Genomic DNA, 72,089 nt, shown 5'->3' with positions numbered 1-72,089 from the left:
CACAAATATAAATTAAAAATGAAAAAAAGAATTCTTTTACACAAACGTAAATATACTGATAAATTATGGTATATTTGAAACAATTTATCAATTAAAAAAAAGGAGCACATTTTTTATTAAGAATTTTGAAATATATTTATTCTTGTATTCTTGCTATACGCCAATTTCTTCGTAATCTTTCCTAGCCTACCCATGCATCCGTGGTCCTATGGCTTAACAGAACTAGAACTATCAAAGCGATTAAAATAACCGGTTTATTTTTTTAGAACAATTACTTAAATTTATAATGCTGTATTTCCTGAGATTTTTTCTGTGACTTGTTGCATTGTGTTAAATGATCAAATTGATTAATTTACTTTTTCTCTTTATCACTTTTTATTAAAAAAAGAAAAAAGAAATAGAAATTGGTATATGTTAATCGTCGGTAGTTCTAGTGTTGTTGATCCCATAGTTGAGCATGGACTTTCGAAATTCGTGGTCCCATCGATGATGGTCGAGCACTGATCTCGAAACAACGTTGAAACGATCGATCATTGAACAATGGTCGACTATCAACATAAATTTCGAACGCAACTAGCGGAAACTGAGCTGAGCTCTGCGCTAGCGTCCTGCGAAAAACTCCCTCTCGAATTTTAGATGCAAATAGCGGTAACTGAGCTGAGCTCTGCGCTAAGCATCTTGCGAAAAATTCCTAAATGATTCTGCAATAAACTCCCAAACGATTCCGCGAAGAATTCAATCTTATTAAACTTTGTCGGTTTATAGTTTCTCTTACGAACTCCTAGGTATAGAATTTTTTTATAGATAAGTTTTTGTGTTAGGTAGAATTTCTATTAGGTAGGATTTTCCATTAGAATTTTCAGATAGTTTGAATTTAAAAAATTTTTATCACTTCTTTTTTTTAATTCTTTGCTGTCGATAAAGTTTGGAACTTCTGCTTTGGCAGTTAGTTTGCAGTTTATTGATAACAAAGATAATGACATAACTTTGGGTGGGCAAACAGCAAGATTTTTTCCGCGAGAGCGGATGTTCCTTGCATATAAGAATTTAAAAACTTTTTATTATTTCTATATTTTTTTTTTATTTTTTGCTGTCGATAAACTTTGGAACTTCTGCTTTGGCAGTTAGATTGCAGTTTATTGACAAAGATAATGACTGTGGGTAGGTAAAGATTCTCAGCAAGATTCTCTTTTGTGAGAGTGGAAGAAGTTTCTTGCATATAAGAAACATCATCTTAAAAGATTTTTTTCAAATTTTATTTGTTAAATTGTTGTTAAAAGAAAATGTAATAAGATAAATGTCTCAATGGCTAGACATATTTCAATCTCCAACTATAAAAAAAACAATTTTTTAAATAGTTATAAATATAATGGCCAGAACTGGTACATATAAATATCTTATATTTCTTTGCTAATATTTAATTTTAATAATTGTCGTTCATTAATTACAATTTTAGTTTTATTTGTTAGATAAACTTCAATCTTTATTAACAATTTGCCATCTGTTTTTATATAAATTTGCATAACAAAGAAAGGATTGAGGAACATTAAACTGGAAAATCTAAAACACGTTGGTAAAACTTTTTCAAAATTTTTTTACTAAAGAAACATATTTTAGTAACGAACACACACAGACAAATCAGTGGTCGAACTAAACCATACAAGGTTAAAAAATTTTTCTATTTCTTCTTTGCCTCTAGAAGGTTACAATGCTTTGGTTTTGAATATATTATAGGATATTTATGTGAAGATATAATTAGTGTTTCTTTTTTCCGGCTTGTTAAGCACTGAATTATTTTATGTCAAGCGGCTCGAAGTTTTCGTTGTTTGCTTATGGTTATTGTCGGCCGCACAATCGCGCAATCAATCGAAAGCGTGCGCCTGTTTGCATTTCATTTTTAATTGTTATATAATAATTCGCTATTAGTGTCCAATCCATCTGCCAGGATGCGTCTCGATTGCGATTGCGCGATTCTCGAACGGCCTATATTTGTTGCTTCGTCGCAGACGGTAACATATGTATTGCTATGCTTATGCGCGTTTCCATATTCCACACGTTCTCCATTTTTATAAATATATATTAAAGAATTTTTATTAACCAGTAAATTTTTAAATTAGCCCCATTTGTTTTTTAAGGGCTTTATTGCGTTATTACGCAAAGTTATTACTTTCGCTGTTCTTTTAAAATATATACAGGGTGTCTGGCAATAATCGCCCCACCGGTCATATACAGGTAGAGGAGGTCAAATCGAGTAGAAAAGTCCTTTATCCATTTTTTGATTTTTGTAATAAGTACTAAGTAATTAACGAAAAAAGATTGGTGAATCCGTGCAAGTAAAGCGCGCGCAGCGAGAAGGACATCCCACTGCTATGCGATCACTAGGCGCGCGATGAAGCGTTGGGAGGAGCGCTCTACAAATGACAATGGCAACATACGAGCGGCGCGTAACGCTAGATCCTTGTGTCCTAGTGATCGCGTAGCAGTGGGACGTCCTTCTCACCGCGCGCGCTTTACTCGCGCGGATTCGCCGATCTTTTTTCGTTAATTACTCAGTACTTATTATGAAAATTAAAAAATGGTAAAGGACTTTTCTACTCGATTTGACCTCCTCTACCTGTATATGACCGGTGGGGCGATTATTGCCAGACACCCTGTATATGTATATACAACAATAAAATTTAATTTAATTTTTAAAATTATTTGTAACGGTAAATAGAGTATAATTTTATTATTTTATTATTTATTATTTTTTTAGTAATATTTCCAAAGCTCAAATATAAAGTTATAAAAATTAATAAAATATGGATTAGGTCGAATAAACACTGAGTTAAAGCCTATCCAGATAAACTTGCATAAACGCATAAGCATATATAGTATATAAGGTATTTAATTGGTCCATTTTTTTATGCATTTTTTTATGGACCAATCCATTTCTTTATGCATATAAAGAAACAGTTTCTTGCCATTACCTGCCACAAATGAAACTTATACTAAATGAAAACTCGCGACAAACTGAAAGATATTATGCAATACCCAAACTTGTCAGCAAAAACCTATCTTGTAAATCCTAAAAATTTATGGAATTCCTAAAAATCGGTTCCAAAGCTGGTTTCCAATAGATTTAATGACAAATTTTCATACTTATATTTTTTAACATTTTATTAAATTTCTACATGTATTTTTATTAAATTATTTTATTTTATATACAATAATAATTTGATATATTGTGCTGTAAAATAAAGTTTATAAATAATATCGAACATATCATATAATAATATATACATATATACATATTAGTGCATTCATATTATTTATTTATTTATCATTAACTTTTTGAACATTATAATTACTTATTTTATATTGTCTTTGTAATTATATAATGAGATTTGCTAGATATCTATACTTATATTTCTGAAATTTAAATCACAACTAAACATAACTAAATTCTATTTGTAAATCAAATATTCTCTATACAGAATCCGTTTATAAAATTTAAAAAACTTGTACTTGTAATGGTTAATTTAAGCAAATATAAAACACTGGCTTGATTTTAATTTATATTCTCTGAGAAAAGAAATAAAATAATATATCCAATAAAATAATATATCCAAAAAATTCACGTTGCAACAAACATGAAAAAATGGAAAAATGAAAAAAAAATAATAAAAAAGCGGGTAAATAAGAGAATATGAAAATCTCGTAAAATAAAGAAATCTAAAAAAAGCGAGAAAGCGTGAAATAAAAAAAGTAATAAAATAAAAATATGTGAAAAAATAAGAAAAAAAAATGAGAGAATTGCAGATAATTACTTTGTACTTTTAAAAAAAAATATATGTTAAGGCTTGTGCATGAGTGGAAAAGATTTTTTTAAGTAGAAAGTAAACACAGCTCTGAATAAATATTAATAATATTTATAGGCGTATGGCCTAATGGATTGTGTTCGACTGGTGAGAAGTGAGAGAGAGTCAATGGTGTAGAAATGTGTTTATTTCTTTGTCAGAGAGAAGTATGTATGTACAGGTGTGTGTGTAACGTGAGTGCGCCAGCGGCGCATTCGCGGCGAAGTGTAAGGCCGCGAGTTTTGAATGAAAGGTGACGGGCGCGGTAATATATTACTGGCCGCGTCTGCGTGGTTGGAATCGGGTCCTTAACAGGACGATTCATGCTAGGGTGCATGTTGCATCTGGGCGGCGAGGTTTGCGTTGCGGTGGAGTATGTCTCCGTTGTGCCATGCGCTGCGACCGTCCGGCTCTCGAAGGCGCAAGTGAGTCTGCGAGCCGAGGCGGGAGAGGCCTTCGCATTCGGATGTCCCCTGGAACGTGAGTGTCACGTGGGGGCCGAGTCAACCGGGCACAGAACTCTAAGGGAATTATTTTCCGCTGTAGAGTCTGTGGTGGCGACGGCGATGCTGGTGCGTCAGCTGACCGTAGCTGTACATCCTACGTGAGGTGTGCGGCCAAAGCTGAGGCTGAGTCTCTCGCTTCCGTGCCTTCCCAGGCACTGTGAAAAGTCGAGAAGACTTGCTGGTTGCGCTCTTCGAAGCAGAGCTGTGACTCCGTTCAAGGGCCCTTAGTGAGAGCTCGCCTTGAAGCGAGTGAGTCAGGAAAGATCTGCGGAGCAGCTCTTTTATATCTCGTCGATCGAAGCTTGATCGCGAGAAAGCTCTTCACCGCCTGCGCAGCCTGGCGGTGGGTCCGCAAGCTTGTAACTGGTAGAAGGCCTGCGGCGCGTAGCGGCGCCGCGGCGTATTATGCCGCTTCAGTACAGCTGTGTGGCGGTGAGCCGCCACAATATTCATAAAAGGGCCCGAAGGTAACTATAGAGCGGTGACATTATCAACTGATCCAACTGTACTGGAAGTACACAAGTATTGTAATTTATCACTGTACTGTTTTATAATAGCTTCGTCGGTGATAGTCATCGGATCGAAAAGAGGTTATTTGATCTGAAAATCCAAATGTCTGCATGTGATAACAATGTGCAAGTTTGTTAAAAAGAAGACTGATTTCACGCTATATCCGATATTCTGAATTAACACGAATGTATTTAATAACATCGTGAAGTGCATAATTTAATTCTGATACAACGTGACTTATATATTGTACAGTGCATACGTAGTCACTTTTAACGGAAAAGAAGTTCAATGAATTAACAATAATTCTTGGTGTTAATTGTTGAATTATATGAACTTCAAATAAAAAATTTATTCCCAAATATGTGGGCAGACACCATCCTTATTGTATTTATCAGTATATGTACAGCGTTATTGGATAAAGGTAAAAAACATAAAAAGCAATATTTTCATAAATGTATTTATAAGTTAAAAAAAAAACAAAATAATTTATTTAATTTATTTATTTGTTCTAATATATTTATTTTATATATATTGTTTAAGTTTGACATGGTAAATGGTGTATAGAACTGAAAAATATCAAAAATTAAAGGCTGAAGTTGAAAAGCAGAGTAAAAAATGTAAGTCTACAAAATATCTATGAGGTATTCAAGATATTTATGAGGTATTATATGAGGAATTGTATAAACAAAAAAATATCTGCATAAAGTGATTTCGTTTGCCAGTAGAAATAAAAAACTTACAAAAAATTAATATAATAAAATAAAAAATCAAGAACTAGAAAAAAATAAAGACAAGAAAAAATGAAATAATTATTACATTATAAAACAATATAACAATGGAGAAAAAAAAATGCTTTTAAAAGTGTAAAATAATATTTTTTAAAGTCTTAAAAAATAATTCTTATTAATAAAAAAAACCTACAAAAAATTAATATAATAAAACAAAAAAAATCAAGAACAAGAAAAAAATAAAGACAAGAAAAAATGAATTAATTACATTATTATAAAACAATATAACAATAGAGAAAAAAATGCTTTTAAAAGTGTAAAATAATATTTTTTAAAGTCTTAAAAAGTTATTCTTATTAATAATAAAAAGTTTGAAATAATACAATTAACTATATAAATTGTTAAAGAATTGGATTAGATTATATATAAATATATATATATATATATATATGTACAAAGAATTTATCGAAGACATTTTTTCGAGCGTGCGTATACTTTGAAGACATTTTGATACTTTGGGGACTGGTCTCAAAAAATTAATTGGACCATCGCATACTTTGGGGACATTTTTATACATTTGTGCAACATATATTTTGAGGACTCTAATTTATATGATTTTCACTGGATAGTGGCGCCACCCAGTGTTATCTTTTAGCACATTTGTCCTCAAACTATACATTGACTATCATACAATCATTTAACGAATATATTAAATGATTTCTGCTCAACATGAGAATGCAAAATATGAATATTTTGAAATACATCCATAAAATAACTGTCCTCAATAAAAAAATGTATTAATAATAAACAAATATCTTAATTTATATATCTATACTTTAAATGCATTATAACGTCAGTTAATTAAATTTATTTTATTTTTTAATATAAATTACGTGTGATTAAAATGTAGGATTAATGGTAAAATAAAATTGTGCAATGAAAATTATATAAATTTGAGATTTCAAAATATGCGTAAAAGAATAAAAATATCCTCATTGTATCGAAATGTCCTCAAAGTATACAGTGCCTCGAAAAATGTCCCCAATAAATGCTTTAAGTATATTATAAATATTTATATAATAAGAAATATATATGTATTGTATGTAATTTGATATAAATTAATATAATAGTAGTATAATATTTAAATTAGAAAAATATCAATTAAGAAATTTGTTTTAGGGAGGGCCCCAACTGCCTACAATTCGATAGCCTACAGTGTCGATAGCCAATGTACGTTTATCCACAATTTTTTCATACACAAGAATTTTTGCCTACAGTTCGATAGCCTACAAGCTCTATTGCGCACGAATATTAAATTGAGAAACGAATGTACGTTAGCACACATGACATTATTGCGCACAAGTCACATAGCACACAAAAATTTTTGCCTGCAGTTCGATAGCCTACAAGCTCTATTGCGCACGAATATTAAATTGGGAAACGAATGTACGTTAGCACACATGATATTATTACGCACAAGTCACATATGTGACTTGTGCTGTTGCTAATAATAATGACTTGGGACTGTTGCTAATCCCAAAGCTTTCCACCGTCTTAATGCGGCCTACACAAAAAATAATATTGAATATAATCTAGTAAGCGAGTTGGAAAAAGCCTCCAAGATTACTAAATACTTCGTTTTCGCTATTATAAAAATTCTATATGCACCTGATTGAAATGAAACCAGCAGCCAGTTAGTCGCGATTCCGGGAAAATCTGTCTTGCAATTGTGATCGCCGCGCGTTTATAGTCACCCATTACTAACTGCTCTTGTTGCAACGCATTAGATCGCAGCTCTTTTATTTTTCGATAAAATTGCGCTATACATCCCCGTTGTGCGTTTCTCGCACAACACAAAGAGAACAGCTATACCCTGAAATAAATCGATGTCATTTTATTGATAAGTAAGGAAATTGACAGCTATTAAGTTAGATTTCCACGATGGAATATTTTCATAAAAATTTTATTTTATAAGAGCCGGTTATTCCAACTTCTTGATGGGTTAACCCGTCAGTTATTTATTAATAAATATCAGTAATTCTTACTTAATGGTTGGCGTATCGAGTAAAATTACCGCTATTATTATTATCAAGAGGTAATTTTATTTCGGTATTCATATCACCGAGTAAGGATTACTGATATTTATTAAAATGTAACTGACTGATAACCTACCAAGAAATTGGAAAAATCAGCTCTAACTCAGAAATAAGAAATATCAGAAACAGTAACTCTTAATCTTAATTTACATCTAGTACTTTAATTGCGTTATAAAGATATCTTAAAATATGCATAAAGGAATAAAAATATTCTCAATGTATCGAAATGTTCTCAAAATATACAGCCTCGAAGAATGTCTCCAATAAGTGCTTTAAGTATTTTATAAATATGTATATTATAAAAAATATATATGTATTATATATAATTTGAAATAAATTTAACTAACTTGCATATAATATATTTAAATTAATAGATATAAATTAAGATAAGTTTTATTATCAATAAATATTTTTATTGAAGATAGTAATTTTAAAGACATATTTCAAATAGTTTAAATATGTCAAAAATCTTAAAGTATAAATAAAATTTTATATTGTACTATAAGGTGATATAGTCTCTATAAAATCAATAAAAAAAGGCACAAAACATGCGTTGTACATATAGTATATGTATATATAAATATACAAAGTACTATTTGGAGACATTTCTTCGAGCATGCGTATACTTTGAGGATATTTTGATACTATTGCCCAACATATGTGTACTTTAAGGACTGCAATTTATGATACTGACTGGACATAGACGCCAACCAGTATTATTATATAGCATTTGTCTTCAAACTATACATTGACTATCATTCAATTATTTAATGAATTCATTAAATAATTTCTGTTTAACATAAGAATAAAAAAAATTATATGTTTAATAATAAATAATTTTAATATTATTACATATTTAGTAATTGGTATAAAAAGAAAACTGTGGATATATTTGTCTTTAAAATCCATTAATTAAATAATTTAAGAAATGTCTTATATTAAGTTAGAGAGAGGTAAATTTTAAAATATTCTAATTTGGTGAAAAAATGTGTTTTTTATATTATTCAATTAAAAATCGTATTTATGCCCAACTTCAATAATGCATTTTAAGATGTTCTTAAATAATAAATTTTAGCTTTTGAAAACATTTTATGTTCACACTCATACATTTGATACATAAATATTTATATTTAAAAAAATTTTTTATTATTTCATATTTTTTATTATTTATTCACTGAATAAAGGTTTAGCTACAACAATAAACAAAATCATTTTTTCTGTGATTAAATTTAAATTATATATGAAAATAATAAAAATATTAAGGTTCCTGAGTAGTCGCTGCGGCCATACTAGATTTGTGACGTCATAAGCATTCTTGCTTATGACGTCACAATTATTTCTATGATACGTAAAGGTTCTTGCATGCTATTTGTAAATAAAGACAATTTGGATAAGACAAAATAATAAGAACTATTCTTCCTGTCGCTTATCATCAGTAAATATAAATAGTCGTGAAAAAGTGAAGCCTAGGAGGAAAGGATAGTTTTGGCCCATTTTTATAAGTATTTTAAAGTAATCACATTATTTTGTTTTATTCAAATTGTCTTTATTTACAAATGTCATTTCTTGCTTCTGACGTCACGATTTCAACATGGTTGCGGCGAGTACTAAAGAGCCTTAAAGTCAGTAATATGAATTTGGAATATATCCATAAAATCACTATCCTCAATAAAAATATTCATTGATAATAAATAAATATCTTAATTTATCTCTACTAATTTAAATGTTATATATATACAGGGTGTTTCATAATGTCCGTGCCAACGCTCGTGTGCGAATAGAGTGCGGTAAACTGAATAGAAAAGTCCTTTACCGTTTTGCAATTTTCGCAATAGTAATTGGGATATTAATTAAAAGGGATTGACGAATAATCGCGCGTTGATCGCGGCTAGATCGTAGGCTGTACGCTCTAGGCGTGACAGCAATGAGAATCGCATGGCAACGAAAAATAACAACGCATATGACTCCTGCTCTCGCTACGTGTTATTTTTCGTTGCCATGCGATCCTTGTTGTTGTCACGTTTAGAGTGTATAGCCCACGATCTAGCTACGCGCAACGCGCGATTATTCGTCAATCCCTTTTAATTAATATCTTAATTACTATTGCGAAAATTGCAAAACGGTAAAGGACTTTTCTATTCAGTTTACCGCACTCTATTCGCACACGAGCGTTGGCACGAACATTATGAAACACCCTATATATATATTCATTATACAGGGTGTCCAACAATTGCTGAATCACCTCTCGGGTGTAGGTAGAGCGGGTTAAACCGAGTAGAAAAGTCCTCTACCGTTTTGCGATTTTGGCAATAATTAATGTGAAATTAATTAAAGAAGATCGGCCAATTTCCGCGAGTCTAAGCGCGCAGCGAGAAGAGACAGCCCACTGTTACGTGATCGCTAGAACGCAAGGATCTAGCGTTTAGCACCGCTCGTATGTTGCCGTTGTCAATTGTAGAGCGCTCCTCCCAACGCTTCATCGTGTGCCTAGTAACCAAATAACAGTGGACTGTACCGCCACGGGTCTCTTCTCGCTGCGCACTTAAACTCGCGCGAATTGGCCGATATTTTTTAACTAATTCCTCATTAATTATTGCAAAAATTGCAAAATGGTAGAGGACTTTTCTACTCAATTTAACCTGCTCTACCTACACTCGAGAGGTGATTCAGCAATTGTCGGACACCCTGTATATAAGTTAATTAAATTTATATGAAATTATACATATAATACATATATGTTTCTTATAACAATACATTCATAATATATTTAAAGCACTTATTGTAAACATTTTTCGAGGCTATGTATACTTTGAGAACATTTTAATACAATGGGAACATTTTAATTTTTTTATACATATTTTGGGATTTCAAATTTATATAGTTTTTATTGCACATTATTTTACAGTTAATCCTATATTTCAATTACACGTAATTTATATAAAAAATGAAATAAGTTTAACGAACTTATATTATGACGCATTTAAATTGGTAAATAAAAATTAAGATATTTGTTTGTTATCAATGAATTTTTTTATTGGGGATAATGATGGACGTATTCCAAAAGATCCATATTTTTGACTTTAACATTCTTGTTATTTACATATACAATTAGAACTTGATTGCAGTAAAAATTATTTTATTTATTGATGTAGCTAAATTTGCATTTAGTGAATAAATAATAAAAAAATTAAATAATAAAAAAAACTTAAAAATTATTAATATTTATGTATAAAGTATATTAAATATTATACATATTTTAAATAAAACTTAAATAAAACTTAAAGACAAATATATAAAAAGCTTTCTGTTTATACTGATTACTAATTTTGTAATAATATTAAAATTATTTATTATATTATTAATCACATAATGAGTTTTTATTCCCATGTTAAGCAGAAATTATTTAATGAATTCATTAAATAATTGAATAACAGTCAATGTATAGTTTGAGGAAAATGCTATAAAATAATACTAATTGGCCCCTACATCCAGTCAATATCATAATTTGCAGTCCTCAAAGTATATGTTAGACAAAAGTATCAAAATGTCCTCAAAGTATACGCACGCTCGAAAAAATGTCTCCAATAAATACTCTATGTATATACACTCACCCGAAAAAAAAGCGGTACACTGAAAATGTGGGAAAAATTCATCAAATTTCAACTGACGATAACTTCGTAAATAATAAAGATAGAAAGTTCTATAAAATATGGAAATGAAGCTAAAAATCTCTACTTTAAGAATCAATTTATTTCAATGTTGCAAAATAAATTTATTGAAAATGGCGGATGACAAAGCGCGAGCATGCAAAATTGAAAAATAATGGTTCGAGTTTGCGACGGTGCACGGTATAAACAAAAAATTGTAGCTTATTGGGATCAAAAGCGTACGAAAGTACAGAGTCTCCTCTTTAAAATGCTTTTTTATGCATCTTGATACGATGATTTTTCGCCGAGAGATTCGCATTTGAAGTAAGAATCTGCCTTTTTCTTCAAATGCGAATCTCTCGGCGAAAAATCATCGTATCAAGATGCATAAAAAAGCATTTTAAAGAGGAGACTCTGTACTTTCGTACGCTTTTGATCCCAATAAGCTACAATTTTTTGTTTATACCGTGCACCGTCGCAAACTCGAACCATTATTTTTCAATTTTGCATGCTCGCGCTTTGTCATCCGCCATTTTCAATAAATTTATTTTGCAACATTGAAATAAATTGATTCTTAAAGTAGAGATTTTTAGCTTCATTTCCATATTTTATAGAACTTTCTATCTTTATTATTTACGAAGTTATCGTCAGTTGAAATTTGATGAATTTTTCCCACATTTTCAGTGTACCGCTTTTTTTTCGGGTGAGTGTATATATATATATACAATATACAAATATATATGTACAACGCATATTTTGGGATATTTGCGTTTTATTGGTGTTATGGGGACTATATCACCTTATAATGCAATATAAAATTTTATTTATACTTTAAGATTTTTTGAACAAAGGCATTGATTGGGACTATCCGCACAATATACGATCGACATACCTCAAATTATGTACGATCGACTGTTCTCAAATTATATGATCGGCATACGACGGAAATGTCCTTAAATTAAACGTTTTATCTCAACTTTTAGAGTATATTTTGTTGTCAAAATAAGTGTCTTATTTCAAAGTTTTTCAAGCATATTTTATGCAATTAAAGTACGAATTTCTTTTGTTAAATATATTTTTTGTATCCGTATTTCTTTAAAAAAAAATGAGTGAATATAAGAAGGTAATAGAAAATGAGCAAAATTAATAATCATATAACAAAATTAAATTTTTGATTACGTCATGCCATCGCTCTGCCATTTGCTAAAATATTTTCATTAAATGGGTTATAATTTTGATTAATTAAATTTATTTTGTTCATTATGTAAATTACGTGTAATTGAAATGCAAAATTAATGGCAAAATAACGTGCAATGAAAATCATATAAAGAAATCTCAAAATATCCATAAAAGAATAAAAATGTCCCCAAGGTATCGAAAAATCCTCAAAGTATACGCACACTTTTAAAAATGTCTCCAATAAATACTCTATGTATATATACAATATACATATATATATGTGTACACCCCATATTTTGGGATATTTCCGTTTTATTGGTTTTATGGGGACTACATCACCTTAAAGTGCAATATAAAATTTTATTTATACTTTAAGATTTCTTGAACAAAGGCATTGATCGGAGACTATCCTCACATTACGATCGACATACTCAAATTGTGTACGATCGACTGTCCTCAAATTATATGATCGGCATACGACGGAATATATATGAAAGAAAATTAATTAATAGTATATATATTATTTATATACAGGGTGTTTCATAATGTCCGTGCCAACGCTCGTGTGCGAATAGAGTGCGATAAACTGAATAAAAAAGTCCTTTACCGTTTTGCAATTTTCGCAATAGTAATTGAGATATTAATTAAAAGGGATTGACGAATAATCGTGCGTTGCGCGTAGCTAGATTGTGGACTGTACACTCTAAACGTGACAACAACGAGGATCGCATGGCAACGAAAAATAACACGTAGCGAGAGCAGGAGTGATATGCGTTGTTATTTTCGTTGCCATGCAATTCTCATTGCTGTCACGCCTAGAGCGTACAGCCTACGATCTAGCCGCGATCAACGCGCGATTATTCGTCAATCCCTTTTAATTAATATCTCAATTACTATTGCAAAAATTGCAAAACGGTAAAGGACTTTTCTATTCAGTTTACCGCACTCTATCCGTACACGAGCGTTGGCACGGACATTATAAAACACCCTGTATATGTATATGTATATATGTATAAAAGAAAATTATTTAATAATATATACATATACAAAATAATCATTTTGATATTTAAAAATGCGTAAACATACGCATAATACGGGAGCGCGCTCGGGGCACGCGCCTCAGTCACGCGATTCAACCGCCCGGCTGTCCAGCCGACCGTATTGCTCTCTCACTCACTCTATCCTACTCGAGTGTCGAGTGAGTGAGACAGCTATTGGACGGCATTAACGCATAGCACGTCGCATATCGCTTTCTCTCTCCATCGTCCGTCTTGCGTGAGGGATGCAAGATAGAAGCGCGCCCCACTACTATTCCCCCACTACCCTACTACTGTCCTCCTGCCCCACTACTCGGCCCCTCGTGTCTCGCGTGATCGCGTCAAGCGTTGGTCCGTCCTAGGTAGTCCTAGGGATCCCCCGAAATTTAATTACGGACGGCATTAACGCGATATTGGCGGTATTAACCGATTCGTGTACACAATTGCAATAGTGTGCCGCGACCCCAAAGAAACGATTCTAAAAAGTGAATCAGTTTAATTGTTAAACTTTTTTTCAGAAAGTGTGTGCACAAGATAACCACAATCTTAATCAAAGAAAGTCGATAATATATACTTGCCAAACATTTCTTGCAGTCATGTATTCATTAATAAAATTTGATAACCAAGAATGCCTTGTAACTCTTTCAAAAAAAGTAAAAATTATTGAAGGAAAAGATTGTCTTGTTAAATTAAAGGGATCGTCATATGAATGCTGTTTATTAAACACTGATGGTACGTTAATTCTAATAATCTATAAATATAACCTATTAGATAAGTTTTATAGTAAGTATAGTTTATATAGGGACGGATGACTGTTTATTTTGTATTTTGATTATATTTATTATTATTATTACTATTAGCAAATATTTTACATACATTTTGATATCAAATTTTAATTATTAATTTTTAGATTCATATACAGTTTTACAAAGAAAGCTAGACGATATTAACAACGGTATGAGTAATAGAAAAGATGAATCGAGATCACTGCTATCACCTAATCAAACACGATATTCTAACTTTATAAAAGACACTAATTGTTCGACACCTATTAAAATACTACCAACGACAGAGAATCAATTTGATATGCATTTATCTGCAATTCATCAAAATTCAACCGACATATTTATTGAAAGTAGTTCGCCTAGCGGTGTGTCAGAAATTATGAAAATTGTCGGAGATGATTGGCTAAAAAATTTGAGTATGGAATCAAATGTCACGGAAAAAAATATTTCCTCCATTACTGAAGAACAAGTTATCGAAAATTCTGATAATATAATCAAAAACGGGGAAAAATCTTGCGATCACATTGTGAATTTTTCATATCAAAATAACATGGAATCTAACATTATTGGAAAGTCTAATTCAAAAGAAGACAATGATACAACGGCAGATAACAAATGTGAAGATAGTTCGAATTATGTACCAAGCAGTAGTATCACTACAATAAATGAAACAAATTCTAACGTAAATGATAAATTAAATTTTTCCATTAATAATAATGCACCTTCAGTTGATATTCGTGACATTTATGTACCTGTTTCTCAAAGCAAAGATCATTTACTTAAACAATATTTTTGCCCTTATTGCAAAAAGCTCCAAACAAAATTTGCTCGGCATTTGGAATTAAAACACAAAAAAGAACTAGATGTTAAAAAATTTATGCATTTTCCAAAAGGCAATCCAGAACGACGCAAAATTATTGAAAAAATTCGGAAATATGGAAATTATCTTCATAACACCGATGCCAATTTAAATACAGGAGTTCTCATAACTTGTCGACGTACTCAAACAAAATTTAAAAATACGGTTGAAAGCTACGTATGTTGCAGTCATTGCAAAGGATTTTTTTTTAAGAAAACTTTAAGAATACATTTCAAGAAATGTAACCCAGCTTATGAGAAAGGTCAAAAAAATCAACTTGTGAAAGGGAAACAGTTAATGGGATATATACATTGTGATGCTAACGATGTAATGCGTCGAAAAATTTTTCCATCATTTCAAGATGATGATGTTTCAAAATCGATTAAATACGATAAGCTTCTGATTTTGTTCGGAAATAAATTATGCAATACATACACACTTTCTCATCAGTACGATATGATCAGAAATTATCTACGTCTTCTTGGTCGTTTTAAATTGGCAATCAAAAGAATTAACAAGGAAATAACTGATTTTGCATCCATTTTTCATCCTCGATACTATGATGACGTTATAAAGGCGGTTAAAGTATGTGCAAATTATGATTCAGAATTACAGATTTTTCAAACACCTTATAATGCCACTACTCTGGGAACAATGTTAAAAAAATGTGCTCGCATACAAGCTGCTGAATATATTAAACAAGAAGATTTTGATGGAAAAAAAGCTGTTGATCATTTCATGGTATTGTTTGATGATGATTATTCAGTAACAATTAATAAAAAAGTTATAGAGGATCGGACAAATAAACGTCGAGAAAAACAAATTGTCCTTCCATCAAAATCAGATATTCAAAAATTGTATAATTATACGAAAAATATGTGTGAGGAGGCTATGAAAATTCTTGAAAAAGAGTTTGATCTTAGTGCATGGAAAATGTTAACAGAAGGCAGTCTTATTCTCGTCCAAATGTTTAATCGACGAAGAGCCGGTGAAATTGAAAGACTCCATTGAAAGCTATGAAAATCAAGAGACGATTGACAAAATTTTCAATCTTGACGTATTTGACAACATATCAGAAGAGTCTCAAAGACAAGCCAAACAATTTGTTCGATTAATAACTATACGAGGCAAGTTAGGAAGAACTGTTCCCGTATTATTGCATACATTTTTAATTTCGTACATCGATGTTTTACTCAAATATCGTTTCAAAGCTGGAGTAAATTCAAAAAATAAATACGTCTTTGCTGTACCTCGAGCAGATTCTCCAAAAAAAGGTTATGTCAGAGCTTGTGCTGTAATGCGAAAGTTTGCTGATGATTGTGGTGCATCAATACCTACCAGTTTGCGAGGAACTATGCTTCGAAAGCATATTGCTACTTACACTGCTATGTTGCGAGTAGAGGAAAATCAAGTTTCCGATTTAGCAAATTTTATGGGACATGACAAACAAATCCACAAGAATGTGTATCGTATCCCTAATGGACTGATTGATATGACTGAAATATCTCGCTTACTGCAAGCTGCAATAGGTGATAATGATGAAAAAGAAGATAGCAATGAAGAAAATGATGAAACTGATTCCAAAGACGATAATGTACAAATAGAAGGTTCGTTGATTATCGATGATCTTTGTAGGAATAATAATGTTAGTATTAATAAAATACAATCAGGATCTTCAAGAAAATGTATTTGCACACGTCAATTAAATTATGATGACGACAGTGACGATGAAATCTTAAATTCCAGTACTCATCTCTCAAGCTGTAAGTTTGTAAAAAAATTTTTTAATATTATTGATTTATTACTTTTTAAATTTATACCTTTACTTTTTATCTAATATAATATTAATTTTTAAAAATTAATAATTTATAATAAAAATTTATAATTTATAATTTAAAATCTTTTATTAATATATAATAAATTATATTTTAATTACAGCTTTACAGCAAAGATCAGTAACACGTATTAGATGGACGGAAAAAGAAAAAGAAGTAATTAAAAAAAAATTTGGTGATATTCATAAGCTGCTTAAATTACCATCATTAAAGGAATGTAGAGCTTTAATTTATCAAAATAATTGCTTGAAAAAGAGGACTCCTGAACAATTAAAATCCTGGATTGACAATCAGCGCAAAGAAAAAGCTAGAAAAAAGAAATACTTAAATAAGAAAAACGCTGAATTTACTACAAAAATATAAAATATTATAAGTTTATTATCATTTCAAGAAGTTTTCTCAATGTTTTCAATTTCATTTTTGTGTCTACAATTAAAATTTTATTTTCTTATTCTTAATAAGTTTAACTATTTAAGAAAAAATAAAACTATCGTTCAAAATTTGTAGGTTATAGTGTTTAAATTATAATATTAGATCTGTGTGTGTTTAAATTATAATATTAGATTAGATCTGGATTTGGTTACAATGTTTTTGTTTAATTTTTGCTTAACTACAATGTTTTTGTTTAATTAGATATTGATGGTGTTGAGATCTAAAGCATTTAATCACATGTTTCAGATTTTTAAAAAGTTTATATTTAAGTTTAAAAGTTTACATATATATATTATGTAATACATAATAAAAAATAAGAAAAAACACATTTAAAACCCTTGCAACTAATTTTTTTCTTCTTATTATTTAGTCACCACATGCTACTAAAACAATCTTTCTCATTTCAATTCCTTGCTGCTTCATCAGCTATTATACTCGTTAATGTTCCTTTCATTAGATTTACTTTGTCCGCTCGAACATGGGCCTACTAATCTTTTTAATACTATACGGGATGGAACCTTACACAGAATTTTATCGCGGAAAAAGTAATTTGGTTTATTATTGCAGCTAAACTTACATTCAGTAAATAAACAATAAAAAATTTGTTTAAATATATATTATATATTATAGTAATATTTATATATTAAATGTATTAAATTATATACATATTTCAAATTGTTTAAGTATGTCGAAAGTCTTAAAGTAAAAATAAAATTTCACATTGCACCATAAGGTGATATAATCTCTACAAAATCAATAAAAAAGGAACAAAACATGCGTTGTGACACAAAATACTTATACTGAAACATTTTTTCGAGCGTGCGTATACTTTGGAACATTTTAATATTTTTGTTTAACATATACTTTGAGGACTGCAATTTATGATATTGACTAAATGTAGGCGCCAATTAGTATTATTTTATAGCATTTGTACTTAAACTATACACTGACTATCATACAATTATTTAATGAATTTATTAAGTGATTTCTGCTTAACATGAAAGTTAAAAATCATTAGGTCATTATAGTTTTAATGTTATTATAAATTCAGTAATCCGTATAAACGAAAATTTCTTGATAATATAAACAAATATCTTAATTTCTAGTACTTTAAATGGATAATAATATAAATTAATTAAATTTATTTTGTTTTTTATATAAATTACGTGTAATTGAAAAGCAGAGTTAATGGTAAAATAACGTGCAATGAAAATCATATAAAGAGATCTCAAAATATGCATAAAAAAATAAAAATGTCTCCAAGGTATCGAAAAGTCCTCAAAGTATACGCACGCTCGAAAAAATGTCTCCAATAAATACTCTATGTATTGTATATATATATATATACAATATACAAATATATATGTACAACGCATATTTTGGGATATTTCCGTGGGATATTTATTGGTTTTATGAGGACTACATCACCTTATAATGCAATATAAAATTTTATTTATACTTTAAGATTTTTTGAACGAAGGTTTTGATTGGATACTATCCTCACTTTATGCGATCAACGTACCTCAAATTATGTACGATCGACTGTCCTCAAATTATATGATCGGCGTATGACGGAAATTATATGATCGGCATATGACGGAAATGTCCTTAAATTAAACGTTCTATCTCAACATATTTTATACAATTAAAGTACGAATTTCTTTTGTTGAATATTTTTTTTGTGTCTGTATTTCTTAAAAAAAAAAATGTGTGAATATAAGAGGGTAATAGAAAATGAGCAAAATCAATAAATATGTGACAAAATTAAATTTTTGAATACATCACGCTGTCGCTCTGACATTTGCTAAATTATTTTCATTAATTTCTATTCTTTTATATTAATAATTTTGTGAAAATTTTAAATTTAAAAAATTTGAACACATATATGTGCCTATTAGTGTCTCTTATTTATAATAATAAAAAAAATTTTATATTTTTTTCGGTCTCACCCTTTAAAAAGTTTGCAATTGGTTTGCAATCTAGAATCTAGAGAGTTGAAATTTTATGTAATACCAATTGCAAACTTTTTAAAGGGTGAGACCGAAAAAAATATAAAATTTTTTTTATTATTATAAATAAGGGACACTAATAGGCACATATATGTGTTCAAATTTTTTAAATTTAAAATTTTCACACAAAATTATTAATTAATAAAAGAATAGAAATTAATAAAAATAATTTAGCAAATGTCAGAGCAACAGCGTGATGTATTCAAAAATTTAATTTTGTCACATATTTATTGATTTTGCTCATTTTCTATTACCCTCTTATATTCACACATTTTTTTTTTTAAGAAATGCAGACACAAAAAAAATATTCAACAAAAGAAATTCGTACTTTAATTGTATAAAATATGCTTGAAACACATTGGAATAAAACATTTATTTTAACAATAAAATATACTCTAAAAGTTGAGATAGAACGTTTAATTTAAGGACATTTCCGTCATATGCCGATCATATAATTTGAGGACAGTCGATCGTACATAATTTGAGGTACGTTGATCGCATAATGTGAGGATAGTATCCAATCAAAGCCTTTGTTCAAAAAATCTTAAAGTATAAATAAAATTTTATATTGCATTATCAAGTGATGTAGTCTTCATAAAACCAATAAAACGGAAATATCCCAAATTATGCGTTGTACATATAGATATGTATATTGTATATATAGGTATATAGAGTATTTATTGGAGACATTTTTCGAGCGTGCGTATACTTTGAGGACATTTTGATACTTTTGTCCAACATGTACTTCAAAGACTGCAATTTTCACGGACTTGAAATTCTTGTGATTATTTCTTTTTTTATTATTATTTGTCACTGGTACTAAAGCATATAAAGCAGTCTTTCACAACTTATTTCTCGCCAGATTTGTCTATCTCGTTTCTCAATGCTCTTTTCGCTAGATTCGCTTTATTTGCTGGAATATGGATCTACCAATGTTTTAAGTACTATAGGTACATATAGATATTTGGTGAAAATTATAAGCATAGACTATATGGGCACATATATATCCAACAATCTTTTTTAATTTATATTTTTACACAAATTATCAGTATCAAAAAATAAAAGTTAAAAAAATTAAAATTAATAAAAATTATTCCTAGCAATAATCAGAACATCAGATTGCATGTTGTATTCAAAGGATTATTTTTATTATATATTTATTAATTCAGCCCCATTCCTTTTACTTTCTTATTCTTTTAAGAAACATAGACTAAAAAACAGATTTAAAAAATACGTTCAACAAAAGAAATTAGTACTTAATATATTATATTTATAAAATATGCTTAAAAAACAATGCTTGGAAAACAATTATTTTGAGGAAAAAATATAATATTCTAAAAAGCAAAACGGTTGAGGCAAAACGTTTAATTTGAGGACATTTCCGTCAGGTATGTCGACCGTATAATTTGAGGACAGTCTCCAAATAATACCTTTGTTCAAAAAATCTCAAAGTATACGATGATTATAAAATTGCCAATATTTTTTTTGTTATTGCTCTATAAACAAAATTTCAAATTGCCTGTTGTTTGTAAAGTGATGTAGTCCCCATAAAACTAATAAAAAGAAGATGTCCCAAAACATGCGTTGTACATATATATATATACACTCACCCGAAAAAAAAGCGGTACACTGAAAATGTGGGAAAAATTCATCAAATTTCAACTGACGATAACTTCGTAAATAATAAAGATAGAAAGTTCTATAAAATATGGAAATGAAGCTAAAAATCTCTACTTTAAGAATCAATTTATTTCAATGTTGCAAAATAAATTTATTGAAAATGGCGGATGACAAAGCGCGAGCATGCAAAATTGAAAAATAATGGTTCGAGTTTGCGACGGTGCACGGTATAAACAAAAAATTGTAGCTTATTGGGATCAAAAGCGTACGAAAGTACAGAGTCTCCTCTTTAAAATGCTTTTTTATGCATCTTGATACGATGATTTTTCGCTGAGAGATTCGCATTTGAAGAAAAAGGCAGATTCTTACTTCAAATGCGAATCTCTCAGCGAAAAATCATCGTATCGAGATGCATAAAAAAGCATTTTAAAGAGGAGACTCTGTACTTTCGTACGCCTTTGATCCCAATAAGCTACAATTTTTTGTTTATACCGTGCACCGTCGCAAACTCGAACCATTATTTTTCAATCAATTGTTTTGCATCCGAAGGAGATGTCTGCAGATCTTTTGTGATTTCTCCGCCCTGACTTTTTGTTTATGCTCGACCGCACATTGCGAGAAGAGTGCTTGATTTCTCTTGATCTTTTTCTTTCGAGACGCGTTACTTATTCGTACGACTTCGTCAAAGTAAACAATAATTAATCTTTTCGCATTGAAATTATTGGTCAATTATGGCGACGATAAGTCCTGAAAAAGCTGCTCAAGTTGTAGCGTTAATTGAAGATGGGAGAAGTCGAAGGTACGTTGCTGAGGCACTTGATTTATCAGTGTCAACCGTGCAACGTGCTTATGCTAGGTACTTGGAGACTAATTCTGTCCAAAGAAGACCTGGTTCGGGACGTCCTCGTTGTACGAATGAAAACGATGACCGATTTATTGTTTTAAATTCATTAAGAGACTGACATCGAACGGCTGTTCAAATTCGAAACAATTTAAGAGATGTCCGCGAATGTAATGTATCCGTTGACACTATTCGAAACAGATTAGCGGAACACGGTCTTTTTCCGCGCAGGCCAGCAAATGTACCTTCGCTTATGCGTCGCCATCGCGTAACTCGACTCAATTTTGCTGTCGAGCATGCAGGCTGGACATATGCAGAATGGAGTACCGTTCTTTTTAGCGACGAATCTCGTTTTTGTCTGTATTCTTCAGACGGACGAGAACGAGTATACCGTCGCGTTGGAGAACGATTTGCAGACTGTACTGTAAGTGAGAGGTCTAGCTATAATGGTGGCTCTGTAATGGTTTGGGCAGGAATTTCTGCAAATGCTCACACAGATCTCCACTTTTTTGACGCAAACATGAACGCAGATGTATACGTGGAAGACGTACTCATACCGTACGTTGTTCCGTATGCGCACTTCATCGGAGAGGACTTTTTGTTTATGCAAGACAATGCTCGACCGCACGTTGCGAGAAAAGTGCTTGATTTCTGCGATGAAGTTGGCATAAATCGACTCGAATGGCCAGCAATGAGTCCAGATTTAAATCCCATTGAACACCTATGGGACAATATTAACAGAAAAGTACGAAATCATATACCTGCTCCTCAGTCATTGCCAGAACTTCGAAGAGTTCTTGAAATAGAGTGGAATGACATTACGCAGACTGAAATTAGAACACTAATAAGAAGTATGCCTCGTCGCATGAATGAGGTAATACGCGCACGAGGAGGTCATACCCATTATTAATTTACGCGCGCGCACACACAATTGTACACGCACCACAGGGAGGGTTTGGAGTCGTAAAATATCGTGGATCTAACGAGCCATGAGGTCCTTATCCCAGTGGTGCACGCGCACACACACGCATGCACGCGCACGCAGGCACGCACGCACGCGCACGCACACACACATACACACACACGGACGCACGGACACACGCACGCACACACACACACACACACACATACACACGTGCCAACATGTGCACACGGGATCAGATTTCTGTCACGTCCACGCCGTTGATCCTGGGTAACGCCAAGAGCAGAATTGACACTTATAACCGTAAGGAGAGTTTGGAATTTTAAAATACCGCGGAGCTGATAACCACAGAATTCTTATTCTTGCAATTCGGTCTGGTTCAAAATTGAATATCTCGGCACGTAATACAGCTAGCAGGATTTTTTAAAAACCATTTTAAAAGTTTGGATGTCTAGTGTTCGAAAATTCATAACGCAATAATGTGTGATAACTTTCTCCAAAATGGCGGATGACAAAGCAAAAGCATGCGAAATTGAAAAATAATGGTTCGAGTTTGCGACGGTGCACGGTATAAACAAAAAATTGTAGCTTATTGGGATCAAAAGCGTACGAAAGTACAGAGTCTCCTCTTTAAAATGCTTTTTTATGCATCTTGATACGATGATTTTTCGCCGAGAGATTCGCATTTGAAGTAAGAATCTGCCTTTTTCTTCAAATGCGAATCTCTCGGCGAAAAATCATCGTATCAAGATGCATAAAAAAGCATTTTAAAGAGGAGACTCTGTACTTTCGTACGCTTTTGATCCCAATAAGCTACAATTTTTTGTTTATACCGTGCACCGTCGCAAACTCGAACCATTATTTTTCAATTTTGCATGCTCGCGCTTTGTCATCCGCCATTTTCAATAAATTTATTTTGCAACATTGAAATAAATTGATTCTTAAAGTAGAGATTTTTAGCTTCATTTCCATATTTTATAGAACTTTCTATCTTTATTATTTACGAAGTTATCGTCAGTTGAAATTTGATGAATTTTTCCCACATTTTCAGTGTACCGCTTTTTTTTCGGGTGAGTGTATATATATATATATATATATATATATATATGTCAATCGGCTATTTTGACGACAATTTTTGGTACGCATTGGCTACTTTGACGACTTTTGGCTATTTTGACGACTGTCGTCAAAATTTTAGCGGTCTATCGTATAATTCAGCAACGTAGTCGAACTAATCCTAAACGAAGAATTGGCTATTTTCACGACACTGAAACTTTGACGACATTAAAACTATCTAGTGGCGATTTTCGCGACAATCTGTAAAACTTATTTAAAAAAAGACGGAAATATTTATGTAATAAAAAAGCAGTTTTTTTTAAATAAAAACAATATTGAATTATTAGTTTATATTTTATTTACTTATAAATATACAATACAATAGTTTATATATTATCTTATAAGAAATGTATATAATTTATATTTTAAATATCAAATTTTATTTATATATTTTTGTATATATTTCTGCATATTTTTTGGAGTTTTGCAGTATTTTTGTGTATAGTCTTTGTAATTATTACGTTTACAATTAATATTTGTCATACGTTTACAATTAATGTTTGTACAGATTTTTTGTTATAGTTTTTTTGAGTGAGATGTAGTACGAAAAAATACAATTACGAGAAAGTGCATAGAATAATATTATCTTATATAAAAAAAAAATATACATAAAATGACATATATTTTATATTAGATAGCAATATAGATAGAAGATTTTAAATATAAGACGTTGTTAAAATATAAAAAATATACTTTTTTACAAATGATTTATTTTTTCTAATTATTTTTTTTAAACCAATCGGGGAGAAGCAAAAAAATATTGCTTCTTCCTGATTGGTTAAATTTTCAATCTTCAATCTTTAATGCATAGTCTGATACGGGCTTTAGCATATTGACTGTGTTTACATTGATCGTTTGTGTGCAACTAAAGTGAAAGTGTACTCTACATTTTCAAGATTGATGAAAGTGAAGCATATCGCACCTGTCAACAAGGATAGAATAAAGTATGTTGGAGGAAGCTGCAATATTGAAAGGCAAAAATAATATCTTCTCGATATAAGTTTTTCCTTCGATGACAGTATTATTATCTAAATTTATTGATAGATATCAACAGTAAGTGTTGCATTAGTATTTTGCAATTTGTAAACTTTAATATACAGTATCACATTTTTAAAGATAAAATGATAATGATTTTTTTAACGATTATTATGTCGTTTTCAGTATGTAGTTATAGTTATTTTGTTGGCTGTTTAGTAAGAATATTTTACTTTTTAGCTAGAAATCAATTGTTGAACAAAATGACTGATCAAGCCTGTTGGTCTCAAATAGCATAAAGAACAAGAGTATCAAGATTTCTGCTAACAGGTCGGAAACATATTGTACAAAGTAATCAAGTTGCACAATCCAAAGACGAGTCTGCTTTTTTAGGTTTGGAAATTATAATCCAGGATCTACTACACCTCTCTTATTCGAATTGATGGACAAACATCTTAAAAAATGTAAACATATGTTTCCTCATTTTTGCCTTATGAAAAAATTTCCGTACAATAAGAAAAATACATGCAGTTTTTGCTTCCTACTTGTCTTATTCAAATTAGTGGTGGACGAAAATGACCCATGAGTCCGTTAATAAAACTTAAATTTAGAAAATCAAGCTTTTGCTTTTAATTAGATTTTGAAAGAATGGCTACGTCTACGAGTCAAGAAGTGCAACAAAAGTCGCTTTTTCTTCATCAACATATAATTGAGGATGAATCTTCTGACAAAGAAAATAATTATTTGGGAGAAAGCAGTAACACTGAGGCACAATACAAAGATTTTGATGTTTAAGGAGTCTAACGAGGAAAAGATGGAATCAGAGGAAAAAGACCAGCCGTAATTTTTTTTATCTATTGATTTTTTTTATTAAATTTTTTATGAAATAAAAATAATACATGTGCTTTAAAATCTGACTATATAAATTTTTATGTATTTACTATAAGACGCAAGATAAAAAGAATTTTTTTGACAGTAATATGAATAATAGTTTCGCCATGGTCTAAGTAAATTATATTTTGTCTATATAAAACATACAAAAAATGTTATATATTTTTCTTAATTCAAATAATATTCTGAAATAACTTTGATAACAGATACATACTATTTCTAATTATAAGGTCAAAAGAATATCAAAAAATACACATACACATATCATAAAACAACTATCTGTAAAATATAAAATATAGTTTTAAATTTATTTTAAACTTTTTTTATGTATTTTCATAAAATAAAAATTTCTTAGAAACAATATGTGCAAATATTGTTACAAATATTCATATAAATAAATCTTACGTAAAAGTGAAAGAAATGTAAGATTATATCAAGACAGAAGATATTAAGTCTAAAAAAAATCTTTAAATCTTTACTATGCGTTAAATATACACTAACTTCTAAGCACTTCAATGGATTCTTGTGATCGTAGTTTTTACGTGATATGTGTTTTTTTAGTACTTTTTTTAGCTTTGAATGAAAGGTATATATCTGTTATGAAAGATTGTTTTATTCAGAATATAATTTGAATTAGAAAAAAATATGCAACATGTGTTGTGTATATAGATAAAATATTATTATAGGGGCGACTTTTTATATATATGTGAGATATTTAAAATTGTTATATGTAAGTGATATAAAGAAAATGACATCTTTATTCTAAAGTACATATAAGTATTTACAAAACCTTCTCAATTGTGGAATTTAATCAATGTTATAATGAAATTTATTATATTTATTCAGAAAATATTAACAAAATGAGTAACTGTGATGATGCAAATATAAATGAAGAGATTAATAACTCAAAGAAATAATGTAATTCTAAGAAACATATTGATGTAGCTGTATCTTATAGTAAGTACAAATTCATTTTCCAAGTATTTCTGTAACTAAATTATTATCATTATATTATTGTTAATTATTATAATCCAAACATGAATAGCAATCTCTTATTATATTTTTAGGTAATACTAATGCAATGATCATCTGTGTTGACCTGCGTGCAATTAATAACATGATTATGAGAAAAACATCGATAAATTTTCATTTCTATTGTCAGATGGAAGAAGTGCTAAAATTGACATTAACTAGGAGTCCTTGGAGACTGATTGTCAAAAAGAAAAGCTTGTATTTATCTTTTTTTTATGATATATATGTGTTTCTAAATATTTTTTATATTGAATGAAATGAGAGATCATACATATCTGTTATGAAAAGTTTAATTTATCCGGAATATAATTTGAATTAGAAAAAAATATGTAACATGTTTTTATATATAGATAGAATATAATTATGGATACGATTTTTTATATATATGAGGTATGTTTATGATAGAAATGCTTGTAGTAATTTCAACTTTCTTTGATAAGATAAATAATAGAACACATTAATAAAAGTAAAAACTACTTTGTTATTCTTCCTTAAAATCTAACATAAATACTACAAGCATTTCTATCATAAGACCAAAGTTTTTAATAAATGTTACAATTTTTTCTTTATATATTAACGTTTTGAATCCGGATGATGTAAATGGGTAAGAAAAACTAAGATTTTAGGAATTAGGTTGATTAAATGACATCATGCAAATAAAAGCAAGTTTATTTATATTACAGTTTATATAATGAAGTGAGAGAAACTAAACCTTAAAAGGCCTATTTTGAAACAAACAAAACTAAATTTCTTTATTTTGATGAGAAATTGTTTGTAATACTATTGTCCATATAAATATTTTATATGTTTATTACAATAAATAATAAGACAGCCAATTTGCGTCGATTTTGCATATTTATTAATAATAAGTTATTTTAGAACATTTGAAATTTTCACAACTAGCCTATTTTATGACAAACCATATATTATAAGAGTAGTAGAAACAATGTGGATTACTTGTTGTAATAGCTGATAGTTCCAAAGACATTTTATGATTCTGTCTGTATTATATTCATAAACTATTACTGAAAATTATTTTACGTACTTAATCTGTTAATCGAGAAACGAAAAAATTTATTATATTTGTTCTGGAAACATTAACAAAATGAGTAACTATGATGCAAGTATGAATTTCTCAGGCCGATTTTTTGCATTATGAATACAAGCCTTTATATTTGCATCGTATATCTCACAACTTTTAATATCTGATAATGTAGACTTATCAATATTTTTCCCACAGTCATAACTTTTGGTAGAAATAGTAGTCTCATTGTTAATTTCACTCATATTATCACAGCTTACCATTGCACTAGTATTACCTAGAAATATTACAAGTTATTATATATTATTTATATTTATTATTTATGTTTATAATAATTGAAACTTATATGAAAATATTTGTATGTATATTTACCATAAGACAAGGCTGTATCAATATGATTTTAGAATTACATTGTCTTTTAGAATTGTCAGTCTTTTCATTCGCATTGCACCCTCACAAGTATCGGTTTCGTTAATATTTCTTGAATAAATGAATTAAATTTCAACAAAACATTTACTGAATTTTGCAATTGAGAAGTTTTCGTAAATAATAATGTTCTTAGTGGAGGTAAAAACTGTCATTTCCTTCTGACAATCAGTTTCTGAGGACATAACACTAGTTTCAGTGTTTTTAGAACTTTTTTCATCTAACATTGAAGATGTGGATTCAATATTTTTTCTATAATTATGATTTTTAGTAGAGATAGCAGTCTCAGTATTAATTTCACTCATATTATCATAGCTTACTATTGTGCTAGTATTATCTAAAAATATAATAAGAAATTAACTATTTATGATAACATTACAATAATTGTATCTTATAAAAATATTTATAATTAATGTGCATTTACTGTAAGATATAATTACGTCAATTTGATTTTTAGAATTACATTTCTTAGAGTTATAAGTCTTTTTATTTCTATTTGTATCATCACAGTTACCTGTTTCATTAGCATCTCCTGAAAAAATATATTACATTTTATTACAACATTTATTAAATTTCGCAATTCAGAAGTTGTAAATAAGTATGTGTGTGTGTTCATACTAGTAGAGGTAGTAAAAATAATCATTTCCTTTTGACAATCAGTCTCTGAGAATTCCATATTAGTTTCAACGTTCTTATCACTTCTTTTATCTGATAATGTAGACTTATCAATATTTTTCCCATAATCATGACTTTTAGTAGAAATAGCAGTTTCATTGTTAATTTCACTCATATTACCACAGTTTACCATTGCACTAGTATTACCTAGAAATATTACAAGTTATTATATACTACTTATGTTTATAATAGTTGAAACTTATATGAAAATATTTATATTATATGCACATTTACCATAATAAACAGCTACATTGATATGATTCTTAGAATTACATTCTCTCTTAGAATTATTAGTTTTTTCAAAGTTAATGCTTTCAGTTTTCATATCAGTATTATATTTCTTTGCAGAATTTATTTTTACATAAGGTTTATTTGTATTAATATTTGTAAGTATTGTTATTAACAGATTTTTATCATCTGAAAAATAAAACAAATTTAAAATAAAAATCAGTTACAATTGCGATCATTGTTTTATATGATATCTGTATGTTTTTAGATGTTTAACCTTGAAATATGTATAGGTTATAAAGAGTTATTTTAAAAAATATAATTTGAATTAAAGAGAATCATTACATTTATTATGCACATTATGTGTGTGTGTAAGAATATAACAAAACCATTTATATATGGCATAATATAAAAGAAAAATATTTTAATATATAAAATTTATTTTTTTACCGTGATACTTGCGGAATATCTAAATCTATCGCTATACTTTACTTTTCTACCGCGAGTTTTGGTTTTATACACATAGATCGAGGAACACACATAATGCACCCTGTCGGAAAATTTTACAAGAACATACATATTATATATTAAAATTCTTTATTATCAGAACATTTAAGTAATAACGAGACCTCTACCGAAGACTACACACGTGCAGGCACATGCAGGCACATACAGATACGTACATGTGCAAGTACATAGGCACGCGCAGGCATATACAGGCACGTACATTTAGGTACAGGCACATCCATAAACATACATATTGCACTTATATATGAAATATTGAGACCGTTGAATGCCGTTTTTGTATTAATCGACAGAATTATTACTATATTAATAATATATATTGCAGAAAGTCCAGATTTACAATAGATGTAGGAAGCTTAAGTCGTAAAAAAGAGACCAAACTTTATTATTTTTTACAGATTTGTTTAATTGTTCAATTTCTTGTGACTTTAAACTGTATCGACAATGAGTAAGCTTTAAGCCACAAGAAATTGAGCAATTAAACAAACCTGTAAAAAATCATAATAATTGGTCCATTTTTTACGACTTAATCCTAAGCTAATCTTAAGCTTAATCCTACATCTATTGCAAATCTGGACTTTCTGCAATATATATTATTAATATAGTAATAATTCTGTCGATTAATACAAAAACGACATTCAGCGGTCTCAATATTTCATACATAAGTGCAATATGTATGTTTATGAATGTGTCTGTTCGTAAAAGTACGTGCCTGTATATGCATACCTATATGCACTTGCGCATGATGTACGTATCTGTATGTGCCTGCATGTGCTTGCACGTGTGTAGTCTTCGGTAGAGGTCTCGTTATTACTTAAATGTTCTGATAATAAAGAATTTTAATATATAATATGTATGTTCTTGTAAAATTTTCCGACAGGGTGCATTATGTGTGTTCCTCGATCTATGTGTATAAAACCAAAACTCGCGGTAGAAAAGTAAAGTATAGCGATAGATTTAGATATTCCGCAAGTATCACGGTAAAAAAATAAATTTTATATATTAAAATATTTTTCTTTTATATTATGCCATATATAAATGGTTTTGTTATATTCTTACACACATAATGTGCATAATAAATGTAATGATTCTCTTTAATTCAAATTATATTTTTTAAAATAACTCTTTATAACCTATACATATTTCAAGGTTAAACATCTAAAAACATACAGATATCATATAAAACAATGATCGCAATTGTAACTGATTTTTATTTTAAATTTGTTTTATTTTTCAGATGATAAAAATCTGTTAATAACAATACTTACAAATATTAATACAAATAAACCTTATGTAAAAATAAATTCTGCAAAGAAATATAATACTGATATGAAAACTGAAAGCTTTAACTTTGAAAAAACTAATAATTCTAAGAAAGAATGTAATTCTAAAAATCATATCAATGTATCTCATGGTAAATGCACATATAATATAAATATTTTCATATAAGTTTTAACTATTATAAACATAAATGGTATATAATAACTTGTAATATTTCTAGATAATACTAGTGCAATGGTAAGCTGTAATAATATGAGTGAAATTAACAATGAGACTGCTATTTCTACTAAAAGTCATGATTACGGGAAAAACATTGATAAGTCTACATTATTAGATAAAAGAAGTGATAAGAACATTGAAACTAATATGGAATTCTCGGAGACCGATTGTCAAAAGGAAATGATTATTTTTACTACTACCTCTACTAGTACAAATACACACACATACTTATTTACAACTTCTGAATTGCGAAATTTAATAAATGTTATAATGTGTGAAATGTAATTTATTTTTTCAGGAAGTATTAATGAAACAGGTAACTGTGATGATACAAATAGAAATAAAAAGACTGATAACTCTAAGAAATGTAATACTGAGAATCCAATTGACGTAACTATATCTAATGATAAATGCACATTAATTATAAATATTTTTATGGTACAATTATTGTAACATTAACATAAATAGTAATCTCTTATTATATTTCTAGATAATACTAGCGCAATAGTAAGCTGTAATAATATGAGTGAAATTAATAATGAGACTGCTATCTCTACTAAAAGTCATGATTATAGAAAAGATATTGAGTCCGCATCTTCAATGTTAGATGAAAAAAATTCTAAAAACACTGAAACTAGTGTTATGTCCTCAGAAACTGATTACCAGAAGAAAATGACAGTTTTTACCTCTACTAGTAAGCATTATTATTTATGAAAACTTCTCAATTGCAAAATTCAATAAATATTCTCATGAAATTTAATTTATTTATTTAGGAAATATGAACGAAACCGATACCTGTGATGATTCAAGTATGAATGAAAAGATTGATAATTCTAAGGAACAATGTAATTCTAAGAGTCATATTGACATAACTATATCTTATGGTGAATGTACATTAATTATAAGTATTTTTATAAGTTTCAATTATTTTAATGTAAACATATGTAAATAGTAATCTCGTTTTATTTCTAGGCAATACTAATGCAATCATAACCTGCGATAATATAAGTGAAATTATCAATGCAACTCCAGTCTCTACTAATAATCATGATTATGAGAAAAATTTTAAATCTATATTTTTATTGTCAGATGAAAGAAGTTCTAAAACTGAAACTAACGCTGAAACTAATGTTATATTCTCAGAAACTGATTGCCAGAAGGAAAAGACAGTTTTTACCTCTGCTAGTAAGAACATATTTATAAAAATTTCTTAATTGCAGAATTCGATATTGTAATATAATGTATTTTAATTGTTTAGGAAATATAAACAAAGCAAGTTTGATACATTTTAATCAAGAAAGTGAAAGTGATACTTTTTTCTATACTGAAAACTGCGATTTTTTCGATAATTTTGATATTTCTATACTATGTGGTACACTGAGAAAAAAATACTGTTAAATCAATAGCATCAGTGCAATTGGCACTATTTAATCGGAGATCTTATTCAATGACAGTATTCATGATTCATTAATATTATCATTGAATCAATAAGATCTCCGATTAAATAGTGCCAATTGCACTGATGCTATTGATTCAACAGTATTTTTTTCTCAGTGTAGGTATCAAAATGCATAGTACATTCTGACGAGTATTATTGAAGAGTAATGTGCAAAATTTAATGGTTTTTTTGTTTTAGATTTGAATACAATAACAAATTTGCATAATGTAAATGTTATGGAAAATGTTAATACTGAAAACATAGAAGATTGCAAAGAACTTTCTTCTACTTGTAAGTATATCAATTTTTAGTTGTGTTTTCATATTTATTGCAACTACTAGAAATCTCTAATAGCTATAGATTCACAATATTCACGGTATTCACTGATAACCTCTTTCATATCATCTCTTACGAGCATTAAAGCGAGTTGTGCTGAATCGAAAAGTTTGTTATTACTATTTTACGAGGTTTGCAATAATTAGTGAATTATTAAATTATAAAAATCCGTGAATGAGCATCTGCATGAAGACATCTTAGCATTTTTGCGCCCTCATGGTTGTTAGACGTGCGACTCAATAGTAATAGTATTCTAGCAATAAGCATTAATAATTTTGATTTAAAGAAAAATTCTTTTATATAAGTATTAATTATGTATTTTGTTTAAAAATTAAAAATATTAAAGTATATATTACATTTAATATAAATATAAAAATCTAATAATTTATTATTTATTTTGATTAAAAATCAAATTTCTTCCAATGTCTCACCATGTGTTTATTAGCGACTGTGAGTGCACAAAACATTGGGGTGTCTGTTGATGCGGACCTGTAAAATTCCCAAAATGACAAGAGATTTTTTTATTTATTACAATCTATTCTATCTGTTCAAGAAAAAATTATTATCGGATACCTTGTATATATATTTGAAATTTTCATAATTAGCCTATTTTATGACAAACCATATATTATAAGAGTAGTAGAAGCAATGCGCATTACTTATTGTAATAGCTGATAGTTTCAAAGACATTTATGATTCTGTCTGTATTATATTCATAAACTATTACTGAAAGTTATTAATTTACGTACTTGTTAATCGAGAAACGAAAAAATACATTTGTTTTGCGCTCAATTTATGTTAACGAAATAGTAGCGCTATAGAAAATAACTCAAAAAGAACACTTGTAAAATATTTCAAGTCGACTAAGTTTTAAATACACAAAGTTTTAACGTACACTTTTTATATTATTTAAATTTTTATATTTTATACTTTTGTAATGTAATATAGTAGAAAGTTAGTTTTGGGCAACATACGTTTAAAATACAATCTTGTACATTATAATTATTGCTGTTTTTTTTGCTGATTATGTAACCAAGTTTTAATTTGCGGTGAAGAACGTCGAACAAGAGAATTATATTTTTTCTTTACTTCCTGTATTTCTTTTAGAGACGGTAATGTACGATTCTGTATGTGTAGTGCAAACGCTTGAAGTACTGCTTGCTTCTCGTTTTCAGTCCATCTAACCCTTTTTGTTTTTCCATACGGAGATGCTAGAAAAGAACGTAAAATATTACATATAAAATAATATGTATGAACATAATACACAATTCGTACTAATATTTAAATTTATATTTTTATGTACTTTTTATTTTATATTTACATTGTCATATATATTTATCGCGATAGATTATTGAAAAAAATTATGCTTTGATATATTAATTTCTTTTCAATCCTAAATCGCGCACACTATCTATACTTAATAATTGTAAGTGTTTAACATAGGGAAAAGAAGAGAATACACTTGTAATAGCGGGATTCTTACATAGACTAAAAGTAGATTAAAAAAGTACTTACTACTACGTTTCCGTTTTTTAGTTTGTTTATCTGTTTGCTTATGACATGTTATAGAATCAATTGAAGTATTAGATTGTGCTACGTCTGCAACAAACAATATATGTATTATAAATTTTAGTACTTATAAAATTGAATTATTCTGTATAAATTCCATACAAACATCTATTATAATATAAAACAAATGAATAATAAAATTACTTATATGTATGTACATAATGTAATTAATATTAAATAGCATTACCAATTTCATCAGTAGTATTAAGAATATCCTGGTTTAAAGTATTTTCTTTTTCAGAATCGCTATTCGATTCATTCTCTGATTCTTGTTCATTTCCTCCTTGTACTGCTTCTAGATATCGAGAAATTTTAAGTATATCTCTGCTTGCTTGTGGTTGCCTATAGTGCTCCTTATGTATTTTATCCGCATGACCCATAAACGTTGCGAGATCCGAAATTTCAGTATCATTCAGATTGAACTGAATACAATGTGTTGCTATGTGTTTTCTTAATGTTGTACCACGCAAAGTGGTTGACTCACTTGCGTTACATGCACGTGTAAATTTCCGCATTAAAACACATGCTCTCAGATATCGATATCTTTTTTTATCGAAACCAGGTAATCCAAAAATAAAAGGATTTTTTTTTGGTACATTTGCTTCTGTACGAAATTTCAAAATTAATGAAATACAGTCAAACATTTCGTTTGACAATAAAACGGGTACTGTTCGTCCCAACTTTCCTCTAATACAAAATCGCACATATTTTTCGGCAATTTTTCTATCTTCGACTGATAAGGATTTATAAATATCACCAAACATATTTTTATTAACTTTAACATGATGTTTAAAATCTTCTATCTCTGCTCGTTCCATTTCTCCTGCTCGACGTCTATTAAAGACATGTATTGAAGTTAATGTGACCTCAGCCAAGGCAAGCCATTTTTCATATGTAAAAGATCCTTTTAATGCTGCATATGCTGCAGTTCTTTGCTTCGCCAAATGTATGTACAACTTTTTAATATCATTCAATGATGGTAGATTAATCTTTTTATGCCTTTTATGAGCAGACTGCGTCTCTTTTACTGTTTTAGTGACACTTGTTCCAATATCTACGACAAGCAATTTTATAAAATCTTTGACTAATTTTTTCTTATTTTCATCTTCTTTTTTGATGCATTCCAAAATTAGAATATTTCCTACGTATTTAAGAAGAGTTGACAAAGTAGATGCTACTGCTGGAGTTCTATATAGTTGTGTGCCGTTATCATATCCTGCAATAATATTTATTGCAGAAATACAGTCATCATATAATCGAGGATGGTATAATGACTGAAAATCTTGTATATTTGTATTTATATCTTTTAATGCTAGGAGAAACCGACCGAGAAGACGTAACCTTGCACGAATCATATCATGTTGATGTTGTGCCTTGTATTTTATACACATTTTATTCGCATATATAATCAATAATTCGTCGTATCTCACAATACGTGTTATCTCATCTTCTCGCATAACAGGGAAAACAGTTTTTGTTAAAGCATCATTTGCCAATGGATGAAGTCTTCCGGTAACTTTTCTCTCCATAATCATAATATTTCTATTTCTTTGGAAATTTTTGTTAAAACAAACTCGAGAATGGTGTCTTATTGTGCTTTTCGCAAAAAATCCTTTACATTTGGCACAGGCTATAAAATCAGTAGCATTTTTCTTACATTTTTTATTTGGACGTCTGCTTACAATTAATTGTCCAGTATTAAGTTCGGCTTGTGTGTTAAACTTAAAGTTTCCATTTTTTCGTATAGCTTCTATCATTTTCAATCTTTCTGGGTGTTTAGCAGGTAACACAACAAATTTTTTTACTTCTGCTTTGTTACGATGAACTGTTACTAAATGTCTTGCAAGTTGAGATTGCAACTTTTTGCAAAAAAGACAATAATTTTTTTTAGTTGATTTTGTATTAGAAGTTTCAACGTACATGATCTCGTCGTTACATATTGTTGTGCCAACAGTATTCGCGTTTGAAGTGTCCAAACTTGAAACTGAAGTTGTAGTCTTGTTCATATTTTTCACGTGTTGTATAGATTCATCATGTATGTGTGAAGAAGAACTGTGCTCCGAAGGTACATATTCCGAATCCCCATCAGTATCATTAGCAATTGGAGAAGAATGAAGACCATGAAATAATGGAACATCAATGGTTTGTGAATCATCTTGTTGATCAATAGAAAGTATATTTCCTTCATCTGGTGATACTTCTTCTATGTATAGAATAAATTTTATGACATTTTATAATATTCAAATTGACAAATATCTCCTATTAATATTATAAATAAAATTAGAGAAATATCAAAAAAGCAAGAGTCGGTTATTTCCAACAAAAAGACAAAACTTTAAAAATATTTTGCTAATAGAATATACAAGTACTCGAGAATGAAATAGTCAATTTTACGTCTCTTAAAATAGATTCTAACGTCTTTTGAAATAGACTGTGTAAAAAAGTACTATTAAAATAACACATTATTTTGATACTACTATAATGTTATTAAAAATATCATTGTTGACTCCGCTAATCGACTTTTCTCTTTTGACACATTTTCAATATGTTCATTCTTAATATCAACATACCAGACATGCTATACGTCAATCGTTTAACACATTTCTCCACATCACTAAACTCACATCCACCATATATTTTAGCTATAACAATACAAAAAAATATACACACCAGAAACTTTTAAAGCAAAAGTAAGTTGTTTTATTTCTGAGAGTTGATCGTATATTTTCGAGTAAAAGTATATATAATAGACTACCTTTATTCATAAAATACTATTTTATTTTCCCAGCATGCAAAAAATGCAAAAAAGTGCAAAAAAAAAATATTTTATATATACAAGGTATCCGATAATAACTTTTTCTTGAACAGATAGAATGGATTGAAATAAATGAAAAAATCTTTTGTAATTTTGGGAATTTTACAGGTCCGCATCAACAGACAGCACAATGTTTTGTGCACTCACAGTCGCTAAACACATGATGAGACATTGGAAGAAATTTGATTTTTAATCAAAATAAATAATAAATAATTAGATTTTTATATTTATATTAAATGTAATATATACTTTAATATTTTTAATTTTTAAACAAAATACATAATTAATACTTATATAAAAGAATTTTTCTTTAAATCAAAATTATTAATGCTTATTGCTAGAATACTACTACTATTGAGTCGCACGTCTAACAACCATGAGGGCGCAGAAATGCTAAGATGTCTTCATGCGGATGCTCATTCACGGATTTTTATAATTTAATAATTCATTAATTATTGCAAAACTCGTAAAATAGTAATAATAAACTTTTCGATTCAGCACAACTCGCTTTAATGCTCGTAAGAGATGATATGAAAAAGGTTATCAGTGAATACCGTGAATATTGTGAATCTATAGCTATTAGAGATTTCTAGTAGTTGCAATAAATATGAAAACACAAATAAAAATTGATATACTTACAAGTAGAAGAAAGTTCTTTGCATTCTTCTATGTTTTCAGTATTAACATTTTCCATAACATTTACATTATGCAAATTTGTTATTGTATTCAAATCTAAAACAAAAAAACCATTAAATATTGTACATTATTCTTCAATAATACTCGTCAGAATGTACTATGCATTTTGATACTTACCACATGGTATAGAAATATCAAAATTATCGAAAAAATCGCTTTTTTCAGTGTAGAAAAAAGTATCACTTTTACTTTCTTGATTCAAATGTATCACACTTGCTTTGTTTACATTTCCTAAACAATTAAAATACATCATATTACAATATAGAATTCTGCAATTAAGAAATTTTTATAAATATGTTCTTACTAGTAGAGGTAAAAACTGTCATTTCCTTCTGGCAATCAGTTTCTGAGAATATAACATTAGTTTCAGCGTTAGTTTCAGTTTTAAAACTTCTTTCATCTGACAATAAAAATATAGATTTAAAATTTTTCTTATAATCATGATTATAAGTAGAGACTGCAGTTGCATTGATAATTTCACTTATATTGTCGCAGGTTATGATTGCATTAGTATTATTTAGAAATAAAACAAGATTATTTTACGTTTGCACTAGAATAATTAAAACTTATAAAAACTTATAAAAATACTTATAATTAATTTACATATTTACATTTACCATAAGATATAGCTACATCAATATGATTCTTAAAATTACATTGTTCCTTAGAATTATCAATCTTTTCGTTCATACTTGAATCATCACAGGTATCGGTTTCGTTAATATTTCCTAAATAAATAAATTAAATTTCATGAGAATATTTATTGAATTTTGCAATTGAGAAGTTTTCATAAATAATAATGCTTACTAGTAGAGGTAAAAACTGTCATTTTCTTCTGGCAATCAGTTTCTGGGGACATAACACTAGTTTCAGTGTTTTTAGAACTTTTTTCATCTAACATTGAAAATGCGGACTCAATATTTTTTCTATAATCATGACTTTTAGTAGAGATAGAAGTCTCATTATTAATTTCACTCATATTATCACAGCTTACTATTGCGCTAGTATTATCTAGAAATATAATAAGAGATTACTATTTATGTTAATGTTACAATAATTGTATCATAAAAATATTTGTAATTAATGTGCATTTACCATAAGATATAGTTACGTCAATTTAATCCTCAGAATTACATTTCTTAGAGTTATCAATCTTTTTATTTCTATTTGTATCATCACAGTTACCTGTTTCATTAATACTTCCTGAAAAAATACATTTACAACTACATTTTATTACAACATTTATTAAATTTCGCAATTCAGAAGTTGTAAATAAGTATGTGTGTATTCGTACTAGTAGAGGTAGTAGTAAAAATAATCATTTTCTTTTGACAATCGGTCTCCGAGAATTCCATATTAGTTCCAATGTTCTCATCACTTCTTTTATCTAATAATGTAGACTTATCAATATTTTTCCCGTAATCATGACTTTTAGTAAAAATAGCAGTCTCGTTGTTAATTTCACTCATATTATCACAGCTTACCATTGCACTAGTATTACCTAGAAATATTACAAGTTATTATATACTATTTATGTTTATAATAATTGAAACTTATATGAAAATATTTATATTATATGTACATTTACCATAAGATACAGCTACATTAATATGATTCTTAAAATTACATTGTCTCTTAGAATTATCAGTCTTTTCAAAGTTAAAGCCTTCAGTTTTTATATCAGTATTATATTTCTTTGCAGAATTTATTTTTACATAAGGTTTATTTGTATTAATATTTGTAAGTATTGTTTCTAACAAATTTTTATCATCTAAAAAATAAAACAAATTTAAAATAAAAATAAGTTATAATTGCGATCATTGTTTTATATGATATCTGTTTTTAGATGTTTGACCTTGAAATATGTATACGTTACAAAGAGTAATTTTAAAATATAATTTGCATTAGAGAGAATTATTATATTTATTGTGTACATTATATTTATACGAATATAACAAAAACATTTATATATGGTATAATATAAAAGAAAAACATTTTAATATATAAAATTTGTTTTTTTACCATTTTTTGCCATGATACTTGCAGAATATCTAAATCCATCGCTATACTTTACTTTTATACCGCGAGTTTTGGTTTTATATACATAGTTTGAGGAACACACATAATGCACCCCGTCGGAAAATTTTACAAGAACGTACATATTGTATATTAAAAACCTTAATTATCAGAACATTTCAGTAATAATGAGATGTCTACCGAAGACTACACACGTGCAGGCACATGCAGGCATATACAGATACGTACAACATGCGCAAGTACGTATAGGCATGCGCAGGCACGTACTTTTACGTACAAGCACATCCATAAGCTTACATGTTGCACTTATATATGAAATATTGAGACCGCTGAATGCCGTTTTTGTATTAATCGACAGAATTATTACTATATTATTAATATATATTGCAGAAAATCGAGATTTTCAATAGATGTAGTAAGCTTAAGTCGTAAAGAATGGATCAATCATTATTATTTTTTACATATTTGTTTAATTGGTCAATTTCTTGTGACTTAAAGCTTACTCATTGTCGATACAGTCTAAAGCCCATATCAGACAACGCATTGAAGATTGAGATTAAAGGTTAAAGATTGAGAATTTGACCAATCAGAAAAAAGTAATATCTGTTTGCTCCTTTCTAATTCATCAAATTCCTAATCTTCAATCTTTAATCTCAATCTTCAATGCGTCGTCTAATACAGGTTGTAGACTGTATCGACAATGAGTAAGCTTTAAGCCACAAGAAATTGACCAATTAAACAAATCTGTAAAAAATAATGATGATTGGTCTATTTTTAACCACTTAAGCTTACTATATCTATTATAGATCTAGATTTTCTGCAATATATATTATTAACATAGTAAAAATTTTGTTGATTAATACAAAAACGGCATTCAGCGGTCTCAATATTTCATACATAAGTGCAATATGTATGTTTATGGATATGCCTGTTCGTAAAAGTACGTGCCTGTATATGCCTGCGCATGCCTATATACTTGCAGATGTACGTATCTGTATGTGCCTGCATGTACCTGCACGTGTGTAATCTTCGGTAGAGATCTCGTTATTACTTAAATGTTCTGATAATAAAGAATTTTAATATATAATATGTATGTTCTTGTAAAATTTTCCGACAGTGTGCATTATGTGTGTTCCTTAAATTATGTGTATAAAACCAAAACTCGCGGTAGAAAAGTATAGCGATAGATTTAGATATTCCGCAAGTATCATGGCAAAATATGTTAAAAAAACAAATTTTATATACTAAAATATTTTTCTTTTATATTATGCCATATATATAAATGGTTTTGTTATATTCATATATATATATATATATATATATATATATATATAATGCGCATAATAAATATAATGATTCTCTTTAATTCAAATTATATTTTAAAATAACTTCTTATAACATATACATATTTCAAGGTTAAACATCTAAAAACATGCAGATATCATATAAAACAATGATCGCAATTGTAACTTATTTTTATTTTAAATTCGTTTTATTTTTCAGGTGATAAAAATCTGTTAGAAACAATACTTACAAATATTAATACAAATAAACCTTATGTAAAAATAAATTCTGCAAAGAAATATAATACTGATATGAAAACTGAAAGCATTAACTTTGAAAAAAACTAATAATTCTAAGAGAGAATGTAATTCTAAGAATCATATCAATGTAGCTGTTTATTATGGTAAATGTGCATATAATATAAATATTTTTATATAAGTTTCAATTATTATAAAAAAACATAATACAAACAACAAAATAGTATAATAACATGTAATATTTCTAGGTAATACTAGTGCAATGGTAAACTGTGGTAATATGAATGAAATTAACAATAAGACTGCTATTTCTACTAAAAGTCATGATTATGGGTAAAATATTGATAAGTCTACATTATCAGATAAAAGAAATGATAAGAATATTGAAATTAATATCGACTTCTCAGAGATTGATTGTCAAAAGAAAATGATTATTTTTACTACCTCTACTAGTACGAACACACACACATACTTATTTACAACTTCTGAATTGCGAAATTTAATAAATGTTATAATAAAATGTAGTATATTTTTTCAGGAGATGCTAATGAAACAGGTAACTGTGATAATACAAATAGAAATAAAAAGACTTATATCTCTAAGAAATGTAATTCTGAGAATCAAATTGACGTAACTATATCTCCACAGTAAATGCACATTAATGATAAATATTTTTATAAGATACAGATATTGTAATGATAACATAAATAGTTAATCTCTTATTATATTTTTAAATAATACTAGCACAAGCTGTGATAATATGAAATTAATACTGAGACTGCTATCTCTACTAAAAATCATGATTATAGAAAAAATATCGAATCCACATCTTCAATGTTAGATGAAAAAGGTTCTAAAAACACTGAAACTAATGTTATGTTCTCAGAAACTGATTGTCAGAAGGAAATGACAGTTTTTATCTCCACTAAGAATATTATTTTTTACGAAAACTTCTCAATTGCGAAATTTGGTAAATGTTTTGATCAAATTTAATTTATTAATTCAGGAAATATTAACGAAACCGATACTTGTGAGGGTGCAATGCGAATGAAAAGACTGATAATTTTAAAAGACAATGTAATTCTATGAATCATATTGATATAGCTGTGTCTTATGATAAATATACATACAAATATTTTCATACAAGTTTCAATTATTATAAACATAAATAATAAATATAAATAGTATATAATAACTTGTAATATTTTTAGGTAATACTAGTGCCATGATAAGCTGTGATAATATGAGTGAAATTTACAATGAGACTACTAAACGTATGTTGTCCGAAACTTACTTTCTACTATATTACATTACAAAAGTACAAAAATTTAAATAGTATAAGAAGTATACGTTAAAACTTTGTGTATTTAAAACTTAGTCGACTTGAAATATTTTAAAAGTGTTCTTTTTGAGTTATTTTCTACATCCACTACTATTTTGTGTTAACATAAATTGAGCACAAAACAAATGTATATTTTTTCGTTTCTCGTTTAACAAGTACGTAAAATAATAATTTTCAGTAATAGTTTATGAATATAATACAGACAGAATCATAAATGTTTTCGGAACTATCAGCTATTACAAGTAATGCGCATTGCTTCTACTACTCTTATAATATATGGTTTGTCATAAAATAGACTAATTGTGGAAATTTCAAGTGTTCTGGAATAACCTATTACCTATTACTAATGAATATGCAAAATCGACGGAAATTGGGTGTTTTATTATTTATTGTAATAAACATATAAAATATTTATATGAACAATAGTATTACAAACAATTTCTCATCAAAATAAAGAAATTTAGTTTTGTTTGTTTCAAAATAGGCCTTTTAAGGTTTAGTTTACTATATAATGTCACTTCACTATATAAACTGTAATATAAATAAACTTGCTTTTATTTACATAAAGTGATTTAATCAACCTAATTCCTAAAATCTTAGTTTTTCTTACTCATATACATTATCAAGATTTAAAACGTTAATACATAGAGAAAAATTGTAACATTTATTAGAAACTTTGGTTTTATGATAGAAATGCTTGTAGTATTTATGTTAGATTTTAAGGAAGAATAACAAAGTAGTTTTTACTTTTATTAACGTGTTCTATTATTTATCTTATCAAAGAAAGTTGAGATTACTACAAGCATTTCTGTCATAAATGTACCTCACATATATATAAAAACATCGTCCCCATAATTATATTCTATCTATATGTAAAAACATGTTACATATTTTTTTCTAATTCAAATTATATTCCGGATAAATTAAACTTTTCATAACAGATATGTATGATCTCTCATTTCAAGATAAAAAATATTTAGAAACACATATATATCATAAAAAAAGAGGTAAATGCAAGCTTTTCTTTTTGACAATCAGTCTCCAAGGACTCCAAATTAATACCAATTTTAGCACTTCTTCCATCTGACAATAGAAATGAAAATTTATCGATGTTTTTCTCATAATCATGGCTCTTAGTAGAAATAGCACACAGTCGCATTATTAATTGTTATTAATTGCACGCAGGTCAACACAGATGATCATTGCATTAGTATTACCTAAAAATATAACAAAAGATTGCTATTCATGTTTGGATTATAATAAAATTAACAATAAAATATAATGATAATAATTTAGTTACAGAAATACTTGGAAAATAAATTTGTACTTACTATAAAATACAGCTACATCAATATGTTTCTTAGAATTACATTGTTTCTTTGAGTTATTAATCTCTTCATTTATATTTGCATCATCACAGTTACTCATTTTGTTAATATTTCCTAAATAAATATAATAAATTTCATTATAACATTGATTAAATTCCACAATTGAGAAGTATTTGTAAATAATTATATGTACTTTAGAATAAAGATGTCATTTTCTTTATATCACTTACATATAACAATTTTAAATATTTCACATATATATAAAAAATCGCCCTTATAATAATATTTTATCTATATACACAACACATGTTGCATATTTATTTCTAATTCAAGTTATATTCTGAATAAAACAATCTTTCATAATATATATATACCTTTCATTCAAAGCTAAAAAAAGTACTAAAAAAACACATATCACGTAGAAACAACGATCACAAGAATCCATTGAAGTGCTTAGAAGTTAGTGTATATTTAACGCATGGTAAAGATTTAAAGATTTTTTTTAGATTTAATGTCTCTAATAATTTTAATTTCGTGAAAAAATTTAATAAAAAAAATTAATTAATGCAGACAGAAAAAAGATGCAACTTTAGGGAAATCTTTTCTTATTGTAAGGCAAAAATGAGGAAACGTACAAATGTTCTTAAACACGTTTGTCTACCAATTTGAACAGGAGAGATGTGGTAGATCGTGGTTTATGATTTCCAAATCTAAAGAAGCGGACTTGCGTTTGGATTATGCAACTTGATTTCTTCGTATAATGTGTTTTCGATCCGAGTCAGCAGGAATATTAGGACACTCTTGTTCTTTATACTTTCTAATAAGACCAACAGGCCAGTCATTGTGTACAACCATTGACTTCCTGCTAAAAAATAAAATATCCTTACAAAACAGCTAACTAATAAAATAACTACACATTGAAAACAATATAATAATTATTAAAAAATTTAAAGATAAAAATGTGATGGTGTGTATTGAAGTTCAAAATTGCAAAACACTAATGCAATACTTACTATTGGTATCTGTCAATAAACTTAGGTAACAATGCTGTCACCGAAGGAAAGACTTGTATCAAGCAGATATTATTCTCGTCTTTTAATATGACCGGGATCGCAGCTTTCTCCAATGTACAGTAGCCTCCAATGATTCGTTCCTTGACCCCCTCTGCGGGGCAAGGAAATAGGAGTATAGTCATTACGCCATTGGCTATCTTCTATTTCCCCTTGCCCCGCAGAGAGGATCAAGGAACGAATCATTGGAGGCTAGTGTACTTTATGCTATCATCCTTGTTGACAGGCGTGATATGGTCTCACTTTCATCAATCTTGAGAATATGGAGTACATTTTCACTTGTTGCACACAAATCGATCCCTATATATGTTAATGTAGGCTTGAGATGTTGATTTACATTAATATGCTTTATTAAGTAAACTTTTGGAATACAAAAAGAAACGTTCAGCTTTTTATATATAAGCGATATAACTGTTATAAACTATACATATACAAGGCAGGCCACATACGCAATGTGACACATGAAAATCACTAGATAATGCCAACCTTACTTTGAATATTTACTCTAACACTTCCCCTAAATATTCAAAATTAAACAAAAACAATAATACTTCTCTATCTAGGAACAAACAAAAAACGACAAATTACAACTTAAACATGACAAAATAATAACAAAATTATTTTAAAATAATCTCAGTCATTCCCAACATTTTACGTAATTTTTCAAACTGTCCACGTAAAATTGGTTTTGTTAAAATGTCTGCCACTTGTTTTTCACTTGATACATGTTCGATTCTTAATTGCCCCTGTTGGATTCGTTCTCGTAGAAAATGAAAGCGCACGTCAATGTGCTTAGACCGCTTATGAAAACTAGGATTTTTAGCTAATTTAATAGCACTAGCATTGTCCACATAAAGTGTTGGTATAGTTTTTAAAGGTGCAATTTCACTATATAACTGGTTCAACCATACAGCATCCTTTGCTGCTTCAGATGCAGCAACGTATTCGGCCTCCGTGGTGGACAAGGAGACACTTTGTTGACGTCTGCTTGCCCATATGATTGCTCCACTGCTGTATTTACATACTGTTCCACTGACTGAGCGTCTTGTTGTTACGTCACTAGCATAGTCCGCATCACTATAGATTTCTAATTCCTTGCTATTTGTAGTTCCATTATAATAAATACCAAGAGTTACTGAGCCCTGGATGTATCTTAGTATACGCTTAACTAGAGTCCAATGCTTTTCTTGAGGATTTTCCAGAAATTGTGAAGCATAATTCACAGCGTAGGCAATATCAGGTCGTGTAGCGATTGCCAGATACATTAAACAACCTACAGCCTCGCGGTAAGGAGCACTTGTTTTACTCTCGTTGTCTACTTCCCCTGCTTGATGACCTTTTTCCATCGGAGTAGAGACAGGATTTGCCTGATCCATCTTAAATCTTCGAAGAATATTTTCAGCATACATCTTCTGAGAAATAAAAATTGAATTATCTTCAAGTTGATTAATGTATATGTTTAGAAAACTTGGCTCTACAGTTATCTTGAATTCTTCTTTTAATTTATTCAAGAATTCTTCTATGTTGATTCCTTTTGAAGCAGCAATTAGTCCATCGTCAACGTATAGTACTACTATAAGTTTTTCATTGCCTATTATGCGATAAAACAGGCATGGATCCGCCGAACTTTCACACAATCCAAAGTCCAATGAAACATCCTTGAATCGTTTATTCCAGCACCTAGGTGACTGTTTAAGTCCATATAGACTTCTTTGGAGTTTACAAACACGATTAGTATTATCTTGAAAACCCTCAGGTTGGTCCATGTAAATATCTTCCTTGAGAAGACCATTTAAGAAGGCCGTTTTTACGTCAAACTGTGCTAATTCCAGATGCTCATTTGCTGCAATACTTAACACTGTGCGTATCGTGTCAAATCTAGCTACAGGGCTGAACGTTTCCTCATAGTCTATCCCTTTTCGTTGACTAAATCCTCGAGCAACTAGTCTTGCTTTATAGCGAGTAATATCACCGTTGGTGTTACGTTTAACACGATATACCCAGCGATTTGAAATAGGTCTGCAACCTTTTGGTAATTCGACTAAAGTCCAAGCCGAATTTTCCTCCAATGATGCAAGTTCATCTTCCATTGCTGATTTCCAAGAAGACCATTCTTCTGACTTGATTGCTTCATTAAAATTTTTAGGTTCATCCACTTCAGCCAGCATCATTTCAACTAGACGTTTTGGCGGCTTCAATTTACTTCGATCTCTTAATCCTCGTCTCGTAGCCGTAGACATTGGAGTCTCTGAAAGTGAATCGTTTTCTGAATCCAACGTCGGATCTTCCGAAGAATCAACCAACGGACCAACTGAAGACTTTAATGGTTTTTCTGTAAGCTCCTTCGTAGGACTATTCGGTTTATTGTCATTTGGTTGCTTATTCGTCTTATTCGTCTCAAGAGGAAATAACGTCCATAATTTTCCTGCTGTTTCCGGCTCAAATATGACATCTTTACTACGAATAACTTTATTTCCAGACTTCATCCAAACTCGGAAGCCGTCTATGTTATCCGAATAACCAACAAATATACCTTGTTGTCCTTTAGCGTCCCATTTCTTGCGTTGCACTTTTGGCACGTGTACAAAACATTTTGTGCCAAAAACGTGAAACTTGCTTAGATGTACAGTCTTTCCGGTGAACAGCTCATACGGCGTTTTTCCATCAACGCTGCTAGGTCCAGTTCGATTGAGTATATACACCGCCGAATTAACTGCTTCTGCCCACAAGAATTTAGGTAGATTCTTTGCTAGAAGCATTGTCCGTGCAAGATCCACTACAGTTCTATTTGTACGTTCAGCACAACCATTCTGTTGTGGTGTATATGGATTAGTAACAGCAAAGGTTACGCCATTAGATGACATGAGTTCCTGTACTTTGCTGTTCTTAAATTCAGTACCTCCGTCGCACTGAAAAATCTTCATAGGTCGTCCGCATTGAGTTTTTATGATTCGTAAAACTTCTGCAATTTTGTCAGCAGTCTCTATTTTCTCTTTAAGAAAATAGACTATGCGCAGTCTTGAATAATCACACGTAAAACATACAAAGTACTTGGCTCCTCCCAACGACGCACATTCCATAGGGCCACAGAGATCAGCATGAATAATCTCACCGACTTCGGTTGCTCGCTGTTGACGTTCTTTAAAGCAGTTACGTTGTTGCTTTCCTTCGACGCAGGCTCCACAAAAATAATTATCCTCCGTATAGTGAATGTCATACTTTTCCAAGATCTTCTTGACATGACGTATATTTTGATGACCGAGTCGTTCATGCCAAATTTGTACTTGATCCTTTGAAAATAAATTTACTTCATTAACATATGACATTTCTGGTAATTTTATACGAATTATCATCCTAAACAATTGACCGACTCGAACGCCTCGTGCCTTGACAATACCATTTTTAGTAAATTTACATCCACTTTTGGATGATTCAAATGACATACCTTTGTCAAGTGCGGAAGTTACTGAAAATAGATTTCTACGTGCAGTTGGTACATACAGAACATTTTCCATACGATATGAAAACCATGTTCCATTAACCAAGGCTTCAAACTTGATAATTCCTTTGCCAAGTGCATCCATTGTTGTCTTGTTTCCTATATGTATTTTAACTGGCGTTTCAAAATGTTCAAAGGATGAAAACCACTTACTATGATTTGTCACATGATCCGTTGCACCGGAATCAACAATCCATAAGTTGCTATCAAGTTCAATATTCATAGCCTCACAAACAAATGCTTCATCATCTGTCTCACGTATTTTCTTCTGTTTCTTATCCTTACTTGGGCAATTTTTACGAATATGACCTTTTCCGCCACACTTGTAACATTTATAAGATGCAAGCTTGTCTGTTTTCTCTTTAATATTTTCGGATTCAGACGACTTCTTTGGTTGATAGGTTTTGCTGTTTTTTGTGTTACCACGCTCATTCTTTCCTTGAACCTTGACTTTACTTGCCATTAGAGCGACTATCTCTTCTTGTTTTTCCGCACGTTGCTGCCTCCGTTTCTCATCAGATGTCAACACTCCTACTAAATTTGTAAAAGTCTGTTGATTTTCTGGTCTTGCCCACCACGCTTGTCGAAGACTCTCATAATCATCAGGCAAAGAATCTAATAATTTAACCATTATAGATGATTCATCAGGCCTTACATTTAATTGCTGCATACGCAAAATTAATCCTTCAAATTTAGTAATATGTGTTACCATATCATCTGCTAAATTTTTATTGAAACTGAAGAACTCAGCTTGAACAGTGTGAGAAGCTTGTTTAGTTTGTTGCTCAAAGACAGCGTGTAACTTGAGCCACATATCTCTTGCACTGTCACATGTAACCAACAATGTCATTACTTTGGATTCCAAAGTCTTAACAATAATTTGACTTGCTGCACGATCTGCTTTATCCCAAGCTTTTAAGCTTGTTTGATAAATAGTTTGCTGCTCTGCACTTGCATCCACTGTTAATGCCGCTGGTTTTTCAATTTCGCCAGTGCATATTTCATACGCACCTTCAGTTCCGCGTAGCAAATTTCTTACCGCAAACTTCCAGATGTTCCAGTTATCAGCACCTCGTAACTTTTCAATTCCGTGGAATTCCATCTTATCTGATGCAATAGTTCCAGTAAAGACTCGAATAACCTTACTTTTATTCCGTGCGTACCAGCAATGTTTGCTATTTCCATGCACACAAAAAAAGGTCTATACCACAGAACCACGCTCTGCTACCATGTTAATGTAGGCTTGAGATGTTGATTTACATTAATATGCTTTATTAAGTAAACTTTTGGAATACAAAAAGAAACGTTCAGCTTTTTATATATAAGCGATATAACTGTTATAAACTATACATATACAAGGCAGGCCACATACGCAATGTGACACATGAAAATCACTAGATAATGCCAACCTTACTTTGAATATTTACTCTAACAATATACAGCATGAGATTATGTAAAATTATGCATCATGATTGAAGGAGTACTAGCTCTGAAAATTTAAAACGTAATATATAGGGAAGCAAATAAAAATAAGCTTCTTCAAAGACATTTTGTCGTGTGTAACTCGCACAAAACAACAATAAATTCCTCGTGTTTTGTTATTTTTTCCACATTATCGCCGTATCTAACCGAAGAAGTTGAGTTATGTCTGCAAAAAGCACATTGTAATCATATAATTTTATTGTAAAATCTATAGGCATCCTAAAATCTGTCTCCCCATAGGATTTATGATGGCCATTAGACTTTATAATGGAATGAATTTTTATTGCGATATATTTTTTCGCTGACATAACCGAATTTCTTTGGTTAGATACGGTAGCAATGAGGAAAAAAATAACAAAACGCGAAAAATATATGCAAAAATATTTAATATTTAATAATATAATTAAATATTTTAATATTTATTGTTAAGAAATAAAAAAAAAGGTTACCTTTTATGAAAAATATCTCCAAAGCACGATGACGAAACGACTGACCACGGCGGAAGAGATAGGCGGCGCCTATTAAGCCCGTGTCACACTACGCATTGCGGACGCGATCGGATTATCATTGCGGATCGGAATTCAGCCAATCAAGGCGAAGCGGCATGTTGTTTGATGTGAAACAGGTGCTTAATAGGTGCCGCCTATCTCTTCCACCGTGGTCAGCCGTTTCTTCGTCGTGCTTTGGAGATATTTTTCATAAAAGGTAACCTTTTTTTCTTACTTCTTAATATAAATATTAAAATATTTAATTAGATTATTGAATATTAAATATTTTTGCATATATTTTTCGCGTTTTGTTATTTTTTTCCTCATTGCTACCGTATCTAACCAAAGAAATTCGGTTATGTCAGCGAAAAAATATATTGCAATAAAAATTCATTCTATTATAAAGTCTAATGGCCATCATAAATCCTATGAGGAGACAGGTTTTAGGATGCCTATAGATTTTACAATAAAATTATATGATTGCAATGTGCTTTTTACAGACATAACTCAACCTCTTCGGTTAAATGCGACAACAATGGAAAAAATAACAAAACGCGAGGAATTTATTATTGTTTTGTGGGAATTTCACACAGCAAAATTTTTTTGAAAAAGCTTATTTTTACTGATTGCTTTCCTATGAGTTACGGTTTAATTTTCCAAAGCTAGTTCTCCTTCAATGATACCTAACTTTACATAATCTACTGTTGTATATAGGAATCAATTTGTGTGCAATAAGTGAAAGTGTACTCCATATTTTCAAGATTGATGAAAGTAAGGCAATGCCGCCTATCTACAAGGATGATAGAATAAAGTACATTTGAGGAAGCTGCAATTCTGATCATATCGAAAGGCAGGAAATAATATCTGCTTGATACAAGTCTTTCTTTCGGTGACCGCATTTTTATCTAGGTTTATTGACAGATACCTACAGTAAGTGTTGCATTAGTAATTTGTAAACTTCAATTTACATCATCATATTCTTATCTTTAAACTTTTTAATAATTATTATGTTGTGTTCAATATATAATAGTTATTTTGTAGTTAACTGTTTAGTAAGGATATTTTACTTTTCAGCTGGAAATCAATTGTTGAACAAGATGACTGTCCGAGTCTGTTGGTTGCATCAGATAACATAAAGAGTGTCCTGATATTTCTGCTAACTCAAATTAGAAACACATTGTACAAAGCAATCAAGTTGCACAATCCAAGCATCGATAGTTAAAAGCTATAATATTAAGAATAAGCGCGCGCACACTTGTATTGTTTCTAGATTCGAGAAATTTTAAGTATATCTCTGCTTGCTTGTGGTTGCCTATAGTGCTCCTTATGTATTTTATCCGCATGACTCATAAACGTTGCAAGATCCGAAACTTCAGTATCATTCAGATTGAACTGAATACAATGTGTCGCTATGTTTTCTTGTTGTACACTTTCACTTATTGCACACAAATTGATTCCTATATACAACAGTAGATTATGTAAAGTTAGGTATTATTGAAGGAGAACTAGCTTTGGAAAATTAAACCGTAACTCATAGGAAAGCAATCAGTAAAAATAAGCTTTTTCAAAAAAATTTTGCTGTGTGAAATTCCCACAAAACAATAATAAATTCCTCGCGTTTTGTTATTTTTTCCATTGTTGTCGCATTTAACCGAAGAGGTTGAGTTATGTCTGTAAAAAGCACATTGCAATCATATAATGTTGTACCACGCAAAGTAGTTGATTCACTTGCGTTACATGGACGTGCAAATTTCCGCATTAAAACACATGCTCTCAGATATCGATATCTTTTTTTATCGAAACCAGGTAATCCAAAAATAAAAGGATTTTTTTTTTGGTACATTTGTTTCTGTACAAAATTTCAAAATTAATGAAATACGGTCAATTCACATTTCGTTTGACAATAAAACGGGTACTGTTCGTTCCAACTTTCCTCTAATACAAAATTGCACGTATTTTTTGGCAATTTTTCTATCTTCGACTGATAAGGATTTATAAATATCACCAAACATATTTTTATTAACTTTAACATAATGTTTAAAATCTTCTATTTCTACTCGTTCCATTTCTCCTGCTCGACGTCTATTAAAGACATGTATTGAAGTTAATATGACCTCAGTTAAGGCAAGCCATTTTTCATATGTAAAAGATTCTTTTAATGCTACATATACTGCAGTTCTTTGCTTCGCCAAATGTATGTGCAACTTTTTAATATCATTCAATAGATAGATTTATCTTTTTATGCCTTTTATGAGCAAAGATAGAAGATGCGTCTCTTTTAACGTTTTATTGACACTTGTTTTAATATTCCAATATTAATATAAGGAAACACATAGCAACACATTGTATTCACAACGAGCAGTTTTATAAAATTTTTGACTAATTTTTTCTTATTTTCATCTTTCTTTTTGATGTATTGCGAAATTACACTCACCCGAAAAAAAAGCGGTACACTGAAAATGTGGGAAAAATTCATCAAATTTCAACTGACGATAACTTCGTAAATAATAAAGATAGAAAGTTCTATAAAATATGGAAATGAAGCTAAAAATCTCTACTTTAAGAATCAATTTATTTCAATGTTGCAAAATAAATTTATTGAAAATGGCGGATGACAAAGCGCGAGCATGCAAAATTGAAAAATAATGGTTCGAGTTTGCGACGGTGCACGGTATAAACAAAAAATTGTAGCTTATTGGGATCAAAAGCGTACGAAAGTACAGAGTCTCCTCTTTAAAATGCTTTTTTATGCATCTCGATACGATGATTTTTCGCCGAGAGATTCGCATTTGAAGAAAAAGGCAGATTCTTACTTCAAATGCGAATCTCTCAGCGAAAAATCATCGTATCAAGATGCATAAAAAAGCATTTTAAAGAGGAGACTCTGTACTTTCGTACGCTTTTGATCCCAATAAGCTACAATTTTTTGTTTATACCGTGCACCGTCGCAAACTCGAACCATTATTTTTCAATTTCGCATGCTTTTGCTTTGTCATCCGCCATTTTGGAGAAAATTGTTGCACATTATTGCGTTATGAATTTTCGAACACTAGACATCCAAACTTTTAAAATGGTTTTTAAAAAATCCTGCTAGCTGTATTACGTGCCGAGATATTCAATTTTGAACCAGACCGAATTGCAAGAATAAGAATTCCGTGGTCATCAGCTCCGCGGTATTTTAAAACTCCAAACTCTTCTTACGGTTGTAAGTGTCAATTCTGCTTTTAGCGTTACCCAGGATCAACGGCGTGGACGTGGCAGAAATCTGATCCCGTGTGTGTGTGTGTGTGCGTGCACCACTGGGATAAGGACCTCATGGCTCGTCAGGTCCACGATATTTAACGACTCCAAACCCTCCCGGTGGTGCGTGTACAATTGCGTGTGCGCGCGCGTATATTAATAATGGGTATGACCTCCTCGTGCGCGTATTACCTCATTCATGCGACGAGGTATACTCCTTATTAATGTTCTAATTTCAGACTGCGTAATGTCATTCCACTCTATTTCAAGAACTCTTCGAAGTTCTGGCAATGACTGAGGAGCAGGTATATGATTTCGTACTTTTCTGTTAATATTGTCCCATAGGTGTTCAATGGGATTTAAATCTGGACTCATTGCTGGCCATTCGAGTCGATTTATGCCAACTTCATCGCAGAAATCAAGCACTTTTCTCGCAATGTGCGGTCGAGCATAAACAAAAAGTCAGGGCGGAGAAATCACAAAAGATCTGCAGACATCTCCTTCGGATGCAAAACAATTGATTGAAAAATAATGGTTCGAGTTTGCGACGGTGCACGGTATAAACAAAAAATTGTAGCTTATTGGGATCAAAAGCGTACGAAAGTACAGAGTTTCCTCTTTAAAATGCTTTTTTATGCATCTCGATACGATGATTTTTCGCTGAGAGATTCGCATTTGAAGTAAGAATCTGCCTTTTTCTTCAAATGCGAATCTCTCGGCGAAAAATCATCGTATCGAGATGCATAAAAAAGCATTTTAAAGAGGAGACTCTGTACTTTCGTACGCTTTTGATCCCAATAAGCTACAATTTTTTGTTTATACCGTGCACCGTCGCAAACTCGAACCATTATTTTTCAATTTTGCATGCTCGCGCTTTGTCATCCGCCATTTTCAATAAATTTATTTTGCAACATTGAAATAAATTGATTCTTAAAGTAGAGATTTTTAGCTTCATTTCCATATTTTATAGAACTTTCTATCTTTATTATTTACGAAGTTATCGTCAGTTGAAATTTGATGAATTTTTCCCACATTTTCAGTGTACCGCTTTTTTTTCGGGTGAGTGTAGAATATTTTCTACGTATTTAAGAAAAGTTGACAAAGTAGCTGCTGGAGTTCTATATAGTTGCGTGCCGTTATCATATCCTGCAATTATATTTATTGCAGAGATACAATCATCATATAATCGAGGATGGCATAATAACTGATGTATATGTAATGTATAATTTAGAATTTTCAATCGTTATATCGACTATATTGCGACTGTATTTTTGCAATAAATATAATTGCAGCATATGCTGCATTAAAATAGTTCTTTTCAGTAAATTTGTATTTCTGTACTTCTGATTCGTTATGGTAAACTATTATTACCAAATGACGTGCGAATTAGGATTTTTTTACAAATTAGAGTTTAATTTTTATTAGCTTTAATGTACATGATCTTATCGTTACATATTGTTGTGTCAACAATATTTGTATTTGAAATGTCCAAACTTGAAATCGAATATGCAATTCTGTTCATAGTTTGTAGATCTTGTGTGTACATGTAATATCTTGTATAGATTCATTATGTGTGAAGAAGAACTTTGCTTTAAAGATACATAGAAGATATTGCGAGTCCTATATTTGCATATCTCAATATATACATGTATTTGTATAAAATAAAATATAACAATAAAACATGAGAAATATATATCGTGGAAATAAAATTTATTTCTTTAATTTCAATAAATGTATTGCACCAACAGAAAAAAACAAAGTATAGACATAGTATACATAATAGATATTAGATTTACTAAACATTGTTTCTTTAATACCATGGGATCAGGTTAACGTTATAATAATTATGATGCATATGTCATAGAGAATATACTATTTTCTTCTTAAATAAAAATACATTTCATTATACATCCGATCGCGGTAAACTGCATAGGTTAATTAGTCATCTAACCAAAGAAAAATAACGTAATAGAAAAAAATTAAAATAGAACTTATTTCCCTTGTCACACACAATATGTTAGTCAGTATACTTATTGTAAATTAGTTATTTATGTGTTATTTTTTTTAGAAAGTGGTTATTTATAACAGTCTAACCGTGTTTAGAATTCATTACTTAAGGCCTCGTTAAAAAGCTCACAGTAAAATTGTCTGCTTAGAATTATTAAAAGTGCACTTGTAAATTAAATATTGCAATATGTATATATATTATTTCACTTTCCCCCTTCATTTTTTTTTTCAAATGTATTTCTTTTTAAGGCTCCTGAGTACTGGCCGCGGTTATGCTGGAATCGTGACGTCAGAAGCAAGAAATGACATGTAAAGTTTATTGCATGCCACTTGTAAATAAAGACAATTTGAATAAAAAAAATAATAAGATCGCTTTAAAACAATTGTAAAAATGGGCGAAAACTATTTTTTCCCCCCAGACTTTACTTTACGTGCTTTTTACGACTATTTACTGATGATAAGCGGAAGAAGAAAAGTTTTCGTCTATTTTTACAAGTGTTTTAAAGCTATCTCATTATTTTTTTTTATCCAAATTATCTTTATTTACAAATGGCATGCAACAAACTTTACGAGCCATTTCTTGCGTCTGACGTCACGATTCAAGCCGCGATGATGTGAATAAACATTATGGCTGCATTTGCATAGCGTGTTTTCGTGTTACAAGTATTATTTCTTGTACTTTTAATAAATATTAATAAATATTAAACACAGAATGACATCTTTTGTATAAAAGCAAGCTACTTTAATAATAGCTTTAAGACATTTTATTAAATATTAAAAAGTGTACTATATGGAATGTTTTCAACATCTCCAAATAATTTACTCAGCCGATTAATTCATTAGAATTGACTGAAATTTACCAAATTAGTCTTTAAAAGTTCAAAATAATTGTTCAATCAATTCGATTAGTTAACATTTGAATGATTAACTTAATTGGAAATCGATTCTATATTGATGTATAATGGCATAAATATCTACATAGAAATGATATTTAAATAAAAATAATTTTTTCCTATATTTATTAATATATATGTATATTAATATCATAAATAATATAATAGTATAATAATATAATAGTACTATTATAAATAATATAATAATATATATTAATATCACAAAAATAACTAGCAGAGAATTTGGAAAAAAATAAGCAAATTGCGAAATAAAATACTTATATGTAAGAAGTTTCTTATTTTGCTGTAAATAAATAAAAGAGTAAATAACCTTTTTTTCTACATTTTATAAATTTTTAAAAATACAATTATTTGTGAAAATTGCTTTTATTTAACAAAAAATGATTATTCTAATCTAAGGAATAAATTCTTTGCTTAACTTTGAAATGTCGTTAAAATAACCGTTTCATGGAGAACAGTGATGTCGTCACAATAGTCAAATAATATAATATATATATATAATTTTGTACTGTCGCTGTACTAACCGATCTGTACTAAACTCCTTATACATACGTACCAGTGCATTTTATAAAAAAAAAAGAAATAATGTATATGTGAGAGAGTTAATGTACTCCTATGTATACAATAAAATATGCACATTTTTAATGTCGTCAAAATAGCCATTTGACATATATATATATATATATGTATATACAACAATAAAATTTAATTTAATTTTTAAAATTATTTGTAACGGTAAATAGAGTATAATTTTATTATTTTATTATTTATTATTTTTTTAGTAATATTTCCAAAGCTCAAATATAAAGTTATAAAAATTAATAAAATATGGATTAGGTCGAATAAACACTGAGTTAAAGCCTATCCAGATAAACTTGCATAAACGCATAAGCATATATAGTATATAAGGTATTTAATTGGTCCATTTCTTTATGCATTTTTTTATGGACCAATCCATTTCTTTATGCATATAAAGAAACAGTTTCTTGCCATTACCTGCCACAAATGAAACTTATACTAAATGAAAACTTGCGACAAACTGAAAGATATTATGCAATACCCAAACTTGTCAGCAAAAACCTATCTTGTAAATCCTAAAAATTTATGGAATTCCTAAAAATCGGTTCCAAAGCTGGTTTCCAATAGATTTAATGACAAATTTTCATACTTATATTTTTTAACATTTTATTAAATTTCTACATGTATTTTTATTAAATTATTTTATTTTATATACAATAATAATTTGATATATTGTGCTGTAAAATAAAGTTTATAAATAATATCCAACATATATCATATAATAATATATACATATATACATATTAGTGCATTCATATTATTTATTTATTTATCATTAACTTCTTGAACATTATAATTACTTATTTTATATTGTCTTTGTAATTATATAATGAGATTTGCTAGATATCTATACTTATATTTCTGAAATTTAAATCACAACTAAACATAACTAAATTCTATTTGTAAATCAAATATTCTCTATACAGAATCCGTTTATAAAATTTAAAAAACTTGTACTTGTAATGGTTAATTTAAGCAAATATAAAACACTGGCTTGATTTTAATTTATATTCTCTGAGAAAAGAAATAAAATAATATATCCAATAAAATAATATATCCAAAAAATTCACGTTGCAACAAACATGAAAAAATGGAAAAATGAAAAAAAAATAATAAAAAAGCGGGTAAATAAGAGAATATGAAAATCTCGTAAAATAAAGAAATCTAAAAAAAGCGAGAAAGCGTGAAATAAAAAAAGTAATAAAATAAAAATATGTGAAAAAATAAGAAAAAAAAATGAGAGAATTGCAGATAATTACTTTGTACTTTTAAAAAAAAATATATGTTAAGGCTTGTGCATGAGTGGAAAAGATTTTTTTAAGTAGAAAGTAAACACAGCTCTGAATAAATATTAATAATATTTATAGGCGTATGGCCTAATGGATTGTGTTCGACTGGTGAGAAGTGAGAGAGAGTCAATGGTGTAGAAATGTGTTTATTTCTTTGTCAGAGAGAAGTATGTATGTACAGGTGTGTGTGTAACGTGAGTGCGCCAGCGGCGCATTCGCGGCGAAGTGTAAGGCCGCGAGTTTTGAATGAAAGGTGACGGGCGCGGTAATATATTACTGGCCGCGTCTGCGTGGTTGGAATCGGGTCCTTAACAGGACGATTCATGCTAGGGTGCATGTTGCATCTGGGCGGCGAGGTTTGCGTTGCGGTGGAGTATGTCTCCGTTGTGCCATGCGCTGCGACCGTCCGGCTCTCGAAGGCGCAAGTGAGTCTGCGAGCCGAGGCGGGAGAGGCCTTCGCATTCGGATGTCCCCTGGAACGTGAGTGTCACGTGGGGGCCGAGTCAACCGGGCACAGAACTCTAAGGGAATTATTTTCCGCTGTAGAGTCTGTGGTGGCGACGGCGATGCTGGTGCGTCAGCTGACCGTAGCTGTACATCCTACGTGAGGTGTGCGGCCAAAGCTGAGGCTGAGTCTCTCGCTTCCGTGCCTTCCCAGGCACTGTGAAAAGTCGAGAAGACTTGCTGGTTGCGCTCTTCGAAGCAGAGCTGTGACTCCGTTCAAGGGCCCTTAGTGAGAGCTCGCCTTGAAGCGAGTGAGTCAGGAAAGATCTGCGGAGCAGCTCTTTTATATCTCGTCGATCGAAGCTTGATCGCGAGAAAGCTCTTCACCGCCTGCGCAGCCTGGCGGTGGGTCCGCAAGCTTGTAACTGGTAGAAGGCCTGCGGCGCGTAGCGGCGCCGCGGCGTATTATGCCGCTTCAGTACAGCTGTGTGGCGGTGAGCCGCCACAATATTCATAAAAGGGCCCGAAGGTAACTATAGAGCGGTGACATTATCAACTGATCCAACTGTACTGGAAGTACACAAGTATTGTAATTTATCACTGTACTGTTTTATAATAGCTTCGTCGGTGATAGTCATCGGATCGAAAAGAGGTTATTTGATCTGAAAATCCAAATGTCTGCATGTGATAACAATGTGCAGTTTGTTAAAAAGAAGACTGATTTCACGCTATATCCGATATCCTGAATTAACACGAATGTATTTAATAACATCGTGAAGTGCATAATTTAATTCTGATACAACGTGACTTATATATTGTACAGTGCATACGTAGTCACTTTTAACGGAAAAGAAGTTCAATGAATTAACAATAATTCTTGGTGTTAATTGTTGAATTATATGAACTTCAAATAAAAAATTTATTCCCAAATATGTGGGCAGACACCATCCTTATTGTATTTATCAGTATATGTACAGCGTTATTGGATAAAGGTAAAAAACATAAAAAGCAATATTTTCATAAATGTATTTATAAGTTGAAAAAAAAACAAAATAATTTATTTAATTTATTTATTTGTTCTAATATATTTATTTTATATATATTGTTTAGGTTTGACATGGTTAATGGTGTATAGAACTGAAAAATATCAAAAATTAAAGGCTGAAGTTGAAAAGCAGAGTAAAAAATGTAAGTCTACAAAATATCTATGAGGTATTCAAGATATTTATGAGGTATTATATGAGGAATTGTATATACAAAAAAATATCTGCATAAAGTGATTTTGTTTGCCAGTAGAAAAAAGAAAAGAGGCTCATGAAGACTCTTTGGACAAGCAGCAGAAGAAGAAGATAGAACGCGAAGAGGAAAGATTAAAGAATAATAATCGAGACTTATCTCTTGTAAAAATGAAATCCATGTTTGCTATTGGATTTGCGTTTACGGCACTGTTAAGTATGTTCAATAACATATTTGATGGACGAGCTGTTGCGAGATTACCGTTTGTTCCAATCAGCTGAATACAAGGTTTATCCCATAGAAATCTTCCAGGCGATGATTATACGGAATGCTCATTTATATTTTTATACATATTATGCACCATGAGTATCAGACAGGTAAATTTAATTTGTTTCTTTGAATACATTTGGTTATGTATTAAACATATTTAAAAATAATAATAATTTTAATAATTTTAATAATTTTAATAATATCTCAAATAAAGATTTTTATTTGTATTTGCTAAAAGTTTATGATGCAAATGATCAAAATGTATTGAACTATGCATTGAACAAGAATTCCAGTATTGTATTTATTATATAATTGTATTTATTGTATTTATTATATATTGTATATTTATATATAATATATAATAAATATATTATATTTATTATATATTATATATAAATATATAATTATTATATTATTATTATTATATTTATTATACAATATATAATAAATACAATAAATATATTTATATTTATTGTATTTATTATATATTGTATTTATTATATAATTTATTATATAATTGCTCAGAACGTCACATTAGCTATTAATTTATTGCTGGTAAAAGTATATATTTTATTTCACGATGTTTTCTGTGCTTTTGCATTTTTTAATATTTACATTTTTTATAATTTTTTTGTGCCATCTTTTTTATTTGGTAATTCTTCTGCTTCTGTAAAAAAAATTATGTATTATTATGTAAATATTAAAATTTGTTTTAAAAAATAATAAAATTATAATAATAATAATTGTAATTTTATACCATCCAGTTTTCTTTTTCTAGGAGTATTTACTCCTTTTAATAGCAGAGGAATCGACATACGTCCTTCTATCTTTTTTATATCTTTCAAATCATTAACTATTAAATATGGCGGATCAGCTATAAAATCATCATAAAATTATCAAAATTATGTAAACACATGCGTACGTGCGCAAATAATTTTATAAAAATAATTATTTTAAATTAAAAGTAATTAATAAGAAATATCAATATTTTTACCGTTACTTTGCATGCATCCTATTATTTCAATTTTATCTCCCTTTATCAAATCTAGATCGCTATACATATCATAGGTAAATTCCAGAATATGAACTTCCAGCTTAAATAAACCATCTGTTATCGACCCACAACCAATAATTTTATTCAACTTATTATTAAAAATTTCAGAAAAGTTGGTTTTAACATATCCTTCCAAAACTGAAATATATAAATGCATGATAGTGAAAAAAATGTAAAAAGCTTGAATTTTATTAGTATTATCATAATGTAAAAATAAAATAATTATTAAAGAAATAAAATTTATAAAATATTTTGCGTAAAAAAAATTTTCTAAGTAGCATTTTTGGAGAATTTAGATATAAATAAAAATATAACTAACTAATGCGATCGGTGCTATTCAAAACGTCTTTTATTTGGATTGCTTTAGGTTTACCATTTAATGTTTTTATTGGTTCGCAATATCCAAGATTGGATACAATCATATTGCTACGGATTAATAACTCGTATTGAACGTTTCCATTATTAAATAGATTATTTTTTGGTAATCTTGCCTGTGCACTATCTATGTGAATTATCTAACAAAAACATTTAAATTTAAAACATAAATTAAAAATTTTTTTTTTGAGAATCTTTTTTTATTTAGAACATTTTTTTTATTTCGAACATTTTTTTTATTTAGAACATATTTTTTACTTTATTTCTTATAATAATAATTTTATTTAGAACATATTTTTTACTTTATTTTTTATAATATGCCCCCCCCCAAAAAAAAATTTAAATGATGTGTCCTTAATTCCTATTATTATTTAATTTTATTATTATTATTGAAATTATCCCAATAAAGAAAATGAAGCAGTGCCAATTTATTATATTTACACTTTCCCATTCGAAATTGACAAAATTGACAAATGGATGTGTTCAAAAAGTTCCAGGCTTGATAAATAAAACATATTGTATTTATTTTTAATATTTATTCTATACGATCTTCTTAAAAGTAGTTCCCTTTCTGTACAATGCACTTATGCTAACGCTTTTTCCAGCTTTGGAAACACTTTTCATAGGCTGATTTTGATTTTGAGAAAGAAGAATAAGAAAAGAGGAAGTAGATGATCAACCTATAAAAAATGTTTCTGAAGCTAGAAGAAGCGTTGGTATATATACATACATATAATGTATGTGTGATTAAAAAATTTCAGGCCTTGATAAATAAAACAGATTGTATTTATTTTTAATATTTATTTTATACGATCTTCTTAAAAGTAGTTCCCTTTCTGTATAATGCACTTATGCTAACGCTTTTTCCAGTTTTGAAAATACTTTTTATAGGCTGATTTTGATTATATTAATAAAATTATTTATCAAAGCCTGGAACTTTTTAAACACACGTACATTGCGGATACATTATATATACGTAGGTATGCATGTATGTACATTTGGTCACAGGAATACCTTAACACATGAATTTGCATAAGTATCAAGGCACATTCAAATTGCCTGCTTCGATTCTACATACTTCTTGCATCATGACTGTGATTATGCCTCACGTGTGACATATATCAAAAAGTATGATTATTTGTTTAATAATATGTCACAATAAGTATATCATTTAATTATATTATTTACTTTTTATAACTGTATTTTGATATATTATTTAGCGGATAATTATTGTCTTTGACATATGTCATACAAGAGGAATAATCATAATTATGATGCAAAAAATATGTAAAATCAAAACACACCGTTTGAATGTGTCTTGACTTTCATGCACATTTATGCGTTAAGGCATTCCTATGACCGAGTGCACATTGTGTACATATAGTGTATATATGAATATTTACATGATTGGACATCACATGGTGTTCCACATTTTTTATATCATCATTCCATGCAACTATTTGTACTCTTCGTCCTGAATTATTATTAAGATAAAATTTGTAAAATTTATATTGTTGGTTGTTTCCTACTAAACGTGGAGATTCTATGCCGTCCACATAGCCTACAATTTCACTGTAAAATAAATAATAATTATGCAAATAAAATAAACCTGCCCTGGTAGAAATTCACTCTAGGCCTTATTATGGCCTAGACCCCGACTAGCTCGCCAGTCATCAACTCGGGCGTGATACTGGCAAATTAGTCGGGGCCACATACGAAATCGTCATAAATGGCTGTGCTAGCGCCACAGATTCACCGCAATACTGGGGCGACTGGGGCTGTGGATTGGCACTATCTAGGCTGCCACTTAGACCGTGTTTGTTCTAAACGGACCCTTACTAAATTTATCATGGTAGGTTTATGAAAGGTAGAGCCATGGTAATTTTAATAAGGTTCCGATTAAAATTACATTATACGTGTGTACATGTGCGCGTGTATATTTATGTGGGTGTGTTAGTGTATGTACACACACGCACGCACACATATACATACACGAATACATACACACATATCAATTAATATATAAAATATCTAAAAAAAATTTGTATATGTTTATTTTATTTGTTTACTGCAATTATTTATAAGCTTAATGCGTTACATAAAATGTGTTGTTTATTTCTATATACGAAATACAATTAAATAATATTATATATATATTTGAAAAAATATGTTGAAAAAATGAAATTATAAAACTACAGAAATAAAAAAAAATAGGCATATTTAAATTCAAAATAAATTTTCAACATTATTCGATTCATCAGAATAAATAGACCCAGATTCTTGTGACTGATTATCTGATGATACTTGATTAATAATTGTTGCTGATTTTGTCCGTGACTTTCGGTAACCTTCCCAATCCTTAGCATTGGTAAGGACGACACTGATGGCCTTGATTAAAAGAGCATGAGTTACTGTTTCCCCAGTCAAAGTTTGTTTCAAATAAACTTCTAGAAAAAAATATCGATGCAATTAAATAGAGTTTAATAAGTTAAAATTTAATAATTAATTAAATAAATTATATATGTATACAGGTGTCCGGTAACTTGCAGACCAACGCTCGTGAATAGATAAAGCACTATAAACTGAACAAAAAAGTTCTTTACCATTTTGCGCGAATCGCGCGCTTATTCGTCAATCTTTTTAATTAATATTTCAATAATTATTGTAAGAATTCAAAAATGGTAAAAAACTTTTCTGTTCAGTTTATTGTGCTCTATCTGTTCACGAGAATTGGTCCGCGAGTTATCGGACACCCTGTATGTCAATACCTTCTATACATGAGTAAAATTCTGTGCTCTTGAAAACGTATTTGTGTGGAATATTTTTTACCGCTGTGTACATTATTGCAACATTTCTTGCAATACAATGTTTTATAATATGCAATATATTTCGGCTTAAAGATCTGCTGAAATCGAGATAACGATGAATGAATTCACACTAAAACAGAATTATTTATAAATTATAGGATAAACATCAAACAGATATAAATGCTGTTGTATGCTAGTATGTATGTGTATGTGCGTTTGTAGTACTCACAAAACTTTGTTTTAAATTACGGTCAGTATTCAACTGAGTATTAAATGCGTTGAATTGATCATTTGTTTCTAGTGGAAATTTAATATTATATGTTTTCAAAAATCCAGTTGACTCTGCTGTATAATAATTATTATCAGTAGTTTTCGTTGCTTCATTATACATGACTATAGCTTTTAAATTCCGAATTTCATATCTGATTTGTTCTAACTTTACAAGTATTAAATCGGCTTCTGAAATAAATAACAATACTTATAATAATAATAATAATAAATTATATGTAACAATTGCATAAAAATAATTAATTTTGGATGTTCAAACATACTTTCTTCACTAAGTGTGGTAAAGTTGATTGGGTTTTCACATTCTACTCCATGCAAATCTGAAATTTAAGATTTTTATAATAACATTAAAAATACAAATATTTATGTTAAATTTCAAATATTCTAATAGTTACTTTGTGAATTAAGCGTTAAAACAGGAATGTCCTTATCCATTACAACTATCGATTGGCTTTTATCTTTTAAATCCATACTCAAAGTATCCTCACGCTGAAGAATAATCTTCTTATCTGGAAAATAGTAATAATCATGATTTTATATAATTATTAAAATTATTACAAATTATTAAAAATTGCAATAGTTACACAAAAATTTATAGAAATCATTTTATATAAAGTATTAAAAAATAACATAAATTTACAAACCAATGGGTAATTGGGGCATCTGCACTATCCTTGAAGATCCTGTATTTAGACCCTTATTTTGTTTTTTCGTATTTGTTTTTTTAAGACGTTTTAATGTTTTATTTGGCTCTGAAAAGAAACAAAAAGTAGAACAGATCAATTTTTATTAATTCGAAAGATTGTTGGATAATAATTTTGATATTTATTTCTTATTATATAGTTATCATGCGTTATAATTGTAATTTACCTGAGACTGAGTTAAAAGAATTTGAGTTTTTGTCAGACGTCATAAACTTTGATACGAATGCTGCACTGTCATTCAATGCTTTCTTTTTATAAAATTCTTTTTTTGCTTCTGATTTTTCTTTTGGATCCTCGTCAGAAGGCAAAGAAAAAACAAACTCCTGGGCTGAAAGTTCGTCCAGTTTCATTAAAGCTTCATCGTATTGCTCTAGAATGCATAACAAATTGCTTTAATTAAAGGACATTAAAATTATATATATACATGTATACATTACATGTATATATGTATACATATGTACATATGTATACATTATTTATTATATTAATTTATTATTAATTTATTTATTATTTATTTTTATATTAATTTATTATTATATATTAATTATATTAATTTAATTACTTACTTGCTTCGCCAACGATCTTAACCGTATAAGTAGGCCAAGATTCTGGTGCATCAAAACAATGATTTACAAAATCCTGTAAAAGTTTCGAAGTATTTTCATCGTACGGTTCTGGCATAAATTTTGTCGTGAGTTTAAGTCGCTTTTGGTCCCATGAGATCCATTTCGACGGTACCACGTCAATTTCTTTTTTTCCAGACTTTGGACCTTTCCTTATAAATTGTACTAACTGATATTTGTGCAAATAGTCTTCGTCCTCACTCATCTAAACAACGGAAAAAATATTCAAGCCTTGAGATACTTATTCCTATTGTTATGTATAGAAATAAAGAACGCCTTATTTATTAACATTCAACTATGAATTCTGATCTTAATGCAAACTTGACCGAATATTGAGACTAACTTTGATGAAATAAAAAAATTGTGCAAATAACTTACCTTCAGTTTCCACGATATTTCGGTCTTCAAAGAATAATATCGTTGATAGTTATTACACAAAATTGTTTCACCCGTTTGACTTGTTTGTTAATTAATATAAAAGAAATGATAATATGTGCAGAATAAAAAGCACACGGTCACGCGCATCACACGGGCTTATGAAAAACAAAGTAACGAAGGATGTAAATATATAAGAAACATTTGACAATTGATCAGTTTTACGGTTTCACCAATTGATGTCGTTCCGTGTTTTGTACTGTAGCCACGGCAGAAAAACTATTTAAAACTATTACTATTACTATTACTAAACTATTACTATTACTTAACTATCACTATTACTATTTAAAACTATTTTCGCATCTGTGATCCATGCATTGTTGTATCTTATATCATTGTGTGCGGAGCTGTATACACATACACAGTCGCGTCGGGCTTGAGGGAGTCAGGGTTGCACTTATTAGATTATGTTAGAATAATGTAATAAATTTGGACAATTACAATCGTAATCCCAAAGGTTTCGTTGATTACCGCGTGTAAAACTATAATCGATGTATTTAATAAAGGAAAAAATAAATAAAATAAATGTACCAACAAGTATTATGATTTACTTATGTCTTTTTGTCTTCACAAAATTATTCAGTTTTTCCATACAAAGATTCAATCTAGTGTAAAAGAGATATAGCAAATGTTCTTTCATTAGTTCCATTAAGATTTAATTTCAATTTAATCATTTTATGTGCGATATCATGTACGGTCATAGTTTTTCTTCTTACTGCATCAAAACGAGATTCTAATAATTCCCACATGTTTAAAACAGATGAATTTATTGGATTTGTGTAAACAGATTTTTTTATTATACAAACATCGCCTTCAAGTTTGATTTTGTTATTTTCAACATACATTTTATTTATCGTACATATACATCCCATTTTTAGAAGAACTGTATTATCTGGCGCCTTATTTGTAAGTAACATATTAATGCACTGTAAAGCTTCTATATTATTTCCATTTTGTTTAAGAATTGTCACTACTAAAGGAGAAGGTACTTGATTGATGCAAGTTTTTTGCTCACAAAGTCTTCGAGCTAATTGTGCGACTACATTTGTAGGTGAACGAAGCATGTTTTTTATTTTTCCTAAATAACTCTCAAATGCAAAAGCACTTATAGACGATAAATTGCACTGTGTATTAAAAACGTCATCTGAAATGTGAAGTAAGTTGTGAACATTCATAACCATAAAGTCTGGACCATAAAGATCTTTGGATTGTAAAATAAATTTGTTCAGTAAATCTTTAGCGGTAGGAACAAAATTTACTGCATTTTCTGATGACAGCATACGACAAGCTGCATGAAGCAAAATAAAATGTTCATATTTGTTTTTCTCTAAAATTCTTTTTAGCAAAATAGGGCCAGCAAACAATAAAAAAAATCTGTATTCAGTAGCTTTAAATTTTAAATAATCTGTTATTGGTCTCATTTTTCTATCAAATTCAATCGGTTGTTGTCGTTTTATTGTTAACATTCTCATTGACAGTTCTTTTCGTTGATTTTGACTAAATTTAACTTTTAGATTAGTAGACATCCATGCATCTATTAATCTTTTCATCACACCTAAATAGCATAGATGCATTGAATCTAGAATAATATCATTAATCATATTAATTGGCGGAGTTATGAATAAAAGAGGCGATGCAGCATTGTGATGATGTGGATCGGTAAAGTTACGGAAAGTATAGTCAGTGCGTTCTGCACAATTTGTTTCTAAAAATATCATTGTTCTGTTATGTTTGATACCTTGAATTTCACAACGTTCACAACCGTGTGCTGCATTGTACCCTTTTATGCATTTCAAGTAAGACCGTGCAGGAGTATCGCATAAAACCTTTAATTTTGATTTCAAAGTGCCTTTCTTGTATAGAAATGCCATGAACTAATAATTTATTTAGTTCCATTATAAAATCTTTCATAAATTCATGGATATATTTTGGCTTTGAATTTCCTGAATAAATTGCGACAACAAATGGGCTATAAATATCAGGATTACATTGTACTTTTACAAGTATTGGCCACACGTCGTTTACACTTGATTTGAATAATTTGATACCGTCAATATTAATTAAAAGATATAAAATATTTGCATAATGTAAATCTAAATTTATGCAAGTACGCAATCCCTGTTCGATACCAAAATAAGCATATTGTCCTTCGGTTTCATCTAAAGCGAGCATTTTAGTTATAAAATAATGTGACTTGTTTGTCTGTAAAAGAGTTTTAGATGATTTAGGTAAATTTGGCAATACAGGATTCAGAATGCTTAGTAAAGAATCTAGTGTCGAGTGAGGAACTCGACATCCAATGGCCCAAGAACGTAACTCAGCTGAAATATCGTTTTGATTTTGATGTTGTCGAACTTCAATATCTACATCACCATTATTGCTGTCAACGCTGCCGTCAGATTTATCGCTAATGTTATTAAAATCAATATCAGAGTCACTATGGTCTCCAGAGTTAGTTTCCGAATTATCATTTTTCTTTTCATCGAGTGTATTATAAAGGTCAATTGCAGTCTCTCTTCCGTCTTCGGTTCTAAAACTTTCCTCGTGGTATTTATTACACTCGGTCGAACTGTCTTTTTCACTATGACATTCACATTCACCAATATTATTTTGATTATTCCCCGCATTAGATGAAGATTGTGTATTAAAATTATTTGTTGCACTTAACCTATTCATAGCTTTTAATTTTCGTTTGAATTTAATAATTTTTCGATATTTTTGTGCGGTTAATCTATCCGCTAACAATTTCATGTCTCTATCCATATTTGGAAGAAGAAGTGAATTGTTATATTTTTATAAAACGTAGCGGGAATAAATATAGTTATATAGACTTATAATAGACTCTATAATAGTATCTCTTTCAGAAACAGTTTGAGAGAAAAGACTAGCGGACACTATATGGACATATAAAACATAGCGCCAGACAAAACTCTGGGCCATACCTAAACCCTTCTAATTTTTTTAGATAGGCTATGATTTGGTAAACAAGTAAGGCCAAACTTTTTTTTTCCTGGCAGCAAAGACTGGCGAACGCTACTGATTAAACATAGCGCCAGACTAAATATCATTCTGGGCCATACTATAGCCTTTCTAAATTCTTTTAGATAGGCTACGTCTTGGCAAACAAGTGAGGCCCATACTTCTGTCTTGGCGTTAAACTGGCAATTTCTACCAGGGTGTGTAATAAATATTTAAATTAAATTATTCAAATTAAATATTAAAAATAAATATCAAAATTAGGCAAAAAAATTTTATACATTTTTTTCAAAAAGCATTTTTAGAATTTTTAGTATAATTTGTGTACTTACACAGTTGAGTCAAACATTTTAATGTTGTCAAGAACTTCATTAGGAGTTAACAAATTTTCAATATTTAAATTTTCCGTTTTTAAATCTTCATCAATACTTTCCATTTTTTTTTCGTATAATTAATTATTTTGTTTTCCATTTTCTCAATTATTCTATGTATAATAATAAAATTATTTATTAAATTTATATTGTAAATAAAAAAAGTTTCACTAAATTTATATTTATAAATTTATTTATATATTTGATTTATATTTGTAGAAATATAAATTTTTAATAAATTTTTTTATTTTAAATAACCGTCAAAATAACCTTCGCTATCAAGCTATCAAACTATCAGAATAATCGCGATAACCAATCAGCGTCGCGGAAAAGCATCAACAATACTTCCGATACATTCGAGTATCGATCTTTCATGCCTTTTCTAAGAGTGGATTCAAGTAAATGATTTTTTTGATTCCAAGTAAATATTTACTTGAATCAAATAATTATATTTTTATTCAAGTAAATTATTTTTTTTATTCAATTAAATATTTATCAAAATCAAGTAAATATTTATTAGCATTAAGTAAATATTTATTAGAATCAAGTAGATATTTTTTTGATTCAAATAAATATTTATTTAATTCAAATAAATAATTATTAGAATCAAGTAAATGTTTATTAGAATCAAACCAATATTTATTAGAATCAAGTAAATATTTATTAAATTTTAGTAAATATTTTTTTATTTAAGTAAATATTTTTTTAATTAAAATAAAAAATTTGTTTGATTCAAGTAAATATTCATTAGAATCAAGTAGATATTTATTTAATACAAGTAAATATTTTCTTGATTTAAGTAAATATTTATTAACACCAAGCAAATATTTATTAGAATCAAATAAATATTTTTTTGACTTAAGTAAATATTTCTTTGATTAAAGTAAATATTTATTAAAATCAAGTAAATATTTATTTGATTCAAGTAAATATTTTTTATTAATTTTTGGTATAAAATTAAAGTACATTGATGATTTAATTTCATACAAATAACAATCTCCATTTGAGAGATCGACTTTGAAAGATATTCGCAATTGCTCGATGATATTTGTTAAAATTCATTTCTTTTAAATTTCAAGTACATAATTACATTATTTAAAAACTTTAAAGAAATGAATTTTAACAAATATTATCGAGCAATTGCAAATATCTCTCAAAGTCGATTTCTCAAATGGAGATTGTTATTTGTATATAAAATTAAATCATCAATGTACTTTAATTTCATACAAATAACAATCTCCATTTGAGAGATCGACTTTGAAAGATATTCGTAATTGCTCGATGATTTCTGTCAAAATTAATTTTTCTAAACTTTTTTAATAATGTATGTATAAATAATAACAAAAAGATAGCAAATAATTTCAGCATTAATGATTTTGTGCTTTGACTTATGTATAATATTTTTCTTACATTGCCTGGATAACTTAATATTGAGCTAATAATTATAATTTGATACTCTATTTACAATTTTAATACTGAAACCGTTTTAATATTAAGCTATCCAGCCAATGTAAAAAAAAATATTATACATAAATCAAAGCACAAAATCATTAATGCTGAAATTATTTGCTATCTTCTTGT

At 29.4% G+C, this 72,089-nt stretch overlaps 3 protein-coding genes and 3 long non-coding RNA genes across 10 annotated transcripts; 4 read left to right on the top strand and 2 right to left on the bottom strand.

Annotated features, from left to right (window-relative positions):
• The first annotated feature begins 24,785 nt into the window (after positions 1-24,785).
• On the top strand, positions 24,786-26,760 carry LOC136999854 (uncharacterized). The gene is made up of 4 exons (XR_010890133.1): positions 24,786-25,014; positions 25,177-25,266; positions 25,330-25,776; positions 26,674-26,760. It is a non-coding gene; the product is annotated as an uncharacterized lncRNA (long non-coding RNA).
• A 487-nt stretch (positions 26,761-27,247) lies between these two features.
• LOC136999853 (uncharacterized) lies at positions 27,248-30,053 on the bottom strand. 5 transcript variants are annotated; one of them, XR_010890132.1, is made up of 5 exons: positions 29,237-30,053; positions 28,946-29,149; positions 28,791-28,859; positions 28,274-28,664; positions 27,248-28,178 (listed from the first exon to the last, which is right to left on the bottom strand). XR_010890132.1 is itself a non-coding variant. In XM_067354651.1 (4 exons), exons 1-4 carry the CDS (start codon positions 29,325-29,327, stop codon positions 28,338-28,340), a joined length of 357 nt encoding a protein of 118 aa, XP_067210752.1. In that variant the 5' UTR covers positions 29,328-30,053; the 3' UTR covers positions 27,248-28,337. The 5 variants fall into 5 exon arrangements, 1 of the variants encoding a protein (XP_067210752.1); XR_010890129.1 differs by having other exon boundaries at positions 28,842-28,859; XR_010890130.1 differs by having other exon boundaries at positions 28,274-28,381; positions 28,842-28,859.
• A 136-nt stretch (positions 30,054-30,189) lies between these two features.
• On the top strand, positions 30,190-34,650 carry LOC105668680 (uncharacterized). Its single transcript, XM_067354650.1, has 7 exons — positions 30,190-30,735; positions 30,993-31,169; positions 31,257-31,949; positions 32,029-32,139; positions 32,228-32,440; positions 32,892-32,984; positions 34,473-34,650. The coding sequence occupies exons 3-7, from the start codon at positions 31,778-31,780 to the stop codon at positions 34,514-34,516; spliced, it is 633 nt and encodes a 210-aa protein (XP_067210751.1). The 5' UTR covers positions 30,190-30,735; positions 30,993-31,169; positions 31,257-31,777; the 3' UTR covers positions 34,517-34,650.
• Positions 33,212-40,332, bottom strand: LOC105668667 (uncharacterized). The gene is made up of 12 exons (XM_067354648.1): positions 40,132-40,332; positions 39,205-39,610; positions 38,917-39,120; positions 38,727-38,837; positions 38,414-38,509; positions 38,227-38,340; positions 38,053-38,145; positions 37,169-37,240; positions 34,786-36,801; positions 34,545-34,628; positions 34,119-34,240; positions 33,212-33,518 (listed from the first exon to the last, which is right to left on the bottom strand). The coding sequence occupies exons 3-12, from the start codon at positions 39,086-39,088 to the stop codon at positions 33,471-33,473; spliced, it is 2,928 nt and encodes a 975-aa protein (XP_067210749.1). The 5' UTR covers positions 39,089-39,120; positions 39,205-39,610; positions 40,132-40,332; the 3' UTR covers positions 33,212-33,470.
• Positions 40,333-51,050: 10,718 nt separating this feature from the next.
• Positions 51,051-52,316, top strand: LOC137000060 (uncharacterized). The gene is made up of 3 exons (XR_010890355.1): positions 51,051-51,113; positions 51,611-51,826; positions 51,971-52,316. It is a non-coding gene; the product is annotated as an uncharacterized lncRNA (long non-coding RNA).
• A 6,274-nt stretch (positions 52,317-58,590) lies between these two features.
• LOC136999928 (uncharacterized) lies at positions 58,591-61,226 on the top strand. Its single transcript, XR_010890222.1, has 3 exons — positions 58,591-60,361; positions 60,480-60,557; positions 60,663-61,226. It is a non-coding gene; the product is annotated as an uncharacterized lncRNA (long non-coding RNA).
• The last annotated feature ends 10,863 nt before the right edge of the window (positions 61,227-72,089 follow it).

The sequence above is a fragment of the Linepithema humile genome, chromosome 5, assembly GCF_040581485.1.
Source record: "Linepithema humile isolate Giens D197 chromosome 5, Lhum_UNIL_v1.0, whole genome shotgun sequence".
Taxonomy (NCBI): Eukaryota; Metazoa; Arthropoda; class Insecta; order Hymenoptera; family Formicidae; genus Linepithema; species Linepithema humile.
Note: the sequence above shows the minus strand (reverse complement) of the source record. Positions and strands in the feature narration are given on the sequence as shown.

Coding starts and splice junctions, on each gene's coding strand:
- LOC136999853 (XM_067354651.1), bottom strand. CDS start 29,327: ATGAAAACTGAAAGCATTAACTTTGAAAAAACTAATAATTCTAAGAGA. Junction 29,150..29,236: donor CAATGTAGCTGTTTATTATG/GTAAATGTGCAT, acceptor TAATATTTCTAG/GTAATACTAGTGCAATGGTA.
- LOC105668680 (XM_067354650.1), top strand. CDS start 31,778: ATGAGTGAAATTAATAATGAGACTGCTATCTCTACTAAAAGTCATGAT. Junction 32,441..32,891: donor GACAGTTTTTACCTCTGCTA/GTAAGAACATAT, acceptor TTTTTGTTTTAG/ATTTGAATACAATAACAAAT. Junction 32,985..34,472: donor CAAAGAACTTTCTTCTACTT/GTAAGTATATCA, acceptor TGTTTAACATAG/GGAAAAGAAGAGAATACACT.
- LOC105668667 (XM_067354648.1), bottom strand. CDS start 39,088: ATGAGTGAAATTAATAATGAGACTTCTATCTCTACTAAAAGTCATGAT. Junction 34,629..34,785: donor TAATACTACTGATGAAATTG/GTAATGCTATTT, acceptor TGTTTGTTGCAG/ACGTAGCACAATCTAATACT. Junction 33,519..34,118: donor CTCTAAAAGAAATACAGGAA/GTAAAGAAAAAA, acceptor GGAATTTTACAG/GTCCGCATCAACAGACACCC.